Consider the following 72,089-nt stretch of genomic DNA (forward strand, 5'->3'; position numbering starts at 1 on the left):
TATCCTAGATTGTAGATTTGGCTAAGGTTTCAGTTTAATATGATTGAGCAAAGGTACTGAAGTAATTTATTAAAAGATCCTTCATCAAAAGGGAATGGACCTTTATATACAAAAATATTTATAGATATTCTTTTTTGGAGGAGCAAAGAATTGGAAAATCAGGGAATACCCATCAACTGAGAAAAAGCTGAACAAGTCTGTGGGGGGACAGTTTCAGAAAAACTTGGGAAACATCTATGAACTGATACAAAGTGAAGTAAGCAGAACCAGGAGAGCACTGTTAAACATTAACCACAATATGGTAAGGATGATCAATTGTGAAAGATTTAGTTATTCTGGTCAATACAATGATTCCTGACAATTTCAAAGGACTCATGATGAAAAAATGCTATCCTTCAGATTGAAGCATACCTTTTTCATTTTCTTTTTCTTTTTTTTCTTTCTACATCATGGTAAATATGTTTCATATTATTTTTATGTATAGTTTATATCATATTGCTTACCTTCTCAGTAGCTGAGGAAGGGAGAGAATTTGAAGCTCAAAAATTATTTTAAAATAATGTTTGAAATAAAAAATTTTTTAAAGTACAATTTCTTTCATTGTTTTATATCTAGTACAGTAGAGCTTTTCACAGCAAATCTTAATCTTTATTAACCTCCACAGGTATTCCTATTCCGAAGGTAAAATGGTATCATTGGTTATAGCAAATTGAGAAATTTCCATTGATGGATAAAATCACTTACTTTGGCAGCAATACTTTTCATGCATGTACATGCAGGACTGCCTAGCATGGCAGGGCACATCGAAGGAAGTACTATACTCTTTGAGCAAAATTGCAGAAGCCGAAAAGAAATGTGAGATGAGCAAAATTAGAGATATTTCCATTCCAATGTTCATATGAATTATTTATGCCCAACTGAGGTAGAGCCTTCCTAATTCATTGGTCTGATTAACCACAGTCAGATATTGTTCCTTGAACCCAACATAGTGATTGTCATTTTGGTCCTCTTTGAGCATCAAGTATAACAACCAACAAACCATTCTTTAGAGGCAGCTAAGTGAACAGAGCATGGGACATAGAGTCAGATTTTAGTCAGAGTTTAGTTTAATTTAGTAATTCTGTCTCAGACACTAGTTGTGAGATCCTGGATGACAGAATCTCTATGGGTTCAGCTATAAAATGGCACCTACCTCAAAAGCTGTTGTGAGGAACAAATGACTTAATTTATATTATATATGTTTTGTAAAACTTAAAACTACTAAATAAATTAGCCCTTATTATCTCAACTTAGCTGTGTTCTATTAACTGGCTTCAATAAGTCTGAATACAACAGTTTAAATAATGTTATATCACTATGTCTTTCTTGCACTGCTCCTCTGTTCAAAAGCCCCCATTAGATACAGCTCAAAAGGTGTATTGATTTCAAACTCTCATTTACAGAGCATTGGAAATACTTAACAATACAATCTGTCTGACCTATTCATGCCTTCTGTTCCTGGTCATTTTCTGTCAATTACCCAATGCAGTTTCCTAGCAAATGGAGTCATTTTTATGAGGTTTTACACTCTATTTCCCTGGATTCATATCAACTTACAGCTGGATATGGAATATAGGTGGGAAAAAGAACATTGGTTTAGGTAATATTTTTAAGATAACAAAAAAATTCTGAATGATATTGTTCAGTCATTTCTAACTCTTTTAGACTCCCTTTGGTGACTTATTGGCAAAAAACTGGAGTGGTTTGTCATTTCCTTTTCTATTTTATATTATTTTATGAATAAGGAAACTGAGGTTAACAGGGTTAAGTGACTTGCCAAGGGTTACACAGCTCGTCAGTATCTGAAGATGGATTTGAATTCAGATCTTCCTGGTTATGATATAATATCACTGCTCTGATATCATGATCTTGAAGATTAAAGGACAACTTATTTACTTTTACTTACTGCTTACTTATCCAGCACTCTATCCTCCATACCACCTCACTCCATCTCACTAGTTTGGGGAAAAGTAAGTATATCTAAGCCAAAGTAGATCTGTTATAGAATTATTTCAGTGACTGTGAGGAATTAAATGATGCTCAAGAAAACCACTTCCCTTTGCATTGTGGGAACAAGGATACAAAATAGACAAAGTATAAGAAAGTTGAGCTACAGTTCAGATGTGGGTTTTTTTTTAATTTCTTGGGAAACTATCAGTTGATTTATAAACAACAAAGCAACCTTGGCAAGGCAACCTGAAAAATATAGTAGTTTTTCCTTGCCTCTACAATTTCTGACTTCCCATTCCACACTACTGTCATAACCTGTTAAGTGCCAAAAGTAGGGTGAGGTGATCCATTTTATCCCATTTACCAAAATTTAATGGTCACTAAATTTTGAGGTAGCTCACAATTTCCTCAGTTCAAACCTAGCCTGAGATACATACTGTGGGATCCTGGTCAAGTCACTTAACCTCAAGTTCTTCAACTGTAAAATGTAAGGATCAAATTAGATGATATTTGTAAAAAGTATTTGGCACATGGTTAAGTGGTTATGCTTATTCCCACCCCTACCTATCCTATGTTCATTAAGACCTACAGAATATGTAAAATTGGAGCCAATATTTTTGTATCCTGGAAGTAGTCTCTTCCAAGTCAATACTTTAAATTTTCTTTCTAATATACACATATTCAGTGCACTCTGTGTAATTTTGATCATTCAAAGTGATTCTGACTCTAATTTGATAAATGGTTTACTCTGACAGGAAAATGGTATCACTGTAATAGTGACATTTTTAACTTGTCAAAAAATGATTAGGCCACAACTCCTTAATAAGACACAAACTACACAATAGCATCACAATCTGAGGATGATTAAAGTTACTCAGGATATTATTCAATTACTTGGTAAATTTCTGATTTTGCAGCTTCTTATTTCCTTCTTGAACCAAGTGGATTGTTTTCTTCCATCTGCCATTCCTCTAAGGTCTAGTCTAATTTGACCTCTCCCATCCCAATCATTCTCTAGAACTAATCCATACAAGATCATCTAGAATGATTATAATCTAACTCAACACAGGCGTTAGATGATTTATACTCACCATCAAAGTATCAATCATAGATGTCCTCCAGGACCCTGAGACTTAGTGGATGTGAGGTAGGGTTGTGAATACTAACAAAATTATTAGCATAATTTAGGCAGTTAATACATTTACAGATATATGTCCTTCATGGAGAAAATCTCAAATGAGTCCCAGCCTCTAAATGGCATCCAAATATATCTCAAATGAAGCCCCCATGAGTTGAACCCATGATAGGGATTACTTGCCTTACTTATACTTAGAAGATGAAGTCCCCAAAGTATAGCTGCTATCTTAGGTACTCATGTAAGTTAATTATGTCTCATATAAAGGTCACCCCATGTAAATCTATTCAGGCATTTAGGGTTGTATTCACATGTAGAATGGTTTTCCTCCCTGCAACAAATATTTTTGGATTTAATAGAGGTTACTACATTGCAAGAAGATAAGGGGAAGTAGAGACAAGTAGGTGATGCAGTGGGCAGAATGCTAGGCTTGGAGTCAGGAAAACTCATCTCCCAAGTTCAAATTTGACCTCAGATAGATACTTCCTAGCTGTATGACCCTAGACTAGTCACTTAACTCCATTTGCCTTAGTTTTCTATTTATCCTGAATATAGCTTGTTGGTACATGTTGTTTTTTTTTTCTCTCCCCAATTAGACTGTAATCTCCAAGAGGGGCAGACACTGTCTTTTGCCTATTATTGTGTCCCCTGGGCTTAGCACAAGGCCTGGAACCCAGTGGGTGCTTAATGTTTATGAAATGACTAAAAGTCCAGATGGGCTGTATTGTTCTGTGTTGTTCTCCAGCCCCTACTGGTATGCTTCTTTTTAACAATCTGTCTATCAGACTTAATTAGTTTTGAGAAAAAAGCAATCCTTAAATAGCAAAGTAAGACGAATTAATATACTTCCCCCAAAGTCTGGATCATGTTCTACCTCAAATAATATCCAGTGGAGAGTTCTAACAAATAGTACAATGAGTGAGGCACACATGAAGAGAACATCTAACAAAAGGATAACTTTTGACTCCACCATGGTTAATTCTTTTCTTCCTTTGTAGAAATCTCATAAACTTCCCTTAAATATAGCTTTCAGTTAGATTCTGAGGGTTGACTTCTTTCTAGATTGCATACTGGCACTTCCTTCTACCTGGAGAGGTCCTATTCCTGAAGCTGCTGCTGTTCTCAGGTGACTGTGTTTCCATAACTGTTGCAGGTGCCTCCACTAAGGTCAGCAAACTGTGGATCTAGGGGAAACTTCCTCATCTGCTTCTAGGAGAGGCTGATATTACAGCCTTTCAACTCAATCAGTCAGTGGGACTTTGGGATCTTTTGAGCTCATCAGGTTTACAAATATTCCATCTTGAAAGGCTCATTTGCCTTAGATCAGCAAAAAACAAGCACAAAATTAAAAACAACCCAGAAACAAATATGTGCTTATAGTAACTGAATGCGTGGAACACAGAGAGTCACAGTGGGCTGCCTTCCTACTTCAAAGCCAAGAAAGAGGGCGTGGAGAAAGGGACAGGAGGGAGAGAGATGATAGAGAGGGGAGGACGGGGGAGAGACCAGAGTCATTTTCTTTAACTACATATTAAGTTCAACTTGGAAACTCCAGACATCAGTTCTTAGTACCGGAAGATTTTTCTTCCCCTAATCAGGCACAGACAGAAGAGCCTTTTCACCTATTTCCACTTGGACTAGGACCAGGTAGGGAATACCTGTGCATGCACTAAGAATTGGATCCCTTTTGTTCAATACCCAGGCTACATTGGTATTAAAAAAAAGGATCAACGTTTGAAACATTTTAATGATTTTTCAATCTCAATTGCTCATTTTTAGTAAAAAAGGAAATGTCAACCAAAAAAATCCTAAAATTCTCATCTGTCTGTTCATTCTGTACTAAAGAGAAGTTAAAGTAACCCAAAACTTTCATTTTGGCAATACTCAGTCAAACTTATGGGTTAAAAATAATCTATGCAGAAAAAGGACAATGAATTATTATAGAATAAAAGTTCAACGTTTTAAAATTATTTTTTATTAAAGATATTATTTGAGTTTTACAAAATTCCCCCTATCTTACTTCCCCCCCCAGAAAGCAATCTGTCAGTCTTTACTTTGTTTCCATGGTGTACCTTGAACCAAATTGGGTGTGATGAGAGAAAAATCATATCCTTAGAGAAGAGACAAGAAGTCTAAGAGGTAACAAGATTAGACAACAAGATATTTGTGTTTTTCTAAATTAAAGGGAATAGTCCTTGAACTCTGTTCAAACTCCACCAGCTCCTCATGTGGATAAAGATGGCACTCTCCATTGCAGAGAGCCCAAAACTGCTCCCAATTGTTGCACTGATGGAATGAGCGAGGCCTTCAAGGTTGTTCATCACTCCCATGTTGCTGTTAGGGTGTACAGTGTTTTTCTGAGCCTGCTCATCTCACTCAGCATCAGTTCATGCAAATTCCCCCAGGCTTCCCTGAAATCCCCTCCCTCCTGGTTTCTAATAGAACAATAGTGTTCCATGACATACATATACCACAGTTTGCTAAGCCATTCCCCAACTGAAGGACATTTACTTGATTTCCAGTTCTTTGCCACCACAAACAGGGCTGCTATATTTTTGTACAATTAATGTTTTTACCCTTTTTCATCATCTCTTCAGGATATAGACCCAGTAATGGTCTTGCTAGGTCAAAGGGTACTCACATTTTTGTTGCCCTTTGGACATAGTTCCAAATAGCTCGCCAGAAGGGTTGTATGAGTTCACAGCTCTACCAACAGTATAATAGTGTCCCAGATTTCCTACAACCCTTCCAACAATGATCATTATCCTTTCTGGTCATATTGGCCAATCTGAGAGGTGTGAGGTGGTGCCTCAGAAAGGCTTTAATTTGCATTTCTCTAATAATGAATGATTTAGAGCATTTTTTCATATGGCTATGAATTGCTTTGATCTCCTCATCTGTAAATTGCCACTGTATATCCTTTGACCATTTGTCAATTGGGGAATGGCTTTTTGTTTTAAAAATATGACTCAGTTCTCAGTATATTTCAGAAATGAGTCCTTTGTCAGAATCATTAGTTGTAAAGATTGTTTCCAAATTTAGTACATTTCTTTTGATCTTGGTTACAGTGATTTTTATCTGTGCAAATGCCTTTTAATTTAATGTAATCGAAATCATCTCATTGTTTTTTGGTGATGTTCTCCAATTCTTCCTTAGTCATAAACTGCTCCCCTTTCCATAGATCTGACAGGTAAACTAGTTCTTGATCTTCTAATTTGCAGACAGTATTGTTTTTTTATGTCTAAGTCCTGTAACCATTTAGATCTTATCTTTGTAAAGGGTATTCGGTGTTGGTCTAATATAAGTTTCTTCCATACTACCTTCCAATTATCCCAGCAGTTTTTATCAAAGAGGGAGTTTTTATCCCAATGGCTGGGCTCTTTGGGTTTATCAAACATCAGATTACTATAATCATCTCCTGCTTTTACACCTAGTCTATTCAACTGGTCCACCACTCTATTTCTTAGCCAATACCAAACAGTTTTGATGACTGCTGCTTTATAATATGATTTTAGATCAGGTAGGGCTAAGCCCCCTTCTTTTACACTTTTTTTTCATTAAGCTCCTGGCAATTCTTGACTTTTTATTTCTCCATATGAATTTACTTACAATTTTCTGTAACTCATTAAAGTAATTTTTTGGAATTTTGATTGGTAGGGCACTAAACAGATAGTTTACTTTTGATAGAATTGTCATTTTTATTATATTAGCTCTACCTATCCACGAGCAGTTGATATTTGCCCAGTTATTTAAATCTGATTTAATTTGTATGAGAAGTATTTTATAATTATTTTCAAAAAGATTTTGAGTGTGACTTGGCAAATAGACTCCCAAGTATTTTATATTGTCTGAGGTTACTTTGAATGGGACTTCTCTTTCTACGTCTTCCTGCTATATCTTGCTAGACATATATAGAAAAGTTGAACATTTATGAGGGTTTATTTTATAACCTGCAACTTTGCTAAAATTGCTAATTGTTTCCAGTAGTTTTTTGGATGATTTCTTGGGATTCTCTAGGTAGACCATCATGTCATCTGCAAAGAGTGAGAGTTTTGTCTATTCCTTCCCAATTCTAATTCCTTCAATTACTTTTTCTTCTCTAATTGCTGATGTAACATTTCTAATACAATATTGAATAGTAGTGGTGATAATGAGCACCCTTATTTCACCCCTGATCTTATTGAGAATGCCCCTAGCCTCTCCCCATTGAATATAAAGCTTGTTGATGGTTTCAGATAGATACTGCTAATTATTTTAAGGAACAGCCCATTTATTCCTACACTCTCTAGTGTTTTTCATAGGAATGGATGGTGTATTTTGTCAAAAGCTTTTTCAGCATCTATTGATATGATCATATGATTTCTGATAGGTTTGTTGTTGATATGATTGAGTATAATAACAGTTTTCCTAAAATTGAACCAACCCTGCATTCCTGCAATACATCCTACTTGATCATAATGTAGTATCCTAGTGATAAATTGTAATCATTTTGCTAAGATTTTATTTAAAATTTTTTGCATCTATATTCATCAGGAAAATAGGTCTATAATTTTCTTTCTCTATTTTAACTCTTCCTTGTTTAGGTAATAGCACCATATTGGTTTCATAGAAAGAGTTAGGCAGAGTTCCATCTTTCCCTATTTTCCCACAGAGTTTATATAGAATTGGAACCAATTGTTCCTTTAATGTTTGGTAGAATTCACTTGTGAATGCCTAAGACCCTGGAGATTTTTTTTAACGGAGTTCAATGATTGCTTGTTGAATTCCTTTTTCTGAGATAGGGTTGTTTAGGTATATAATTTCTTCTTCATTTAACCTGGGAAAATTTTATTTTTGTAAATATTCATCCATTTCACTTTAGATTATTAAATTTATTGGCATAGATTTGGGCAAAATTATTTTGAAATATTACTTTAATTTCCTCCTCATTGGTGATGAGTTCACCTTTTTCATTTATGATACTTCCAATTTGGTTTTCTTCTTTTTTTAATCAAATTGACCAAAGGTTTATCAATTTTAGTGGTTTTTCATAATACCAACTTTTGGTTTTATTTATTAATTCTATAGTTTTTTTGCTTTCAATTTTATTAATTTCTCCTTTAATTTTTAGAATTTAGAATTTGGTATTTAATTGGGTGTTTTTGATTTGTTCTTTCTCTATTTTTTTAGTTACATGTTTAGTTCATTGATTTCCTCTTTCTCCAATTTATTCATGCAAGCATTTAGAGCTATAATATATCCCCTGAGAGTCGCTTTGAAAGAATCCCTTAAGTTTTGGTATGTTGTTTCATTATTATCATAATCTAGATTAAAATGGATAATTCTTTCTATAGTTGGTTTTTTGGTCCACTCGTTTTTTTAAAATGAGGTTATTCAATTTCCAATTCGTTCTGGGTCTATATCTCCTTGGCCCAATATTGCATATGACTTTGATTGCATTGTGATCTGAGAAAGATGTATTCACTATTTCTGCCTTTCTGCAGTTGATCATTAGGTTTTTATGTCCTAGTACATGGTTAATTTTTGTATAAGTTACATGTACTGCAGAGAAAAACGTATATTCCTCTCTATCCCCATTCAGTTTCCTTCATAAGTCTACCATATCTAATTTTTCTAACAATCTATTTACTTCCTTAACTTCTTTCTTGTTTATTTTATGTTTCGATTTATCTATATCTGAGAGTGGGATGTTGAGGTCTCCCACTAGTAGAGTTTTGCTGTCTGTGCCTTCCTGTACATCTTTCAGCTTCTCCTCTAAGAATTTGGGTGCTGTCCCACTGGGTGCATTTATATTCAGTATTGAAATGACTTTATTGTCTATAGTACCTTTTAGGAGGATAAAGTGTCCTTCCTTATCTCTTTTAACACTATCTATTTTTTGCTGCTGCTTTGTCTGAGAAAAGGATTGGTACCCCTGCTTTTATTTTTACTTCAGCTGAAGCAAAATATAATTTGTTCCAACCTTTTACCTTTACTCTATATGTATCTCTCTGCTTCAAATGAGTTTCTTGTAAGCAGCATATTGTAGGATTCTGGTTTTTAATCCGCTCTGCTATTTGCTTAAGTTTTAAGGGAGAGTTCATTCCATTCACATTCAAAGTTATGATTATTAATTCTTTATTGCCCTTTGTGCTATCTTCCCTCTGTTTGTGTTTTCCCTTTTTCCCCCTTATCCATATTCCCAAGTATTTTGTTTCTGAATACCTCCACCTTCAGTGTGTTTGCCCTCCTATATCACACCCTCCCCTTTTCCCCTTTTCCCTTCCCTTCCTTTTGTTATTTACCTTTTCCCCCCACTCCCCTTCTCTTTCTCCATCCCCCCTCCCCTTTTCCCCTTTTAATACTTGAAAAGTTAGGTTAGATGTTTTATAAGTTAACTGAGTATATGTAGGTTGACTTTAAGCCAAGTCTGATGAGAAGAAGATTCAGGTGTTTCTCATCTCCTTTCTTCTCCTCTATTACCAGAGGTTTTTTGTACTTCTTAGTGTGATGAGATTTACCCCATTCAATCCCTTCCCTCCTCCCATCTCTTTCCTGTCCCCCTTTTTAAGGAGGTAATGTTTTTTAGATCATTCTATCAAAGTCATAGAAAATTCTGAGAGTATGTCCCTTCTAGTTCAGTATATTCTATTGAATAGAGTCAAAATTCCTGACAGCTATTAGAATCTTTCTCCCAAGTGGGGTTCAAGCCAGTTACATCTCTTTAGATAGCAGTCTCATGGATAGTTCATGAATGTCCTTCATTTCTGGCTAGGTATATTCTCTCTGTTAGAGTTACAATTCTCAAGATTTGTGAGAATCTTTTTTTCCCCATGCTGGGATATAGCCAGTTTCAACTTATTGGATAGCATTTTTTTCCTTTTACTGCCCCCCCTTTTTAACCTTTTCATGTGTCTCTTGAACCTCCTGTTTGATGTCCAAATTTTCTGTTTAGCTCTGGTCTTTTCATCAGAAATTTGTGGAATTCTTTCATTTTGTTAAATGTCCATCTTTTTACCTGGAAGAGAAGGCTCAGCTTTGCAGGAAAGTAGATTCTTGGCTGCATTCCAAGCCCCCTTGCTCTTCAAAAAATCTTGTTCCAGGCCCTTCGATCCCTTAATGTTGATACAACCAGGTCCTGCATGATCCTTACTGGGGCTCCTTGTTATTTAAATTGTTTCTTTCTGGCTGCTTGCAGGATTTTCTGTTTTATTTGATAGTTCTGGAATTTGTTCACAACATTCCTTGGTGTTTTCATTTTAGGATCTTTTCCTGGTGGGGATCAATGTACTCTTTCAATAACTACTTTGCCCTCTGATTCCATGATATCAGGGCAGTTTTCCATCACTAGATCCTGTAATATTAAGTCCAGGCTTTTTATTCTCTTCAATGTTTTCGGGAAGTCCTATAATTTTCAGGTTGCCCCTCCTCGATCTAATCTCGAGGTCAGTGTTTTGTTGATGAGGTATTTTACATTTTCTTCTATTTTTTCTATTTTTTGCTTTTGTTTATCTGACTCTTGCTGTCTCGTGGAGTCATTAGTTTCTGTAGACTCCATTCTATTTTGGGGGCAGAAGTTTTCTTCATTGACCTCTTGCAACTCCTTTTCCAATTGGTCAATTCTACTTTTTTTTTCTGTTAATTTTCTTTTTTCTTTTTTTTATTAAAGATATTATTTGAGTTTTACAATTTTTTCCCAATCTTGCTTCTCTCCCCCCACCCCCACCCCACAGATAGCATTCCGTCAGTCTTTACTTTGTTTCCATGTTGTACCTTGCTCTCAATTCTACTTTTGAAAGAGCTTTCCATTTCACCAATTCAAGTTTTGAGAGCATTATTTTCTTTTTGCATTTGCCTAATTGAGGATCTGAGAGAATTATTCTCATTTTGTATTTGTCCAATTGATAATCTGAGAGATTTATTCTCCTTTTGTATTTCTTCAATTGTACTTTCTCAGGTTTTGTTTTCTTGTTGCAAGTTATTAATTGTCTCTCCCAAATTTTTAAGCTCCTTCCTTATTTCTTCAAGGAAGTCTTTCTGTGCTGAAGACCACATCATATTATCCTCAGAGGTTCCAGGTCTTTCTGAGTTAGGGTCTTTCCCTTCCAAGAATTTTTCTGTGGATCCACCTTTCCGCTGAACCTTCTTAATTTTGCTAAGACCTTGAGTTGGGGAGGGGCTGGTTCACAGGGGCTTGGGATTGCTAAGGGCTTTACCCACTGAGTGAAATGTCTCTGGCTGGCCAGTAGGAGGTGCTGGTTGCTTTCTCTGGAGTGTCTGTGACCTTGATTGAGTCCTTCTCCCTTTGCTTGAAGGGAGGAATTGTAGCTATTGAATCCTTTTCCCTTCAATCAATAGTGCTCTTTACCCTGGCCTGAGGTCATTGGTGTCCGCAGCTCTCCTGCACTGGAAGTCACCCCCCAGCCTTGTCCGCAAGCTCCCGGGGGACAGCTCCAACACCAGTGCCTCTACTCCCTAGTTGACTCAAGCCCCTGCCATCTAGCCCCACTGTGGATCCAGCAGGTCTGGCTCTCCTGCCCTCAGACTCCCAGCTCCAATTTACCTGTTAATCTGGTTGATCCTGGGCTGATCTTCCCTCTGAGCCCAGACTCACCCACCTGAAGTCGGCCAATGCTGCTTCCAGAGACAAATCCTGAGGTAGATGTTCTTTCTCTTGGCTTTTCTAGGTTTTATGGGTCAGATTTCTTTTAAGAGGTTTGTTTCATGTGATAGATGAGGAAGAGATCAGGAGACTTTAGAACTGTGCCTGTCTTCTCTCCTCCATCTTGGCCAGAAGTCACAAAAAGTTCAACTTTTAATACCATTGTGTATTTAGTGGACTAGGAGCTGGCCTTGGAGAAAGGAGTTTGTCACTCTGAATTTGCCTTCTAATCTGTCAGCATCCCAAGTCACTCAGACAATAAGTTACAAGCTAAAATATAAATATAAGCCTATGCTATAAATTACAGAAATGTTGATATGCATCAGTGGACTTCACTTACTGATGAAATCTCAGGATCAGACTATCTCAAATAAATTACGGATAACAAGTCAAGAATAAGTTTTAGCAAAAGTGGAGAGAATGGAGGTGAAAAGGTGAAATATGGAAAAGGGTGGGGGGAAATCCAGTGACAAACATTACAGAATGGAAAAATGGAAAATGCCAAATGTATTTTATTTATTCCCTGGTCAGCTTCCACAGGTCTTATATTCAAACCATTACAGAAAATATTCTGCAATTTTAGGATATGCTGATGACAGTGAAGAAAAAAGAATTCAAATGTCTTTTATGTCATTCATTCCCTTGGCTGATTTTACAGTCACCAGGAACTTTTAATCTGATATTAGATGTAATTAAAGAAATTTCATAAGTTTCTATTATGGGTTTGAGTTGATTAATGATTTCCTTGTCTGGAGTTTTGATGTTAAAACCCATCATCTTCATAACAGATTCTCTAAAATCTAAGAGCTACAAGAGGGAAAAGTCACACACACAAAAGAAAAGAAAAATGGCATCAGTGGCACAGGATTTTAGATATTCATTTAAGATAACTCCACAAGACAGACACATTTTTATGAACAATGGTAATATAGAACATCAAACCAGCTTTTCAACAAGTTCCTCAAAAATGTTCTTTTCTGGTATTAAGTCTCCTTAAAATGATATTGCATATATATATATATATATATATATATATATATATATATATATTTCTTAATATCTAATTCAAAATTCATTAGGCATCTTTACTCTGTGACCAATAGTAGAATTTTTGCTATAGTTAATATAGTCTCTCCCCAAAGTCTTATGGCAGTTTTAAATTTTAATAATAAAAATAATATCAAAAGACTCATCTTTTAAAATGATATTTTTTCCTAGTTACATATAAGGGCCATTTTTTACATTCATTTTTAAAAATTTGAATTCCAAACTTTACCCACTCCCTTATTCCCTTACCTCTTCCCTCCCTGAGATGATAAGCAACTTGATATATATGTTCATATATGTTCAATGAGGCAAAACATATTACCATATTAGTAATGTTGTAAATAAAAACGCAGACCCAAAGGGGAAAAAAACATGAAAAAAAGAAGGTGGAAAATAGTATGCTTTGATCTGCATTCAGATTCCATAAAGTTCAAAAAAAGAAAGAAATATTCAGGGCTGGCTAGGTGGCACAGTGAATAGACCACCAGCCTTGCAGTCAGGAGTACCTGGGTTCAAATCCAACCTCAGACACTTAATAATTATCTACCCATGTGGCCTTGGACAAGCCACTTAACCCCATTGCCTTGAAAAACCAAAAAAAAAATAAACAAAAATACAGATTCCATAAAGTTCTTTCTCTGGAGGTAAATAGCATTTTTTCATCGCAAGTCCTTTGGCACTGTCTTGCATTGCAGTGCTGAGAATAAGTTGCAAAATCTCAAAGCTATTCAGACTTTTGGAACCCCTGTATAGAACCTCCTCATGGAGTTGACAATCTAGAAATAGCTATATGAAAAGCAAACAATTGAATTCTACTCCTTCGCCAAGTTTTGTTGAGTCTAGCCTTAAAATGTGTTTTGCATCCTCTTCTCTATATTCATTCAACCACTAACCTCATCATCTCCAATACTGTAAGAGTGTCTTAATTAGTTTCCTAGCTTCCATTTGTTCCCTCTTCCAATCTATCACAAAATAAGTCTTCCTAAGGCTATCACTATCTCTATCACACTTTTTCTCAAAAATCGTCAAGGTCCTTTTTGCATCTTTCTTACAAGACCCCTTCTCTAACAAAACCCATTTGTTTACACACTCCCCCTTCAAATTAACCTTATATTTTATCATACGTCTACAATGCTATGCCCCCTGTTGTTCAGTCATTTTTTTCATGTCCAACTCTTCATGACACCATCTTGGATTTCCATTTGCTACTCCAGCTTATTTTACAGATAAGGAATTGAGACAAACTGGCTTAAGTGACTTGCTCAGCTAGCTAATAAGTATGTGGGGCCAGATTTGAGCTCAGGAGATAAATCCTGACTTCAGGCTCAGAACTCTCTCAGGCACCTAGCTGCCTTATATCCTCCTAGTAAGATGCAGTGTGACCATATAGAGTAGTTGATTAATGTTTGTTGAATTGAATAATACTAGGCATAATGAGTGCATAGGAAGAATACTGAGTATCATGAGATTTTTAAATATAAAATGGACTTAATTTCATTGCTTTTTTGTTTATTCAAGTAAAAACTATTGGTACAGACTATTGTCAGTAGATGTCTAATGAATATTGAATTAGATATTAAGGAATATATCTGAAGATACAACATTTTGTGGAGACTTTTTAAAACTAAGAAAGAATACTTTTTTAGTAAACCGTCATATGAGAGATAAAGAATCCTTGAAAAATAAAGATTTCCACAGAAACTGAATGAGACTATAATTCCATAAGCAAAAAATATGAGAAACTGATTATTAATCACAATGCTAAATTGTGACTAATTCTTTAGACATTCCTTTTATAGAAAGGTTCTTGTTAGAAAGTGTGTGTGGAGGGGAAGTAACTGTTTTCCTCATTTTACTACTTTTTCAAGTGTTCTTTTTACTGTATATAGCTCATTAGTAACAGCTTTTAGCATCTGATAGACCCTTTCTTTGTCCTCTCTGGCTTCTGGCTCAGTGTAGTTTAATGTTGTTTTCAAATTGGTCACCTTTTTAGAAGTCTTCTCTTTAATTGTTTCAACCATTTGTAAATATTTCCCGAGTTTGTCAATGGTTTTGTCCTGAAGGGTAGGAAGAGAACGATTATTATTCTGGCATTAATATTTAAAAAGCAAATAAAAAGGGGGAAGGGAACAAATATTTCTTAGTATTTACTAAGAGCAAGGCTCTGAGCTAAGTACTTTACAAAAATCATCTCATTTGGAAATGCAAATTAAAACAACTATGAGGAACCACCTCACAATCAAATTGACTAAAATGACAAAATGGGAAAATGATAAATGTTTGAAGGGAAAAATCAGTTTACCCATTTTATAAGATCATTTCAAATACTAACCATCCAAGGCCTGATTGACTGATCCATGAACTCTACTGATTATCGGCAGCTGTAATTCCAGGAACTAGCCATTCCAGGAGCTGTTTATCCTTGAAAGAAGTTGGCTACCTCCTTCAGGATAAACGATTTAATTAAGAATATGCCGTTTACGAGTACATGGCCTTCAGCAGGTCACACAATCTACAGATGGTTTTTTAAATTTATTACTGAATACTGGAACTTAGCCCAAGCCTTGGCTTTATGCCTTCTTTGTCCTCTAATGTATAAAAATCACTTTCGGGTTAAAAAACACTGAAGCCTCACCCATGGAGCTGACGAGTTGCCTGGGATTCTCCCCTTCGGGTCTCACGCTGGATTGATCTGGGGCTTCCCCAGCATTGACTTTGAGAGACGGTGTTCCCCCGAAGTGGTGATGTTTTCTTTTTCTTTTTCCTCTATCTTAATAATTATTGTAATAGTTTTAATACTCTGTGTAATTTTGTATTGTTTGTGTCAATGTCGTTCGTCTTATTGTCCTATTCCTTGTTTAGTTTAATAAATCCCTATTAAAATTTGTTGCATGAGAGTGTCATTTTGTGGGAGCAGATCCACACACTTAAAATCACAATACAATGTTGGAGAAGTTGTGGGAAGATTAGGATATTAATGCCCTGTTGGTGGAGTTGTAAACTAATCCATTCATTCCAAAGAGCAATATGGAACTATGGGCAAAGAACAATAAAATAGATCATAATGACACCTCTCTCCTATCTTGAGTGGTGTGCCATTTTGTAAAGCTCTCTCTCTCTCTCTCTCTCTCTCTCTCTCTCTCTCTCTCTCTCTCTCTGTTTTTGCAAGGCAATGGGGTTAAGTGGCTTTCCCAAGGCCACACAGTTACCTTCTCCCAAAAGATCAGATTAATTCCTGTGGTGGCACAGAAGAAATTCTAAGGTTCCAAATTATAGTAAGGAACCTGTCAGCTACTTTTTCTTCACTTGGAAAAGATAACTCATTGTCACTGGGCAATTGCTCAGTTTTCGACCAAACCAGTTCATGAGAAACATGACAGGAGTAAAAATATAGAATAAAACTATTAGCTCTCCATTAATTCAGCTTGAGTAGAATATTCTTACCTTCTTCACTAAAACCTCTGGGGAATCATCTTGCCCTTCCATATCAAGATTCATAAAAGAGGCTAATTTGTGTATGGCATCAACCAACTTTTTTTCCAAAGCAGCTGCTTTTTCTTTTGCCTTTTCTCTTTCAATAAGCTGTACTCTGTGGATGATATTAACAAGTCTTAATCTTATACATTTCTTACATGCTAAGTAGAATAAGTTTTTTCTTTAAAGTAGAACTTTCCATGAGAAAAATGTGGATTCTTTGCTATCTAAGTAGTTGTGAAATTAACCATTTGTGAGGAGAAGCTAGGAATAGCACAAGAAATGCCAAGAAAAATAATAAGGTTTCTACCTTAAGGCATGGCTGTCTTGTCTTTAAAAACCTATTGCCCAGAGTCTATTCTGCAAGAACTTCTATTGGTCATTTTCTTTCCCATTTAAACTGACAGACTTCTAAAGGAATAGTAATCTGACATATAGACACAGAGACTACTTGAGCACTTGGTGAAAAAAAAGGTGAATAATGACTCACTTTGTACATTTTTTAAGGTTTTTACAAGGCAATGGGGGTTAAACAACTTTCCCAAGGCCACACAGCTAGGAAATTATTAAGTGCCTTAGGCAAGATTTAAACTCAGGCACTCCTGACTCCAGGGATGGTGGTCTAGCCACTGCACCACCTAGCCACCCCTCTATTTTTTTTAATTTAGAATTTGTATAGAAGCCTTCTCTATGCCACATAGAGGAACTTTCCAGTTCCAGACATTGTACTAGGCAAAAGTTAAGCTGTTAGAAAATGTGGTTTACCTTCTAGAGATGATCTGCCAAATAGGGGGTCATTCTAATGATTGTTGCCTTTAATCAGTCCTTTGCTACTCTCTTTTCACAATATCTGGACGACCAGAAAGAGTCGTCATTTTCTCCCACGAACTGATCCTTAAATTTATATTGATCTCTTGATTCTAGTTTGGTACCCAAATCAATTTTAAGTTCCTAAGTATTTTCTCTTCTAAAACAGTGTGGGAAATGGGAGTCTCAGAGGAATAATCAGACTGGTGGATGGTGGGACATTACCACCATATAATTAGAAATAGAAAGCTGAAACAATTCAAGTAACTGACTTGGACAGAATCATTTCTAGACTTCCTCCTCCTTAGCCTTACTGTGATTGTAATTCCTGGGTTTTCCTCAGGTATTTCTGTTATAAGTAACCTGGTCTGAAATCTGCTCCCTAACATACATGCATACATACATACATACACACCAAGAAAAGGATAGTGGTACTTTTTTTCCTAACAGCCTAGCCCAGGGTACAGTTTCAAATCTTTCATCTCTAATACTCATCAAGAAATGGAATAATCATTTTACACAATGCTGAATCCAAAAGCATGCATAATTTGACCTAATTTAAACACTATGATTAGTGATGATGTTTTATTCTTGAAAAATACCATGACATCAGGGAGGTGATGCTCTGACAAGTATATGAATTGGATGTGAATGAGGGAGTGCTGTGCTAAGTTACTGGCCTCACTTTTTCCTCTAGAACCTTTGGGGGATTCAGTGGCTGGATATGGATGTGGACAAATGAAGATGGCCCTGGATGTGAGACAATAAGGGTTATGTGGACTTGTCCACCACTAGTAAGTATCAAGTGTCCAAGGTCTGATAGGAATTCAGTTCCTCCTGACTCCAGGGCTGATGATGAAATGTCTGTAGAATTGCAGCATTTTTTAGAGAACTCTTAGACTTTAGGAGTTCAATCTCTTCTATTACAGGTGAGGAAACTGAGTCTCAGGGAGTTAAAGTGACTTGCCTAAGGTCATCAAGCAAGTCAGTAGTGGGACCAAGAGCCAAGTCTCCTCCATCCTGTCAGTTTATTTTTCACCAAATCACCCAATGTGGATACCAATTAGAAAACACACCCTACCTTAGATGGCTTTCAAGTTCTACCACTCTTTCACTTAAGTCCCAGTTGCCTTTTTCAAGGTTCTGAATATTGATATTTTTCAAAGACTTTATTCTGGAGCCTGAAGCATTGATTTTCTCTAGATCCCTGATATGATCTTTCCAGGTCAGATTCTGGGAGGACTGTCTGATATAATTTTCTTTGTACTTTTCTAGTTCAAATTTCATCTCTTTCAATGAGGATTCTTTCATGAGAAGCCTGTTTTGAAGATTCTTTACCTATTTAGGAAGAGAAAAATATAAAGATGGTATTAACCTTCACACTAGAAATCTTTAAATAACCCTTAATTAGAACTTTTAAAAATTAATGACTAGAAAGGGGATATTGATTTTTATAAACTAAATTGATACCTCCCTTTATTAAAAAAAAAAGTTAATCATATTTTAAAAATAAAATCATGCCAACCAATGAGATACAAATTCATGAGTGAAATTATTCATGTTAACACTTCTACTATCTATTTCTACTTACTATTGACTAAAAAGCTCTCAAAATTAAAGCTTTAATTAACTGAACCATGGAATCTCAAAGTTGGGAAGTTCATATCTAGTTCAATCTATACTGGACCATGATTTCTTTTCTCCAACTTCTCCTTCAAGTCATCGTCCAGCCTCAGTTTAAAGACCTTCTTTAAGTTTATCATACTTTTCGCTAACTCTACTTATTAAGAATTTGTTCTATATTTTTATATTAATGCTTTTTATATAAATGTAATTTTATATTAACATGAAGCCCAAATCTCCCAATCTGTCACTTCTACCCATGGCTCCAATTTTTTCCTTTTAGGGGCCAAGCAGAACAAGTCTAATCCAATGGTCACTCTTCAAAGGCTTGAAGAGAATAATCATTTCCTCTATTCCCCTCCTCCAAGTCACTTCCTTGTATAGCATGATCTTACCATCCTGATTGCCATCATCTAGAGGTACCTCAACCTCATCCATTCATTCTTAAATGTGTCATCTTGGATTAAATATAATACTCCCAATTTGAACTGAACGTGACTCTGTCCTTCTGGACTCTCCTAATGGATCCTACAAAAACTCTGATCTTTTAGGCTGTGATCACATATGATAGGGCATGCAAAATATATAGTTCCAAATTTTAAGGGCATTTCCTTCTGTAATAGACAGGAAAGAAAAGGGCATATGTGCTTTTTTGCCCTAATAATAATTAAGATACTATTTATATTCTGCTTAATTTGTGACTGTGCTAAACACTTTATAGTTATTATCTCATTTGATGCTCACAAAACCCTGGGAAGCAGTTCAGTGTTGACAACTCTTTGAGACTGGGGTTTTCTTGGGAAAGACACTGGAGTAGTTTACCATTTCTTTCACCAGTGGATCAAGGCAAACAGTGCCTTGCCCTGGGTCACACAGTTAATGAGTGTCTGAGGTCAGGCTTGAACTCAGGTCTTCCTGACTCCACACCATTGCTCTATTCACTGAATCATCTAGCTGTCTCTTTCTCACTGGTAGGATGACTTAATTCCAAGGTATTAGGTGCAGCTTATTCAAAATAAATGGAAATAATAGAGCAAAGGAATCTATGTAGCAGACATTCCCTAATCCCTGGGTTGTTCTAGAATAGTATATACCATTTAAATTTGATGACACAAAGTATCTATCATCTGAGGCAAAGTACTTCCCCACCCCACTCCAAGAAGTTCTCATTTTTTTCTTTCTCCTCTCCCTTTCAATTTTTCCTCTTGTTTCCTCTCCCTATCCTGTGTCTCAGGACAGCCAGTGGTATCTTTTGAAACATTACTTCATCACATTAGAATTTATGGACTCCAATTCTAGAAGATTTAAGTGCCATTTAACACTAATTTTCTAAGTGGTGCTATTGTTGAGTCATATTTCCATCTTGTTACAACTGTGTGTGAGCCTATTTGGGGATTTCTTAGCAAAGATTGTGGTTCGTCATTTCCTTTTCCACTCTTTTTACAGATGAGAAACTGAAGTAAATAGAGGAAAGAAAAGGGAAGGGAAAAGGAAAAGAGAAGGGGAAAGAAAAAGGAAGAGGAAAAGGAAAGGAAAGGAATGGAAGAAACCAAAAAAAAGGAAATGATTTGAAAGTAAAAGGAAAGGGAAAGAAAAGGAAAGGAGAAAGGAAAGGGAAAGGAAAGAGAAGGAAGAAAGGAAGAAACTCACAAAACAGTACTTATGAGCTTCTTAAGGGTCCAAAAAGGAAAGAAGAAGTAATGACATTGTCTAGATCAAATCCCTTCTCAGGAATTTGAGGAAGGATATTTTCCATCTCAAAAAAAGTTCTTCTCTTGACTATTAGTGTCCAGTTATAGATATGGCAGAAAAATGAGGATGAAAAACAGGGAATATGTTTCAAGAGATATCTAATCCAATCTAGGAAGTGCTTCATTCAATATCACAGACAGCTAGTTCTTTAGCTATACCTTGATTTGAAAATTCTAGAAAAGATTCCATTACCACAATGAGGGAAGTTAATATATATCTAGGAGATTATCACTGAGATTCTTTTTCTTTTTGCCAGAACTCTGAGTTCATTGGTATAAGGAACTCACAGCAAGAAATCTCTTCTTTCAATGAAGATCAATACCTTCTTTTCCTGTTCAGTCTTAGAGAGGGACACCCAAGGTCACACGACTGGTTGCTTTCGAAGTAGGGACGACACAGGGATCTTTTTTTTTTTACTTTATGGCCAAGAAATCAATCAAAAAGTATTTACTAAGAACCAGGCTCTTGGTTATGGATACAAAGATTAAAGAAATCCCTAAATATAGTGAGTTTACATCCATGTACACTATATCATGATCTCTATCTATAGAGAAAAGAATATTGATAGTAGATTTACATGACTTCCATAATGGAAACTTACAGTATAAATTAAGCCAGTCATGCTATGGCCTGCTATGGTCCCAAGTTATGGATTTACTTTCATTCTGGGTAAAGATGACTATGAGCTTTGAACCCAACAATTAAGGAAATAGTCACCTTCCTAAATCTGAGATGACTGGGCTCATGTTCATCATTATTAATCAGCCCTGAAATTCCTTTACCTCTCTCCTCAGACCCACCTTTCTTTTCTTTCCTTTCCTTTCTTTTCTCTTTCCCTTTCCCTCTTTCTCTTGCTCAATAAATGTTATTTTTCCTTTCTTTCTTAAAAAATATGATTTAGTATTTTCAGAGATAAGTACCCCAACCTCTCCCAATTAATTTCTTCTTCTATGGCTACCCCCATCACACCTGTCCTTTTTAGATTTGGTTTCTAATCTCACCCTACAGTAAATAGCAAAGAATGTCCCTTCCTACTGCACTGTCCTCTCCTCCAATAGCCCCTGGTACAAGATTCACCAAGTTCAATATGAATGACATTAATAGATCTTGAGAGTTGGTCATCTTGAAAGTAATAGGTTATCAGAACTCATCCCTGGGGAAAATTTTGAAATCTCTGCTTCCTTGTGTCTGAGCAAATGAAGAAAGTCCTCTAAATGAAGGAAAATTGAGCTACCACTGCATTTAGTTGGCTCTTAACTATGAAACTTTAATCTAATTTTTCAGTTCAAATTACTTTATTAGACTGAGTGTGATCTTGAGAACTAGTAAAAGAGGAGAAAGACAAATTTGCTTTTACTTGACATTGTAAAAGAACATTTGCTATATAACCAGAAAAAGGTCAGGAACATTTTGTTACTGCAAGAAATTGCATCAATTACAAGCATTGTAATGCCCAACAGGAAAAATGAGCTAAGGACTAGGTTCTTTGAGCTACAGATTTTTTTCTTTAGATGTATTCGGGGAAAGAAAAAGGAGGATATCTTATTTCATCTTAAGAAGTCTAGTAGAGAGGGGCAGGGACAATATGGGGACAAAAGCAGATTTTGTCTTAGGTGCTCTCATAAATTTTCGAAACTAAGGACTTTAACCAAATCTTCGAGAGACAGAACCCACAGAGGGGCCCAGTGAGGCAGTTCTCCTACTCAAGGTAACCTGGCAAAGAGCTGAAAGGTTCTGCTCCCCGGGGATGGAGGGGAGGCCTGCCAGAGGGGTGGCCTGCCAGAGCAAAAGAACTTCAGTCTTCCGGAGGCAGGCCCAGTGCGCTGGGAGCCAAGGCTGGGGGGGGGGGTTTCCTGACCTATGCCCCAGGGAACACTGGGCACAAATTGGGGGAACAGCTGGGGGGGGGAACTCTCCCAGAGCAAGCATTTGAAGCCCAGCCCTCAGGGCACACAGCAAGCAGAGTGGCCACCACAGCCCAGATCCAGGAAACAGAAGCAGGCAGAGCTGGTAAGCAGGAGCCCCCAGGCCATGAGCCCATTGGACCTAGGGAGGGGAGTGAAGAGATAGAGACTGCAGAGCTCTGTCCCTGGAACAGGACTCTGGGGCTCTGAACACATTCAGATCTTGATCACAGTCTAGGCCCCACCATCGAACAGCAAGGGCCCCTTCCACCTCAGCGCTGTAGTAGAGCGGGGTGCTTATGGTCATTCACAGACCAAGGGGGAGGACAGAGCCTCACAGACTGAATGTCCCAAAAGCTCAGGAAGCACCCCCAAAACAGCCTTAGGCTGGAAAAATGAGCAAGCAGAGAAAAAAGAGGAACACCATTGAGAAATACACTATCTATAATCCCAAGAAGGATCAAAATACTCAGTCTGAAGATGAGGAAGCACAAGCTCCTGCATCTGACAACTCCAAGAGAAACAGAAGTTGGGCTCAGGCTATGACAGAGCTCAAAGAAGACTTTGAAAATCAAATGAGGGAGTTAGAAGAAAAACTGAGAAAAGAAATGAGAGAGATGCAGGAAAAATGTGAAAGTGAAGTCAGCAGCTTAGTCAAGGAAATCCAAAAAGAAATGCTGAAGAAAATAGCATGCTAAAAACCAGCTTAGGTCAAATGGATAAAACAGTTCAAAAAGTTATTGAGGAGAAGAATGCTTTTAAAAGCAAAATTGGCCAGATGGAAAAAGAGATAAGAAAACTCTCTGAGGAAAACTAATCCTTCAGACAAAGAATAGAACTCAGGGAGATTGATGAATTTAGGAGAAATCAGGACTCATTGCTTCAAAACCATAAAAATGTAAAATTAGAAGAAAATGTGAAACATCTCATTGAAAAAAACAACTGATATCGAATACAGATTGAGGAAAGATAATTTAAAAATTATTGGAATACCTGAAAATCATGATCAGGAAAAGAGCATTGACATCATTTTCAAAGAATTACTACAGGAAAATTGCCCTGATATCCTAGAAGCAGAGGGCAAAATAGAAATGGAGAGAATCCACCCATCCCCTTGAGAAAGAAATCCCAAAAAACCAAACCCTAGGAATATTATAGCCAAGTTCGAGAACTCCCAAGTCAAAGAGAAAATATTACAAGCAGCCAGAAGGCCACAATTCAAATATCTTGGAGCTGCAGTCAGAATCACACAGGACTTAGCAGCAGCTACATTGGAAGCTCGTAGTGGGGAAGGCTAGGTGGTGCAGTGGATAAAGCACCAGCTCTGGAGTCAGGAGTACCTGGGTTCAAATCCCCTCTCAAACACTTAATAATGACCTAGCCATGTGGCCTTGGGCAAGCCACTTAACCCCATTTGCCTTGCAAAAAAAAAAAACCTAAAAAAAAAGATGTGATCCACTCGCAACAGAGTTGTTGGTGTTGGAATAAAGACTGAAGCACATTATTATTATTATTATTATCATTATTATTATTTGGGGGGTGCAGGGCAAATGGTGCTAGGTGGCCTGTCTGGGGCCAAATAGCTGGGTGACCATTGGGTGTCTGAGGCCAGATTAGGACCTGGGTGCTCCTGGCTCAAGAGCCAATGCTCTATCCACCACACAGCCACGCCTACTATTATTACTATTATTACTATTTTATTTTATTTTATTTTGGGTCTTTTTTTTCTTTTTTTCTTTTTTTTTTTGGTTTTTGCAGGGCAGTGGGGTTGGGGTGGCTTGCGTGTCACACGGCTGACTGATTGTTGGGTGTATGGGGCTGGATATGGGTTCAGGTGCTCCTGGCTCCAGGGCCAGTGCTCTGTCCATTGTTGCAACCTGGCCATACCTACAATTATTACTATTATTTTTTTCATTTTAATTTTTTTCTCCCCTTTATCGCTCAAGCAAGTCTATATTTTTTGGGGGAGGGAGTATTTTGTTTACTCTTAAACAAGAACATTTTATTAATGCATAATCAGAAAAACTTGAAAAAAATATGAACTGATGCTAAGTGAAGTGAGAAGAAGCAAGAGAGCATTGTACACATTGCTGCTATTATAGTAACATTGTGTAGTGACCACTTATGATATAGTTAGCTCTTTTTAGCAATACAGTGATCACAGTCAATTTGCTTTTTTTAGGTTTTTGCAAGGCAAACGGGGTTAAGTAGCTTGCCCAAGGCCACACAGCTAGGTAATTATTAAGTGTCTGAGACCGGATTTGAATCCAGGTACTCTTGACTCCAGGGCCGGTGCTTTATCCACTGCCACCTAGCCGCCCCTGATCACACACAATTCTAAAAGACATGATATAACAAGACTAATATAGAAACAGGTTGAATACAATTGTACATGTATAACCTGTATCAGATTATTGGTTGACAAGGGGAGAAGGGAGAGAAGGAAGAGAGAAGAAAAACATGGAAGCCAAAAGCTTATGCAAAGACAAATGTTGGAAACTATCTTGGCATGTTATTGGAAAAAATAAAATAACACTAAAAAAAGATTTGTGAAGGAAAATGCCATCCATATTCAGAGAACAAAAACTATGGAGTCCAAATACTTATTAAAGATACTATTTTCAAATATTTCAATTTGTTTTTTACTTTGTATGGTTTTCCTTTTGTTCTGATTGTTCTTTCATAGCATGACTAATATGGAAATATGTGTAACATGATTGTGCATGGATTACCTATATCAGATTACTTCCCATGTTAGGGTGGGGAGGGAAAAAACTTTACAAAAATGAATGTTGAAAACTATCTTTTCTTAAATTTGGAAAAATATTTTTTTTTAAAAAAAGAGAGAGAGACCTTTGAGATAAGTCCAAATTCATCATTTTGCTTATAAGGAAACTGAGGCTCTTTTTGTATTCCCAGCACTTAACACTATGCCAAATATATAGGTGTTTAATCAATGTTGACTGCTCCATTGATTTGCCCAAGATTATACAACTCATCAGCTCCTCAAGGTTTCTTTCTTTTGTTGTCAATCATAAATGTTCCTGAAATGTCCTGCATATTAGCTGGCACTTAAGTGGCAATTAAATTTATTTCCAAAAAGATATTCAATTAGTACATTTATGTCAGGATTGCAATGTTGGGGTAGAGGAGGTTTTGTTGTGACTTTTTGACCAATATGGAATTAACTTGAGAGAAAATCAATGTGAATTATGCAGTATTTTTAAGTTACTCACAGAAGCTCAATCTCTTTGGTGGACCTGCTTTAATAAATAGATAAGTATGATTTTGTAATTAGCATATTAATTCTTATATAAATGTGCCTTAAAGTACATCAGAGCACATGAAAACTGTACTAGTAATTTTATCAATCCCATTCCCTATAATCTCCTCCACAGATACATAATTATGTTGTTTAATAATTCCTTTCTTCGAAGACAATACAAAGGTAAACATCCCAACTCATGTCCAAATTAAGACAAATCCTAAAATAAACATGACCCATACTGCTAATGTTTACTATTAATTCTCCCTCTTATCAGAGTTATAAATCAAAAGGATTAATATCATGATTTCCAGAAATTGCCATCAATGATTTAAAAAGAGATATTTTGCATGTAACAATCACTTTTGTCTTATATAACGGGTCCATTGTACTTAATGTCCTTTTTCTTTTCTTTTTTTGGTTTTTTCAAGACTTGCCCAAGGTCCCACAGATAGGTAATTATTAAGTGTCGAAGGCTGGATTTGAACTCAGGTCCTCCTGACTTCAGGGTCAGTGCTGTGTCCACTGGACCACCTAGTTGTCCAATTATTGTCCTTTTTCAAGTTATATTTAAATGGAATAGGATAAATTAATACAATGAAACAATATAATCAATTATTAACTATCCAAGCTAATAGCATAATATTTTTAAAGGTAAATAGCATAAAGATACAAAGAGAATTACTTATTATTACTGATTTTGGATTGGTGAGAAGGGAAAACTGGGATCACATGAATGTGCCTGGCAAGATGAGATCCTAGGAAAAGGTGGCAAATAATATCTCAAGAATTTGCCATCTGGTTGACAGCTGAAAGTGGCAGCAATAGTAGCTAACATTATGTATAGCATTTAAGGTTTACAAAGAGTTTTACTATGTTATCTCATTTGATCTTCCCAACAACCCTGTGAAGTAAGTAGTATTATTACCTCCATTTTATAGACTAAGAAATTGAAACAGAGAAAAGATTAAGAACCTTGCCTTAGGTCACACAGCTAGATAAGTGTCTAAGGCAAGATTTAAATTCAGATCTCCCTGGAAACAGACCAAAAAGAAAAATGGCCAAATATACTTTTAAGGTATTAAAGTATTTCCATGAATACCTGTATATTGTAGACGTTGGTTACTTTATTCATCATCATTCTTTTGAGTCTCACAAAGATGCGTTAAAACTTTTAAAATTGTAAAAGAAAAAATAAAAAGGGCAGCTAGGTGGCGCAGTGGATAGAGCACTGGCCCTGGAGACAGGAATAACTGAGTTCAAAACTGCCCTCAGACACTTAATAATTACCTAGCTGTGTGGCCTTGGGCAAGCCACTTAACCCCATTTGCCTTGCAAGAACCTAAAAACAAAACAAACAAAAAAAAATAAAAAGGGCAGCTAGGTGGCGCAGTGGATAGAGCACTGGCCCTGGAGACAGGAATAACTGAGTTCAAAACTGCCCTCAGACACTTAATAATTACCTAGCTGTGTGGCCTTGGGAAAGCCACTTAACCGCATTGCCTTGCCAAAATAAAATAAAAAAAATAATAAAAACTTTTAAGATTAATTTTTAATTTATTATCATCTTTTCCTATCCTCATTGAACATTTCCTAGTAGCAACTATAAAAAAAAGAAAAAAGAAAGCATTTCCATCAAACAAATAATCTTATCAACCAGGTCTGAAAAATTGTACCCCCATAGTCCTCCACCCCCTGCAAAGAATTTGGAAAGGAAGGACATTTTCTCAATTTTTATTTGAGGATCAACTGGGTCATGGTAATTACACAACATTCAATTTTATTGTTCTTTGTTTATGTTGTTCTAAGTCATCATGTACACTATTTTCCTAAATATGTTTCCTTTATATTGTAACAGTTCATTTAAGTCTTCCCATGTGGATATAAAATCTTCATATTTGTTGTTTCTTTGTAATCTATTGAACAATTCTCCAAATGTCAGATATCTACTTTATTTTTGGCTCCATATTACCATAAAAAGTTCCACAATGCATATTTTGACATTTATCGTTTTTGTTTGGTCTTGTTCTAACATGTAGCTATTGAATTGATGTTATCTCAGACAAAGTTTAAAAAGATCAAGGTCTCCTACTGCATCTGGTGCCACCTCCAGTCCTGACCTATGTCTTGCTCCCTGATCTGTGATGACACTGGAGTTAAGGACTTTGCATAGCTCTGCCTCACTTAAACCCAATTCACTAGCAAGTCAAGAAATCCTGATGTCATTGGTCTTCTTCAAAGGAATGAAGGATGAACAACAACAGCATCAACAAGCAATCAGTCATGTCTGACTCCTCAAGACTCCATCTGGAATTTTCCTGGGAAATATACTGGAATAGTTTGCCATTTCCTTCTCCAATTCATTTTACAGATGAAGCAAATAGGGTTGTGACACAGAGTTACACAGTTACTAAATATTTGAGGCCAGATTTGAACTAGGGGAAGATGAGTTTTCCTCTAGGTTCAGAACTCTAAGGAATAGGAGTAAGGTTTTAGACTGTGTTGATCTCAAAGGTCTCTTTTTTAATTAAATATTTTTTCCAATGATATATAAACACATTCATTTTGGATGTCTTGTTAAAATTAGCCTCAAGCACTTATTATTTGAACTCTAAGCCATGCAATCCATCCACTGCACCACATCACTGCTTTTTTCTGTCTTTGATCTCCTTGCAATATGAGCCCAGGTATCAGATTAGATTTTTGTAAATTGAACTTAATAATTAATTTCAACTCCCCCCCTCTTTCTATAACAGGAAACAAGAGGCACAATATTTCCTAGAAAAGCTTCTTTGTTGTTTTTTCTATCTGTTGATATTACTATTTCACCTAATAAAGCATTCACTTATACAAGTAGATGTTTGATATATAGTTAAAATTTAGAAGTATTCATCCTTTCCAGTTCATGGGATTATCTCAAACTCAGTAGGTTATTTTGCTCAGGTTGGTGAGGAGAGACAGCCTAATATGATTGATTAGTGCTGGGTATGGGGTCAGAAAGTTAGTTCAATTGACATCTCTAACACACACCAATTGTGACATCGTGAGTCAGTCACCTTAGTTTCCTAATGTTTCAAAGGGTATTATAGTATTTACATTATAAAGTTGTAGTAGGCCTATAGAATGTTCCATTCAGGATATTCCAAGAGTCTTAGTGCAGATTTAGACCTTAAAGACTTTGAAACACCTAAAAAAATTAAAGCTCTACATAATTGTCAGGTGTTTTTATTTGGTTCATGCCTGCCAAGAAGCTGCTTGTTCCTTTTTCAGGATATGTCATTCTACCTGAAGACCACTTCACCAACAGCATAGGACAAAAAATTGTTAGGAAATTGTAATCAGCTTGTTTTTCTTCCACATTTATTGAGGAATAATTTTCCCTGAAAATTCTGTTTGTAAATAATCCACACACCTCTGTTTGAAGAGTCTTGTTTTTCACCAGCAGGCCTGCAAAGTCAGTATGAACTGAATTAGCTCCCCTTTTGAAGTACAGCATACGGTTTGGAGAAGGGCCTGCTTCAAGGGGTGGGTCTAAAGGAGACTGAAAAGAGAAATAGCAAGTATGTGAGCCTTTAATACCAGCCTTATGGATAGAACTAAAATTTTACTATCCCACAATAGTTATTCAAATATTCCCTGTTAACGAAGCACACATTATTAAGGATCTCTCACAAAAAACAATCCTTACATCACTACCTGAGAAACAAGATTGAATTGTACAAGTAATTGTTTGCTTGTTGCCTCCCACATTAGGATGTGAGCTCCTTGAGGGTAAGGACCTGTCTTTTGCCTTTCTTTAAGTTCCACATGTAAAGCATAGTGACTGACACAACATTAGCACAATGAATTCTGGTCAATTTGACTTACACATAAATGTGTCTACCCAGATAGATGTATGGAGCAGAGGGACCATGAAATTTTATGTAAAAGCCCTGAGAACAATTTGCCTAACTTCCAATATAAGTTTTACAATGACTATAAGCCACAGTGGGTCACCTAAAGAATATTTCTTATTATGTTGGAACTAGAGAGAAAATATTTAATTCCAGAGGATTATAGGATTTGAAACTAGGGAGGACTCTGGGGGTGGAGTAGAATGAGAGAATGGTTGAAAAGACTGAGGCCCAGAGATATTTAATTGGAAATTTATCCAAATCATAGTTCATGATTATTATTACTAACATTGTTATGACCTAGGTTTGCATTTGTGTGCCAACTTGCTAAGATATATTTTTTCCTTTATTACAAGGTTGCACACTATTGTCAAATAAAGGGAAGAGCAATTTCTAAACTGTGAATTATAGTACCTTTTTCTTAAGGCAAAGTTAATGAAACTAATATACAAGGAAAAACTATTCTACTATCATTCAAATAATCATTGGATAAAGATAAATTTATCACATGGTACTTGGTGCGAGAAAAATATCAATCCTCAAGTATATTTCCCTAAAGTTATCAGTTTTCAAGTTTTAAAATTGTAATGGCCAATATTGTAGTAGAGAACAGATAATCAATTATTCCTGTCAGAGAGGTTGAGCATCACAAAATCGGGGTATATATATTAGGTTGCAGTTATTATTTATTTTTCTTAAATATTTATAATAAATCAATCTGAAATACTTTCTAGAGACTCTTTGCTGCATTCTGATATGGGTTATTCCAGGTTCTTAGAAAATCCAGTGCTATTTTATATTGCTGCTGCTGCTGCTGTTGTTGGGACTGAGTCATGTCCAACACTATTTGACCTCATGGATTTTGTCTTTGGAGTTTTCTTGGTAAAAACACCAGAGTGGTTTGCCACTTCCTTCTCCAGTATGTTCCTGGCATCAATGGGACAGCATTTGTGACATTCATTTAAGACAACCCCACAAGACAGACATGAGACACTTTTTTATGAACAATGGTAACATAGAACATCAAACCAGCTTTTAAAGAAGTTCCTCAAAAAGTGTTCTTTTCGGGTATTAGGTCTCCCTAAAATGATATTGCATATATATATATATATATATATATATATATATATATATATATATATATATATATATTTCTTAATATCTAATTCAAAATTCATTAGGCAACTTTATTCTATACAAAATAGTAGAATTTTTACTATAGTAAATATAGTCTCTCCCAAAAGTCTTATGGCAGTTTTAAGTTTCAATAATAAAAATAATATAAAAAGACTCGTCTTTTAAAATGACATTTTTTCCCAGTTACATATAAGGGAGACATTTTACATTCATTTTTAAAAATTTGACTTCCAAATTTTACCCACTCCCATCTTCCCTCACTTCTTCCCTTCCTGATATGATAAGCAACTTGATATATATGTTCATATATGTTCAATGAGGCAAAACATATTACCATATTAGTAATGTTGTAAATAAAAACGCAGACCCAAAGGGGAAAAAAACATGAAAAAAAGAACGTGGAAAATAGTATGCTTTGATCTGCATTCAGATTCCATAAAGTTCTTTCTCTGGAGGTAAATAGTATTTTTTCATCGCAAGTCCTTTGGCATTGTCTTGCATTGCAATGCTGAGAATAAGTTGCAAAATCTCAAAGCTATTCATACTTTTGGAACCCCTGTATAGAACCTCCTCATGGAGTTGACAATCTAGAAATAGCTATATGAAAAGCAAACAATTGAATTCTACTCCTTCGCCAAGTTTTGTTGAGTCTAGCCTCAAAATTTGTTTTGCATCCTCTTGTCTATATTCATTCAACCACTAACCTCATCATCTCCAATACTGTAAGAGTGTCTTAATTAGTTTCCTAGCTTCCATTTGTTCCCTCTTCCAATCTATCTTTGACATAGTTCACAAAATAAGTCTTCCTAAGGCTATCACTATCTCTATCACTCTTTTTCTCAAAAATCTTCAAGTTCCTTTTTTGCATCTCTCTTACAAAACCCTTTCCTCCAACAAATCCCATTTGTTAATGCAACACTCCCCCATCAAATTACCTTATATTTGCTCATCTATCTACAATGCTATGCCCCACTTTTGTTCAGTCATTTTAGTCATGTTCAACTCTTCATGACACCATCTTGGATTTCCATTTGCTACTCCAGTTTATTTTACAGATAAGGAATTGAGACAAAGAGGCTTAAGTGACTTGCTCAGCTAGCTAATAAGTATCTGGGGCCAGATTTGAGCTCAGGAGATAAGTCCTGACTTCAGGCTCAGAACTCTCTCTGCCACCTAGCTGCCTTATATCCTCCTAGTAAAATGCAGTGTGACCATAGAGAGTAGTTGATTAATGTTTGTTGAATTAAATAATGCTAGGCATAATGAGTGCATAGGAAGAGTACTGAGTATCATGAAATATTTTAATGGACTTAATTTCATTGCTTTTGTATTTATTCAAGTAAAAACTATTGGTACAGACTATTGTCAGTAGATGTCTAATAAATATTGAATTAGATATTAAGTAATATATCTGAAGATACAACATTTTGTGGAGACTTTTCAAAACTGAGAAAGAACCGTCATATGAGAGATAAAGAATCCTTGAAAAATAAAGATTTCCACAGTAATTGAATGAGACTATAATTCCCTAAGCAACTAATCCTTTAGACATTCCTTTTATAGAAAGGTTCTTGTTAGAAAGTAGGGGAGAAAGGTATCTGTTTTCCTTGTTTTACTACTTCAAGTGTTCTTTTTACTGTATATAGCTTATTAGTAACAGATTTCAGCATCTGATAGACCCTTTCTTTGTCCTCTCCAGCTTCTGCCTCAGTGTAGTTTAATGTTGTTTTCAAATTGGTCACCTTTGTAGAAGTCTTCTCTTTAATTGTTTCAATCTTTTGTAAATATTTCCCGAGTTTGTCAATGGTTTTGTCCTGAAGGGTAGGAAGAGAACGATTATTATTCTGGCATTAATATTTAAAAAGAAAATAAAAAGGGGGAGGGAAAAATATTTCTTAGTATTTACTAAGAGCAAGGCTCTGAGCTAAGTACTTTACAAAAATCATCTCATTTGGAAATGCAAATTAAAACAGCTATGAGGAACCACCTCACAATCAAATTGACTAAAATGACAAAAAGGGAAAATGATCAATGTGGGAGAAGTTGTGGGAAGATTAGGACATTAATGCCCTGTAGGTGGAGATGTAAACTAATCCATTCATTCTGAAGAGCAACATGGAACTATGCCCAAAGAACAATAAAACTGATCATAATGGTCGCTCTCTCCTATTGAGAGGTGTGCCATTTTGTAAAGCTCTCTCTCTCTCTCTCTCTCTCTCTCTCTCTCTCTCTCTCTCTCTCTCTCGCAAGGCAATGGGGTTAAGTGGTTTGCCCAAGGCCACACAGCAAGGTAATTATTAAGTATTTGAGGCTCAATTTGAACTCCTGAACTCCTGTCTCCAGGACTGGTGATCTATCTACTGTGCCATCTAGTTGCCCCAAGTTATCTTAATGAAAAAGACCATTTTAATCACTGCAGACTAAGTATTCATGATCCATTTATAACAATTTGGGGGCTCACCCTCAATATTAATGTAAATCTCTTTATCTGATATTTTCCAGGAAGAACATATGAAAAGAATGCAGGCAAATGGCTTGATTTCAACTCCACTTTCTTAGTGTTCTCTGCTGGGGAAATATCTCAAGGTATTCCTGGGAAGATTGGCCTGGAGTTGAGAGTGATTAAAATGTCTTGGGGTAGAAATGACATAAAGGAGTGATTGCAAGGGTGGCATCAGTGGCCAGAACCACCCTGGAATGGCTGAGAAGTCCTCCGGGTGGGAGATTTATACTGAAGGAGAGGCCAGAGAATAAAAGGGTGCCCTGAAGGAGGGCCATTTGGGTTCCCTCTCCAGGAATTTCCCTGAAATCTTAAACGGGGAAGGCTGCCTCCACACTTGAGGAGCAAGGGAGCCACTGGCTGGTAGCTGGAAGCCAAGGAAGGAAGCAGATTGGATCCAAATGCTGTGTGAGTGATTTCCAATGTTCCAGAGGGAGTATATGTATTTGTTCTTTGTCCTGTCTTATGTATTTGTCTGTGTTAGGTATTTCTGGGTCTGGGGAATCCATCTAAGTTTTAAACTGGGAGAGCTGTTTCAGAAGTTAGGGCAGGATGAAGTAAGTCTGCATTGTCCCCCTCTGAAGCTCAGCCCATCCCTCACTGACGTCGTAGCTATGCTGGTACATTGAGTTAAAGAGAAAAAAACTGTGGTTTTTGGACAGTTTAGAAGAGACAATTAACTTTTTTTTTTTAGGTTTTGGAAAGGCAAATGGGGTTAAGTGGCTTGCCCAAGGCCACACAGCTAGGTAATTATTAAGTGTTTGATACGGGATTTGGAGACAATTAACTTTTAAGGGAAAGATTGAGAAGTTATATTAGGGAAGATTTATTATTCTTATGACTGTCAGGGACAAATTCCATATTTTCTCCCTGTGTAGGGGGAAGGGGGTGGTAGACTAAAGGCAAGGCAGTCTTGATCCCATCTGCAATCTTGCTAAGACCTGAACTCTAAACTAAATCTGGCTGAGGTGTGACTCACTCAGCCATGGGGGTGGGCAAGAGAAATCATGTACTGAAGCCTTAAAAGGAAAGAGACACCACCACAGGCAAGATATGTGATTGGGAAAGGAAGAAAATATAAAATCCATGGGATAGGAGTCACATTTATAGAAGGGACATCATATTTAATGAATGTCTCTGCTCTGGTTATATGGCCTAAGAGTGATGACTGTCACCATCTTTCTGAACTGGAGTTTTGGTCATCACGGTGAGGGTTTAAAAGAAGGTTATTATTTTTGTTACATTCTGACAAAATTTGTACAGAATGGGAGGAATTAAATAATAAACTACATTGATGAAGTGCTTTCGGATTTTAAACTGTATTGAAACATCTTTGTGTTAAATGAAAGGGGTATTAGGTTAACTAAGAAGAAAATATTTGTAAGTATGTGTGTATGAATGTATATATATATATACATACATAACACTAAGAAGAAAACCTATGTTATCAGGCATATTTACTGATTTCTTTGGGGGCAAAACTCTAGTTCCTTTTAATGCTAAGCGTAATGCTAACAATTAACATTTTTATTTTGGATGGAGTTTTTGGAATGTGAATGCTGGATTCTCTCTATAAAGTACTTGAAAGCTTTTATCAAACTAAAGTGTTAGAAGCTTAGTTTTAATTGCATTGAGGTTTTAAATGCATCATACCTATGAGATTGGATCCTTAGAGGATCTGGGAAAAGTGGTCTAGAAGAGAAAAGTATAAAGATAGAATGGTAAACATTTTGCTCTTCTTCTAAGGGAAATGAGATGCTTAAATAAGAATTTTATGTTTGATGTAAATTAACAATGTATGTTCAATTTTAAAGAAATTAAGAATGTGAACTTTTCTCTTGGTAACTACATACAGCTGATGTTGGGGCTCTGAACAAACAGCAATTGTGTAGTCCCACTGTCAGATAATGTATTGATTAGTAAGGTGTATTTCTCAGTTATGTCATGTTCTTTTGTAATTGCAAAGGGATTATATATGCAATATTTTGTTAGCCCTTGTGAATATATGATATTTAAATACTGCATTGTTTTGACTTGGGATTAACATGGGATTGTCCTTCAAGGGCAATAAGGAAAATATAAAAAATTACTACCCCTTCTGGGATAGATCTGTGGGTTCATGAATAATGTACTAATGGAAGGATTGCTTGTACAAGGCAGTAATTTGTGTGGTATTCTTACTTTTGTTTTACTATATTGGAAATAATAATACATATTGCAAATTTAAAGTCACCTAAAATGTTCTAATGCTTTTAAAGAATTCTAAAAAGTAATTTTGTTTGTTAGGGCCCAGGTTGGTGGTATAGTGAATAGAGCATTGGTCCTAGAGACAGGGGGGCCTGAGTTCAAATTAGACCTCAGACACTTAATGATTACCTGGCTGTGTGACCTTGGGCAAATCATTTAACCCCACTTATCTTGCCAAAACAAAAATAGTAATTTGCATGTTAAGGATGGCTAGTAGCTAAACAAGTTTATGTATAGAAGTTTCTAGCTATACATTCCAAAACTGGTAGTTTGCTTTGAAGTAAAAGCACCTATGTAATATGAGAAAGATAAATACAAGAAAGATAATTTGAGCTTTTGTGACAATATTCAGCTTAGGCAATCTCCTGGTCAACAAAGGCATTTATTTGCTGTAAAATACAACAGGCTAGAAGGAGGGTTCTCTAACCTAGAGGAATTTGATAGTGCATCTTTTTGTAGAGGTAGAGTAAATATGATTTCAGACAAAGGGCTGCCTCTAATAAGCGGCGGTAGAAAATGAGGCCTGTAGGACCATTCATAGTTAGAATACCAGGTTTTAGGAAAGACCCACGAAGAACACTCAGAGCTTTAGGGAGAGGTTTCATTGACGGGGACCCCATTAAGGCTATAATTGGAATTTGTGAATTGTATTCACTGGAAGTTATAATTGGGTAAAACAATTATTTTAGATCACAGGACTTTTAAATAATTTTCTCTTTTTATGTCAGATACCAGGATGGTCAGTAAAAGGAAATGCTACTGGGTCAATGTCATGTTCTTGGAGTCAAGGAAGCCAATGGGCTAAAGATGCCAGAGATAGGTAGTCAAAGGGACATCTTCTCAGTATAGCCTGAGATTGGACCCTATTGACTTGATTTTCCCAAAATGACATTTGGATAATATCTTACCTGGAAGAATAAGTCAGACCTAAGGCATTCAAATACCCACATGACCTCTGCCTGGAAACTGACATTCAATACTTACATCTATAAAGGAAGTTTCCTTTAAAGTCCTGAATCTTTATAAAGTTACTAAGCAAATAAGAAAAAAGAAGTTTTAGGTGAATAGGCTCTAACAGCCAGAGATAGGTTAGCTGTGTGCTCTGACCCCTGGGATCAGCTACATGTTAAATTGGAATTAATTTCCTTAATTTTTATTTAGAGGAGATATTTAGCAAAGAAGAAGAATGTGAAATTCTTAGGATAATTTTCAAGGTCTTGTTTAAGGAAAGGAATGTGAGTCAGATAAGTACACCAGGAAAAGGAAAATATGGGAATATTTTTTGGGAAAAAATCATTTTGGTTAAGGATGTTTGAGTCATTATTGTAATGAGAGAAAAGGTTTGAACTAAGATGATTGTTTAATGTATATGGTACAAGCTTAAGGCAATGTGATAGTTCTCATTGGGAGTTTGCTCATGTAGTAAAATACTTAGGGAAGTTTACTGTGTTAAAGTGTAGTGTGTACAATCAATATGGCAGTAAAGCAAATTGTAAAGTGTAATAAGCTCCAGAATCTCCTTGTCTTGTGATGAAAACATGTGTTTTGATCTGAGTAAGAAGTTAAGCAGTTTCTTTAACAAAAGATAAGATCTCAACAAGTCACCTGAGATGCAGAGGACCTTTTTGGAACAAGGTCAGAAGATGCAGAAGGACTTTGGAGAAGAGAAGAGAAGAGAAGAGAAGAGAAGAGAAGAGAAGAGAAGAGAAGAGAAGAGAAGAGAGAAGAGAAGAGAAGGAAAGATGATGGGCCAATTCATCTCCACCATCTCTCACCTACGTGTACATTGTATAGTCAGTATACAGTCGATACTTGTAATTTCCCCTTGATTCTAGAAGTGTGACACCTCTTCCTTATGGAAAGGAGGAAGAGAGGCAAGGTGAAGATGTTCTCCATTGAGAGAAAAGAGGGAGATTATTGGGTGGCATTATTATATCCTATATTATATCCTATAGCCTATCTAGGGAGAGTCTTATCTCTGATTTAGAGAATGGGGTATAAGAAATGGTGGGAGGAGAATCTAGCCAACAGAAGTCAATGCCCACTCTTTTGGTGTGGCTTACTGTTGGACTCACAGTAGCACACAGCAGTTTGAGAATTGGCCTTGGGTGCCAGTTCCCCTTGGGTCCATCCTAGATTCTCATTTCCTGGTTAGAGGTGCACTGTGGCTCAAGATTCTCATCCAGAGGAGAGAACCACCAGTGGCATATGAATGAGTCAGTTCAGTGTGACTATTGTTTATACCAGTCTGGCCAGTATATTTTCCTGGGGTTTAGCAAATATCTATGGACATGTCTAGAAGCAGGATACAAATGTTCTGGATGGTACAATTGAAAAGACAGGTGGACTGAGACTCATGTGAAATGTAATGATGTTACCTAGATACCTTGTAAAGATGAGCAAACTAGGGGACTTGTTAAGGGAAACTTTGACCATGAGTTAGTATGGACTTTCAAGGAAATGCAGAAATATCCATTTGGAAGAAAAAAATAATTTAAGAAACATCACTAGATATATTAGATGTTCTTGGGGTTGGTCTAATGGCACAAAATCAAAGATTTATTTTGATCAACTTTTGGAGCCAAGAAGATCTATCTAAAGACATTGGTATAAAAACTCTCCAGTGGAAGGAAGGGACAGCAACTTTGGAAATGTATATATTATCATGAGGAATATATTGCATATTTAGGAGGACCCCTTGGAAGTAAGGATGGACAGGAATATCCATTTTTTGGAAACAGGAAAGCTATATTCCTGGAAGGTCTACCAGCACTAAAGGGACAGTATTGAATTTGTGGGACTATTGCTTACACCCATTTGTCCAAAGGGGTTAGGAAGTTGTTATCTAGACTTAAAAGTCTGCTACCTAGGTACAGGATGGGAGTTGGTGCTAAACTATAGTGCAAAAATTACTAATTAGACAGGAAAATATGAGTGTTTGGGTTCCACAAAAAGGTAAAGGGAGGATTGTCAGTTTATATTACAAAGACTAGGGTCTGCCTATATTGTTGCCCAAGGGCAGGTAATGAGTTAAGATAAAACATTTAGCCTACATTTGCTCAAAAACAGCCCCACCTAGTCTTAGTCTTGACCTTCTTCTTTATGCATGCTCAAGGAGATCTAGTAGTTCTTTCTCATTAGTATGATGATGGGGAGGGGGATGTATAGGAACCAATGTATCAACTAGTTTTGTGACCCCAGCCTATGGTTGGTATGAGGGCGAAGGAAAAAAACCTTTCATACTGCATAAAACACCTTCTATTTCTGGAATTTCTTGCCCCTCTCCCCCATCTTGAGAGGTATGCCATTTTGTTAAGATATCTTAATTTAAAAAACCCATTAAAAAAAAAAAAACAATGATCTTACCTTTAATTCAGCAATACCAATACTAGGCCTATATCCAGAAGAAACCATAAAAAATGGGAAAAGTACCACATATTCCAAAATATTCATAGCTCTTTTTGTAGAAGCAACAAATGGAACATTGAGGGGATACCGATCAATGGGGTAATGGCTGAGCAAGTTATGGTAAATGAATGTTATGGACTAGTATTGTTCTATAAGAAACCATCAATGGCCAAACTCTAGAAAAGCATGGAAATAATTATAGGAACAGACGCTGAATGAAAAGAGCAGAACCAAGAGAACATTTTACAAATTAACAACATTGTGAATTGCTCAAGTTTGATGGACGGAGCTCCACTCATCAGTTCAGAGCTAAGACAACCATGGGAGACTTGTTATGGACAATACCATCCACATTCAGGCAACAAAAGCAAAACAGAACAAAAAGCAACTACAGAATCTGAATGAACACTACATTCACCTTTTAAAAATTTCTCGTATATTTTTCCTTCCTATTCCATGGCTTTCTTTCTTTTCCCTCAGTCCTAATTCCTCATACAGAAAATGACAAATGTTTTAAACTTGTTAAATACAAATTACGTGTACAATGTTCACTTAACAGTTTGCTGCTGAGGGGAGGGGGTGGGAAGGGAGGATAAAAGAAAATTGTGTAACTTATAAATATTTATGTGGATGAATGTTGAAAAAATTTCACATCATGTAATTGGAAAAATAAAATAAGAATTAAAATAAAAATGTTCTCATTTGATTTTCACAGCCACCTTGGAAAGTATATTTGAATAATATTTCCCTTTTACCATTGAGGTGGAACAGAGGTTAGTTAGTGCCAGGGATCACACAGCTAGAAATTGTCTAAGGGTGAATTAGAACTTAGGTTTCCCTTACTCCAGGGTCAGTCAGAGTTTTGTCCATTCGTCTATCCTAGTTCGGAGTGCAACTGACATCATTCATTGGACAAATAACAAAAAATAGTCATTGAGTAAACTCTAAGTGAAAAAGAATATAGAGCATTGTTGTCTGGGGACAAAAGTTCAATATAAAGTATAAAATGAGGTCGCAGTTTGAAGGAGCTTATAATCTGTGCTAGCCATAGAGAAATGAGGGGGAAAATTTGACCAGGATGTTGCCAGGAAACTGATCCATAAGTGTTTAATAGCAGCCACTATTCATATAGAACTTTATATTTGTTAGCCACTTTAAATCTCACAACAAAACTTATTAGGTAAGTAGAGTACGGGTCTGGATGCCACATTTTACAGATGAGGGAATTGAGACAGGAGACTTTCCCATGGTAATTCAAACACAATTCTGCTAACTCCAGGTCTAGCCCTCTATGGATGGTGCTACCTCTGAATTAAATGGCAATAATTGGCTTAATATAGAAGTTTATTTGGGGGACCCTACAACTATGATATTCTAGTGAGAAATTCAGCAGACAAAAACAATAATTTGAAAATTTTCCCTTGAATTAAGAGATGAAAGGGAACCTGTTTGCTTAAATGAAATAGACTTTGAAATCATGAGACAAAGACACTGATTGAGTTTTTGAAATAACTTCACTTACTTTGAGGTAGTTTACTCTCGTTAGTTGAGTTTTCATGTTTTGATTTGAAAGCTTCATGTCACTGAGATCTTTCTGAAGTTTCTGCACCTTTTCTTCCAGTCTTAGAGTTGCCGTGTTCGGCAAGCGGTTTTCAACTGCCAACAGAAGCTGTTGTCTTTTTTCTTTCTCTAGCTTCCGGAACTTCTTGTTCAACTCTTCCGCCTGCAAAGTTTTCACTTTGTTTATTTCCCTTTGTGTTTCTCTCTACATCAACAAAGAACTAGTCTTAAAAATACTTCATGATTCTGGGGTTGCCCATACTGGAGCCACAGCTGATTAGTAAGTCAATTTTTTAAATCAAAGTTAAATTCATTAACAAATACATGAAACTACGTAAGGTACAAGAGAAGGAATAAAAAGACCTGGATTTTGAGTCCCAGATTTCTACCTTAGACTCAGTTTCCTCAACACTGAAATGTAAATCAGAACTCTTGTACTCTCTAGCCCACAGGGTTATTGAGCAGATCAGATCAAACATGTATATTAAGTGCTAGGGAATATCAAAAATCATTTTCTCATAGATTCAGGTTGCTTTCTCTTGGACTCAGGTTGCTTCTCCTCCTCAAACTGGTTACAAAAAAATCTCAGCATGATATGTGAATATAACAAACATCTAGTTCTCCACAGATATGAATAAAAGCACTCAAGATAAGAAATGTATACTTTAGACATAGGATAATCTTTGTACAGCCTCTCAGAAAACACAGAAAGGACTCACAGTAGTCCAGAAACAAGCTCTACAATTTTTCTCCTCCTCTCATGAGTTCCACCTTTTCTCTAGGCTTATTATTATCCAGATTTATGCAAGTCCAACAGTTAGCCACACCAAAAGATTGGGCATTGACTTCTGTTGGCTAGATTCTCCTCCCACCATTACTAATACCCCATTCTCTAAATCAGAGATAGGACTCTCCCTAGATAGGATATAGGATATAATGTAGGATATAATCATGCCACCAATATGGGAAAGCTTTCCGAAGGAATGCATACCTTATTTGGCATCAGAGAGTTCACACTGAAGGGAAACTGTATGGTTGTCAGGAATGTGGAAGAGCTTTCCGAGGGAGCTCAGCACTGATGGAGCATGAAAGAATTCACAGAGGAGAGAAACCCCTTAAGTGTCCTGAATGTGGGAAAGCCTTCAGGGCAAGCTCAGTCCTGATGGACCATCAGAGAATTCACAGTGGGGAGAAACCTTATGAGTGCCATGAATATGGGAAGGCTTTTAGGTGGAGTTCAGATCTTATTCGGCATCAGAGGATTCATAGTGGGGAGAAACCTTATAAATGTAACGAATGTGAGAAAGCCTTCAAGAGAAGCTCTCACCTTATTAAGCACCAGAGAATTCACAGTGGAGAAAAACCTTTTGAATGTAATGCCTGTGGAAAAGCTTTTAGTGGTAGTTCAAACCTTATTAGACATCAAAGAATTCATGTTACAGAATAATCCCATAAAGTTAACAGATAGAGTAAAGGACTGAACTTTTGATTTTAGTGATATAGGGAACTCCCAGGTGAGTAAAATCCCTCTACTGAAACAGAATAGCACCTTCTCTGCAACTTACTAAATCTTAGAGTGTGGCATAAAACGCTAAGAGGTCACAGCCAGGATTTTTGAGAACTTAAGCCCAGGACTTCCAGGTCTCTACACAAAATATACATTATGAATTTTTCAGTTGGATATGTGACTTTTTCACACTTGAGACAGGAAAAGCTATTGAAATCCTAACTCGTTAGCTCTGTGGCCCTGGGCAGGACATTATCTGCAAAATGAGAGTATTCGATTTGCTGGCCTCTAAACTTATGATCCTATTGTATTAGAGTCCATTCAACCCATATTGGATAAGCATCTAACATGTACAGAAGAGTTCTAGGAACAAGAGATTCTAAATTAGGGTGTGGCACTTAACATGGTAGTAGGAAGATATGGCATATAACACAGAGAACTGCAGTACATAGTGACCTCAGTTTGGAGAAGGTTGGCCATCAAGGAATGTGTGTGTGTGTGTGTGTGTGTGTGACTGTAGCATCTCATTAACCCTACTAAGGTTTGGGAAGGTCATGTATCAGAAGAGAGTCAGGAAAAATGATATGAGGAACATTTGTGCTGTTGAAGCTCCAGTGGGTGGGAGAGGCATGAAGCAAGCATGGCCTCCCATTTTCAAGATGACTCAGCATCTGAGCTGCAGAGGATCTCGAGAAGCTCTGTGGATGCTGGACCAATGTCTTTGCAACTTTTCTGTATGTTTCTTAAATGAGTAAGAAAAGAGCACTTAATAAAAAGTTTTGAGCTATCACCAAAAAAAAATACTTAATGATTTGGGGTTACCCATACTACAGCCACAGCTGATTAGTAAGTCAATTTTTTAAATCAAAGTTAAATTCATTAACAAATACATGAAACTACGTAAGGTACAAGAGAAGGAATAAAAAGACCTGGATTTTGAGTCCCAGATTTCTACCTTAGACTCAGTTTCCTCAACACTGAAATAGAAATCACAATCCTTGTACTCCCTAACCCACAGGGTTATTATACAGATCAGATCAGACATGTATATTAAGTGTTTTTAATAGGAAAGTCATAGTTCTATCTAAGCCATAATTTCTTGTTGTTGATATTTTGGGGTACATTTATCAAAAAGTATCCAAATATTGGTATCATTGATATGAAAACATCCTTTAGTTTGATTGGGATGAAGTGTTAATTCCAATTACTGCATCTGACAAAAGAAACAATGCTTTTCTTACTTCTGTTGTCAGTGAAGTGGTCACTCTGACAGAGACAAAATCAAGGAGTCAAACTAGTCCCAGACTCATGAATCTGAGGCCCAGCCTTTGTCTTGGCCCAAATAGACTAGATTCAATCTAGGGAATATGAAAAATTATTTTCAAATAGATTCAGTTGGCTTTCTCTTAGACTCAGGTAGCTTCTTCTCACCGTGGTTCCAAGGATATCTCAGCATGATATGTGAATATAACAAACATCTAGTTCTCCACAGATATGAATAAAAGCACTCAAGATAAGAAATGTATACTTTAGACACAGGATAATCTTTGTACAACCTCTCAGAAAACACAAAAAGGACCCACAGTAGTGCAGAAACAAGCTCTACAATTTTTCTACTTCTCTAATGAGTTCCACCTTTTCTCCAGGCTTATTATTATTATCCCAATTTATGCAAGTCCAACAGTTAGCCAAACCAAAAGAGTGGGCATTGACTTCTGTTGGCTAGATTCTCCTCCCACCATTACTATTACCCCATTCTCTAAATAAGACATAGGACTCTCCCTAGATAGGATATAGGATATAATCATCCCACCCAATAACCTCCCTCCTTTTCTTTCAATGGAGAACATCTTCACCTTGACTCTCTTCCTCCTTTCCATAAGGAAGAGGTGTCACACTTCTAGAATCAAGTGGAAATTACAGGTATAGACTGTATACTGTCTACACAATGCAGTTTAGACTCCCTGAGGGAGGAAATTAACTTGGATCTATGAAGAGGGAAATATTCTAATATTCTTCTTTCAGCCCTAGAGACCCAGAATAAACTCCATAGTGAAGGTAATACTTCAGGTTTCAATCTTGGAAGTGGATTCTAGACAATAGTCCTGTAATGACCAGGTACACAAAATACTATAAGGGGTCAGAGTTCAAATATTTATTCCCCTACATTCAGGGGGAGATTCCACTGCTTCCATGCATATGACACTCTTCTCATATTAAGACTATGCCAAAGCCTGGAAATCACCTTTTCTTGCTAAAAGTCTGGATTGTGGGAATCATGATACCCACATATTTCCCTCTCCTCTATTTTACCTTGGGGTCTGGAACATTCTTCGAAAGCAGTGTTTGACAGCCTAAGGAACTCATGTGCTTTTGCCTCAAGAGAGACATAAATATATTTCTGGAGGAATCATATCCTCCCTCCCTCCCCATCATTACCTGGTCACCAGTAGGATTCAGATTCTCTCTATTAGACCAGGCTATACTCTGAAAAGGAGGAAATAAAGGCACAGGTTGAATATGAGTTTGAATATTCTCTTCAAAGTCCAATGTAATGGTATTCTACCAACCCTTGGAACTCTGACTCCTGATTGGTGAGAGTATTCAATGCCCACAACTAGACCCTAGGAGAATCCAGACCACCAGATGGTGCTCGAGTGTTGCCAGTGGGCATACTCACACTCCATAAAGAAAATCATCCCCAAAGCTGTGATAACACTCCATGCACTCCTCAAGTTGAGTAAGACATCTGACATTTATATAGTGTTTTAAGGTCTCATAAATGTCAGGTATCTTAATAAACTTGAGTATTGAGAGGTTTTTATTCAAGGTCACCCAAAAGCCAAAGGATGGAACCAGAATCCAAATTCAGGTCTCCTCCTAAGTCCTGCATCATGCTGTCTCTCACCAATGGCATGAAAAGTTATGCTGTAAAGTGGATGACATGTAACCATGTGTGACTTCATTGAAAATGACTCTCTTGTAGTTATTTGCATGCCGTGTCCCCTTTAGCCTGTGAGCTCAGGGAGAACTGACCAATGAGAGCCTTAGGGAGCCTGTGTAATGAGTTTTACCTGATGCAATCTCTCAGAGGTAAGCTGGGAGAACCTCCTTTTAATAGAGGCCCCTACTCTCTTCTTCAGAGCTTGTCCAGGCACAGCAAACAACCATGAAGGAAACTGCATCCGTCAGAGTATAATGTGCATCCTTCCAGTAATGGGCTGTGATTGGCCAATCCATCATTTCTCCAGTAATGCTCTCTACTCAGTAATGCCCTTTACTATATACTCCAATATAGTTATTATTATGAACTGAAATTCCACCATTAGATAATCTGTCTTTTAGATCTTCTTTTAAAATTACATAAAAATCAAATTACAAATTACAAAAATCTGAATTACATCTAAAAATCAAATATGTTTATAATGAGAAAGTTGGAACATGGGCTTTCTGCTAACATCTGTACGAAATCAGGAATATGGGAATTAATCAATTTGTTGTCATTCTCCCCCTCCCAGTCCCTTAGAATGCTAATAAGAACGTTATTTTTATGAACATTGGTTAAAATTGAAGCCATTGATATAATTTTATAAAAATTATTTTTTCCTTGCCATATACATCTAGAACCCTTACTTTCTTTTTGTCTAAATTCCAATTTCCTTGAAATAAATAATCAGTGGCAGATTTCCCTTCTGAGATCTTTAGGGATTTCTTTTGCTCCAGAAACTTTTCTTCACTTTGGGATGAGTGACATACAACCTCTTGACAAAGTTGATGAAGTTGCTCAACCTGCCGAGTTAGCAATTGAATCTCTTGTTGAAGGACATCAGTTTTCTGCAGGTAAATTACAAAACTGAGAAACAAAAGTGTATCCCATGTTTGCCTTTAAAAGTCAAACTTGCAAATCCAATGATTATAATTGAAATATGGATTTCACTATGCTTTCAAGACTTTCCTGCTAGGAAATTGGAGGTATATAGAGATCACTGGTTGAAATGAAGAGGAGAAAAGGGAGGCTGATATATGAAAACATAATACTTCAATTTCAACCTAATACTGAAACCATTTAATAAATTTTCAGGTCACCAGAGAACACTCCCTAATGAAAGGAACTAGAATACTGGCAAAAACAAGATTTTTAAAGGCAGAACTCTGCAACACACATTCAATTTCAAAATAAACAATATTTCTATAAACTGGAGGTGAAGAAAGAGAAGAAATATTTTTTGCTATAACAATTTCAACTATTCTGATGAAACTGAACAATTGGTCTCACTTTTTGAAAAATTTTATTGTTATGATTTTGGTTTTATATACAGTATTATCACATATTCACTAGAAATGCTTCCAAGTGACTTGTGGAGATGTCCTCAGAAGTGATATAAACAGAATTACTGGGTTTTAACAATTAGAACTATCCTGATATGAGAAATGTTAAACTGACTTTATAGATGCTTGCTCCTTTGTTTGCCTTACTGTTTTGAAAACTCAGAAACAGAAATAGACATAATTTAAAATGAGGCACAAGTATTGTCTCAATTAGGAATCAATTTAGACTTTATGATTAGAATATTTTAAAATGACAACTTTTCTTGCAACATACTCACATATCTCCAAGACTGTTCATTCATACTGATTTCTTGTATCCTTTCTCTCACAGCTTCCTCTGTTGCTGGTACAGTAATAAAGGTGTTTCTTAGAAGAGTAGCAAGTTTACTAATGAAACTCTGGTGCTGTGTCTGGGTAGTTTGAGTTTCCCAGTTGAGGGTGAATGGGCTTTGTTCTATTGTAGACATTTGCTTTTCCTTGTAAAGCAAATCATATTGACATCTATCCCAAACCTTCAGTTTCCCTGAGAGAAAAATGCTTTATCTTTCCAAGTTCTTGGCCAGGATAGTTTCCTCATTGTCCTAAAGATGACAATAACATTAAATCTATGTCTTTCAAATTGAGTGATTTCAGTCATTCTATTGTTCTATGATCAAAGAAGAATATAAATATAGTCACAGACTCTCATTTGAGAGAACAAGTACAGCAGAGTCTTCTTTTTCAGAGCTGGAAATGACCTTAGATATCATTTAATCTAATCCCTAGATTTTAGAGAGGATGAATCAGAGGCCCAGAGCAAGTAAGTAGCAAAAATCAGTGGGTTGGGGAGCTAAGGGTCTTTGGTTCAGGTCCTATCTTACCTGCAATGATTTTTTTTTTTTTTGTTATCACACTGTTCCTTATCTGTAAAATAAGAATAAGAATACTTGTACTACCTTTCTCACAGCATTGTTCTAATGATAAAATGACATAATAAATGTAAAACCATTTTGAAAAGTTCAGTGTTTTCAAAGTACTATATAAATGGAAACTATTTTATTGTTCTTGTCACTATTATTATTAATGAGGAGACCTAAAACCAGCAGAGTAGAGTAAAATATGTCCCAAATTAATTCTGTTTAATTTTTTTGGAAGGGTTACACAAAGATCTGTAGAAAAGCAAGCCAAAGTTCTCCAATTGCTTTTCTGTTGCTTAACATTTTTTTAATCAAATGACTTATATAAAGCTGGAAGAAAATACTACCATACTAGATAAGAGTCTGGAGCCATAAAGATTTTTGTAAGCTAAAACATTAGATTAAATCTCAGCAGATGGAATATAATAGGGAAGAATGTAAAGTCCTGCCATGTGACCCTGAGTCATAGAGATAAGCATTGGTTGGTATGAGTGATCTGCAGCACATTGCAAACAAGGAATTCTGAAGCAGGTGATAGGCTCCAGTCTATCAAGTCAGGCTTGGAACATTGTGCTCAATTCTTGAGGGACACATGATATGATGAATAATCTGTAGAATATAAAGTAGAAGTCAATCAGGACAATGAAAGAAGGTAAGATCATGATGCATGAGGATTAGGAGTATAAACTAATAATAATAATAATAATAATAATAATATAACTAAGATTTATATATTCTCATTATGTGCCAGACACTGTCCTAAGTATTTTACAATCATTATCTCATTTGTTCCTGAGACAGAAGTTAGGTGATTTGTCCAGAGTCATACAGTAAGTATCTGAGGTGAAATTTGAACACAGATTTTCCTGACTCAGGCCTAGTACTCTATTCATTTCTCTATCTAACTGCCCCTAATTAAAGAGAATAGTCTAGAAAAGAGTGAGAGGGATATGACAGGGGCCCTCATGGATGAAAATTTCAAAGGAGTTGATTTAGTCTTCATGTAAGGAAAAACTAATTCTTGTTACTTAATTTTTCAATTATGTCTGACTCTTTGTAACCCTGTTTGGATTTGGGGGGTATTTTTTGGCAATGATACTCCTGTAGTTTCTTGTTTCCTTCTCTACCTCATTTTACACATGAGGAAACAGAGACAAATAAGGTTAAATTACTTGCTCAAGGTCACACAACCATTTTTGGTCTAAAGCTGGACATGAACTCAGGGAAATGAATCTTCCTGACTCTAGATCTAGCACTCTATTCACTATGTCACTCGGCTTCTCTATTTTTACTGTTAAATTGGTTCTCTAAGCTACTTCATAATAGTGATCACAATAATAATGATAATAATAATAGTGAAGAGAATAATAAAATATTTGAAGTATAAAAGTTATTTTTCACCTAATATTTATCTTTATAGCAAATCTTATAACAATGAAGAAAGTGTATTTTAAATTCTAATTTTCTAGATAAAAGTATAATGCAAATTGATTTTACTAAGGTAGTTAATATTACTAGTTAAACACAGACTATAATTCAAATGTTCTGAATCTCAGAGCTTCTTCCACTAGCCCACTCCCTTCTTGAATTATGCCCTATACCACTAGTTTACTATTTCCAAAGGTGCCTGAGAGATGGGAGAATACACAGGGAAGTTTTTCAACTACCTTTCACCCAAAGATCAGATTAATTCCTGTGGTGCCACAGAAGAAATTCTAGGGTTCCAAATTATGTTAAGGAACATGTCAGCTACTTGCTCTTCACTTGGAAAAGATAACTCATTGTCACTGGGCAATTGTTCAGTTTTCAACCAAAACATTTCATGAGAAATATGACAGGAGTAAAAATATAGAATAAAATTATTACCTCTCCATAAATTCATCTTGAGTAGAGTATTCTTACCTTCTTCACTAAAACCTCTGGGGAATCATCTTGCCCTTTCATATCAAGATTCATAAAAGAGGCTAATTTGTGTGTGGCATCCACCAACTTTTTTTCCAAACCAGCTGCTTTTTGTTCTGCCTTTTCTCTTTCTATAAGCTGTACTCTGTGGATGATAATAACAAGTCTTAATCTTATACATTTTTTACATGCTAAGTACAATAAGATTTTTCTTTAAAGTAGAATGTTTCATGTTCCATGAGAGAAATATGGATTCTTTGCTATCTAAGCGGTTGTCAAATTAACCATTTGTGAGGAGAAGCTAGGAGTAGCAAAAGAAATGCCAAGAAAAATAATAACGTTTCAACCTTAGGGCATGGCTGTCTTGTCTTTAAAAATCTATCGCCCAGAGTCTATTCTACAAGAACTTCCACTGGTCATTTTCTTTCGCATTTAAACTGACAGACTTCTAAAAAAATAGTAATTTGACATATAGACACAGAGAATACTTGAACACTTAGTGAAAGAAAAGGTGAATAGTGAATCACTTTATACTTTTTTTAAGGTTTTTGCAAGGCAATGGTGGTTAAGTGATTTGTCCAAGGCCACACAGCTAGGTAATTATTAAGTGTCTGAGGCCAGATTTGAACTCAGGTACTCCTGAATCCAGGGTCACTGCTCTAGCCACTGCACCACCTAGCCGCCCCTCTATTTTTTTTTTTCATTTAGAATTTGTATGAAAACTATTTGGTATTGGCTAAGAAATAGAGTGGTGGACCAGTGGAATAGACTAGGTGTAAAAGCAGGAGATGATTATAGTAAGCTGCTGTTTGATAAACCCAAAGAGTCTGGCCATTGGGATAAAAACTCCCTCTTTGATAAAAATTGCTGGGAAAATTGGAAGTTAGTATGGAAGAAACTTAGATTAGACCAACACCTCACACCCTTTACCAAGATAAGATCCAAATGGTTACAGGACATAGACATAAAAAAAAATACTATAAGCAAATTAGAAGATCAAGGACTAGTCTACCCGTCAGATCTATGGAAAGGGAAACAGTTTATGACTAAAGAAGAGTTGGAGAACATCACCAAAATCCAATTAGATGATTTCGATTACATTAAATTAAAAAGTTTTGCACAGATAAAACCAATGTAACCAAGATCAAAAGAAATGTACTAAATTGGGAAACGATCTTTACAACTAATGATTCTGACAAAGGACTCATTTCTAAAATATACAGAGAACAGAGTCATATTTTTAAAACAAAAAGCCACTCCCCAGTTGACAAATGGTCAAAGGATATGCAAAGGCAATTTACAGATGAGGAGATCAAAGTAATCTATAGCCATATGAAAAAATGCTCTAAATCATTAATTATTAGAGAAATGCAAATTAAAGCTTCTCTGAGGTACCACCTCACACCTCTCAGATTGACCAGTATGACCAGGAAGGATAATGATCATTGTTGGAAGGGATGTGGGAAATCTGGGACACTATTACACTGTTGGTGGAGCTGTGAACTCATCCAACCCTTCTGGAGAGCTATTTGGAACTATGCCCAAAGGGCAACAAAAATGTGCCATACCCTTTGACTCAGCAATACCACTACTGGGTCTATACCCTGAAGAGATGAGGAAAAAGTATAAAAACATTACTTGTACAAAAATATTTATAGCAGCCCTGTTTGTGGTGGCAAAGAATTGGAAATCCAGTAAATGTCCTTCAATTGGGGAATGGCTTAGCAAACTGTGGTATATGTATGTCATGGAACACTATTGTTCTATTAGAAACCAGGAGGGAGGGGATTTCAGAGAAGCCTGGAGGAATTTGCATGAACTGATGCTGAGTGAGATGAGCAGAACCAGAAAAACACTGTATACTCTAACAGCAACATGGGAGTGATGTTCAACCTTGAAGGACTTGCTCATTCCATCAGGGCAACAACTGAGAACAATTTTGGGCTGTCTGCAAAGGAGAGTATCATCTGTATCCAGATAAGGAGCTGTGGAGTTTGAACAAAGTGCAAGGACTATTCCCTTTAATTTAGAAAAAAACCAGATAGCTTATTGTCTGATCTTGTTACCTCTGAGACTTCTCTTCTCTTTAAGGATATGATTTCTCTCTCATCACACCCAATTTGGATCAAGGTACAACATGGAAACAAAGTAAAGACTGACAGAGTGCTCTTGGTGGGGGGGGGGAGGGGGGAGGAAGCAAGATGGGGGAAAATGTAAAACTCAAATAATATCTTTAATAAAAATTAATTTAAATTTAAAAAAAAAGAATTTGTATGGAAGCCTTCTCCATGTCACATAGAGGGACTGTCCATTTCCAAACATTGTACTCAGGCAAAAGTTAAGCTGTTAGTAATTCTAGACATCATCTGCCGCATAGGGGGTCATTCTAATGATTGTTGCCTTTAATCAGTCCTTTGATACTCTTTGATACTCTCCTTTCACAGTATCTGGACAACCAGAAAGAGTCATCCTTTTCTCCCACCTACTGATCCTTAAATTTATATTGATCTCTTGATTCTAGTTTGGTTCCCAAATCAATTTTAGGTTCCTAAGTATTTTCTCTCCTAAAGCAGTGTGGGAAATCCAAGTCTCAGAGGAATTATCAGACTGGTAGATAGTGGGACATTAGCACCAAAGAATTAGAAATAGAAAACTGACACAATTCAAGTAACTGACTTGGACAGAATCATTTCTAGGCCTCCTCCTCCTTTGCCTTACTATGATTGTAATTCCTGGGATTTCCTCAGGTTTTTCTGTTATAAGTAACCTGGTCTGAAATCTACTCCCTTACCTCACCATACCTTCTACATATATACATACATACATACACACCAAGAAAAGGATAGTGGTACTTTTTTTTTTCCTAACAGCCTAGCCCAGGGTACAGTTTCAAATCTTTCATCTCTAATATTCATCAAGAAATGGAATAATCATTTTACATAATGCTGAATCCCCAAAAATGCACAATTTGAACTAATTTAAATGTTTTGATTGGTGATGATGTTTTGTTCTTGGAAAATACCATGATATCAGGGAGGTGATACTCTGACAAGTACATGAATTGGATGTGAATGAGGGAGTGCTATGCTAAGTCACTGGCCTCACTTTTTCCTCTAGAACCTTTGGGGGGGATCCAGTGGCTGGATATGGATGTGGAAAAATGAAGATGGCCCTGGATGCAAGACAATAAGTGTTAAGTGGACTTGTCCACCACTAGTAAGCATCAAGTGTTCAAGGACTGATTGGAATTCAGTTCCTCCTGACTCCAGGGCTGATGATGAAATGTCTATAGAATTGAAGCATTTTTAGAGAACTCTTAGACTTTACAAGTTCAATCTCTTCTATTACAGGTGAGGAAACTGAGTCTCAGAGAGTTAAAGTGACTTGCCTAAGGTCATCAAGCAAGTCAGTAGCAGGACCAAGAGCCAAGTCTCCTCCATCCTGTCAGTGAATTTTTCACCATATCACCCAATGTGGATACCAATTAGAAAACACACCCTATCTTAGATGGCTTTCAAGTTCTGCTACTCTTTCACTTAAGTCCCAGTTGCCTCTTTCAAGGTTCTAAATACTGATATTTTTCAAAAACTTTATTCTGGAGGCTGAAGCATTGATATCCTTTAGATCTACAATATGATCTTTCAAGGTCATATTCTGGGAGGACTGTCTGATATAATTTTCTTTGTACTTTTCTAGTTCAAATTTCAACTCTTTCAATGAGGATTCTTTTGTGAGAAGCCTGTTTTGAAGATTCCTTACCTATTTAGGAAGAGAAAAATATAAAGATGGTATTAACCTTCATACTAGAAATCTTTAAATAACCTTTAATTAGAACTTTTAAAAATGATTGACTAGAAAGTGGATATTGATTTTTATAAACTAAATTGAATCCTCTCTGTGTTAAAAAAAGTTAATCATATTTTAAAAATAAGTGGATAAAACAACGGCCCTGGAATCAGGAGTACCTGGGTTCAAATCTGATCTCAGACACTTAATAATTACCTAGCTGTGTGGCCTTGGGCAAGCCATTTAACCCCATTTTCCTTGCAAAAAAAACAACAAAAAAAGAAAACATAAAAGCATTGATAACGATTTATAGATAAACAAATATAGTATGATGTAGGAGACACAGCTAGAAGGAAATTATGTTGGAAAAATAGTTGGAGATTTAAATGTATTACAAACTCAAGGTAAGTAAATATTATGACTTAACAGACTTAAGCTTATTCTGTCCTTTTCAATGACTCTCCTTTATACAGGAACCCAGGACTCTTAATTCAGTTGTGAAATCTGATAAACTAATTTCTATCAAAGTGTTAAAAATATTTACATGTCTTAAGCATTTGTACTTAAAACAATTTCAACCCTTTACTCAAATCAGAGGGCAATATTTACTCTAAAAGACTTTGACCTTCTGGTACTGTAGATTATGGAAGATAGGAAATATTTCTGATATTCCTTTAATTGTTCTACTCATACAATTGCTTAACCAATCTATTCATAAGGATCCTGGTTTTTCAGTTACAGTTACTTTAGGGCGAATACTAAAACTATACATAAAAATTTCATTTTAATTCACTTTAACTTTTAAAAAAATCACCTTCAGTGGAATTAGGGTAAATGGAAAGGAGGTGAATGGGTATTTGGAAATCAATCAGTATGTGTGTGCTTGTTTGTGTTTGTGTAACAATGGGAGATTACTTGAGGTGGAATTAAATGAGGTCTGAGCAATGAATAATTTGAAAAGCAGAAATATGGAATATGCATGAGGTTTCTGAGGGAAAGAAAGGAGGAAATAGTGAAGTGTTAGATTAGATAGACACCAATTAACTTTTGGGACTTTCAATCTTCTGTTGGTGAGTCAGGACCAGGTTGCTGAGAGGCCTCTGGTAGTGAGAAGAAGAGATAGCACACAATTTATCTTTCACAAAGATTGTTCAGAAATTTGAAATTTACATATTGGTGAGTACATTTACTGTACTTCATTTCTGAAATGACCTATATACTTTTAATCTATGCCACAAAGACAAATACAAATCTGTATCCCTTTTCTTGTTGATGAGAGAGTGGGTATCTTTTTTTAGTTTTATTTCTCTACAGAAAGTGAAAATGGGATTAAAGAATTTTATATCTCATATAGGAATAATATTTGTTAGCCAATTCTTATCATATTACAATATGCTATGTCCAAATTAGTGCAAGACCCAGTCCCAATTCCCTTCAGCTCCGTATAGACATATTAGGAGTAAAAGAGAATCTCATTCTCTTGGTTACAGAATTAAGATAAGTTTATCCTGAACAATAAACATTGCTCCATAGAGGCAGTTGATATTGTACAGACAGGGCTGAATTGTTCAGTGCCATGGCCAGCAACCCTACAATTGCTGATGGGTGTTGTCTGTAATCTAAGGGTTCCAAGGAATCTTCAAATATTTAATAAAAAATGTCTTAAGCAATCCAGTTATAACATGTATGGTCCTCTATGCTGAATACTAAATTATCCTTAGTTATATAACATATTGTTGTACAATTGCTTTAGTCATGTTGGACTCCTCATAATTCTGTTTAGGGCTTTCTGGGCAAAGAGAATGGAATAGTTTGCCTTTTCTTTTTCCAGATCATTTTACAGATGAGGAACTGAGGCAAAACAGGATTAAGTGACTTGTCCAGGGTCATAAAGCTATTAAGATGTGAGGCCACATTTGAACTCAGGAAGATGACTGTCCCTGTCTCAGGTCTGGTTGCCCTTATACCCAGAGAATTCATTTCCTCTAGAGGGGATTTCTTTCCTTCATGAAACTGGAAATAAACTATAATTTCTTAACTGTCTTGATGCTCAGGTTATGAATTTATATACTGAAAATTAACATTTGCCTCTGAAATTACTTGATTTGGCGAATTGTCTATTTAGTCAAATTGAATCTTTAGTGAGAGAAAGGAGAAGGAAGGAAGGAAGGAAGGAGGGAAGGAAGAAGGAAAGAAAAAAAGAGAAAAGAGGAAAATGTTTAATTTATATCCCTAAAGAAATATTACTGAATAGTAGATCTTTTGGGTAGCTTAAGAGATCACTATTTTGTGGACAAAAACATTGTCCCACAGTAGCAGAACTGGGATTCTAAACTAGGCCTCCTAAGACTGGTTGGCACTCTTTTCACTCTATTATGCTGCCTCTAAATGAAAAAGCACCCAAAAGTATTGAATTAGTTAGGACCTTAATAGTTAGTAAGTCCAATTCCTATCTTAAGCATGAATTCCTTCAACAATATGTCAAGGGACCATCTATACTTTGTTTAAAGATTTCCAATGATAGGGAGCTCATTACCTCTAAAGTAACCCATTCTGCTTTTGAAAATTTTAACTGTCAGAAAGTTTCTATTTATATTCAGTCAAAATATGCCATCTTGTAGATTCTTAATTCTTCCCTTTGGCACTAAGTAGAACACTACTTCCTGATGTCAATCTTTTAAATATTTGAATCAGCCAAAAACCCCTCAAAACTCTCCTGAATCCTCTCTTCAACAAGCAAACATTCAAAAGCACACAGAAAGTTAGTAAAAGTACCAGAACTTAAACCTATCTTTTAAATCCTAATCCAATCCTTTTTCAAGGGGTATGGAATAAAATCTATACATTATCTCTTCCTGGTGACTTAGCATAACTGATTAGATTAATACTGGATATTATTTATTCTAGTATAATCCTAGGTTAAATAATAGAATCATAATATTTTAGGTTTTTTTTTTAATGTACAATGCATAGAGGATCTTTGATTAACTGGTAACCTTAAAGTTGGACAGCCTTTGGCCTTTTGTTAATAAGATGAGAAATAGGGGCAGCTAGGTGGCATAGTGGATAGAGCACCAGCCCTGGAGTCAGGAGTACCTGAGTTCAAATGTGACCTCAGATACTTAATAATTACCTAGCTGTATGGCCTTGAGCAAGCCACTTAACCTCATTGCCTTGCAAAAAAACCTAAAAAAATAAGATGAGAAATAGAGTGAATATTTTCAGACATTTTTACCACTTATTTCCTTGCCTCTTGTCTAAGAGGACATTTTATTGTTGAGTTCTAGTCATTCCATTTAGAATATTAGCTAAAAAATATATTGATGAAGTGAATGAGTCTATATTAACTGGCTATCTCTATAGTTAGAGGCTGTCACATAACACATCATAAGTATTAAATTCAAATTAAAAAATTAAAATTCTGTTTTAATTTTCATTGGAAGAAAATGTTTCATTATTAATTGCTTCAGAGTTGTTAGTAACAAAATAAAAGATCATCTCTGTGCTAGGATTCAAAGAATTTTAATTGTAATGACTTTTACAAGATGGTTTGAAGAAAAGGAGTTGTGGAAGACACAGTCACTTCAGTTATGGGGAGATGGACATCCAACATGGAGATCCAACAAAACATTTTTTTTTCTGTTTCAATGAGAGCATAGACTAAAACCCCAACCAAGTTTGCGGAAAACTACTGCACAGTATTAGGAAGGAAAGGCTAGGAAACTAGATGGAAAAAAATAACAGAGTACCTGACCCATCACTGCACTATTTTTCCAAGATGGGTGAAATGATGGATGCCTGACTTTTGGTATCATGGTCTCATGTTGTCCTTTGCTTCGGTTAGCAACAGACTTTCCAGAATCTGATTGGCTTACAAATTGATGACGATGTGCCATGCCAGCATAAATGGAAGCATTTGGTCTGCAAGGAGCCAATGTGTGTGTCACTGATGAGGCGATCACAAGGTCCACCTAGAGTCAATAGTAATGCTGTCAGATATGTTCCACTGCAGCCTCTTTCTCTCTATTTGGCAAGTTCTCATAGGAGTTGCCCGCTTAAATTAATGTGCTACCTGAAGGTGGGCCTTGTTTGTAAAGAGATAATCAAAACACAATAATTAGATTGTGACTTATAGTAACTTGTGCTTATATATACGCTTATATATGTCTATATGTATATTTATATATGTACATATATATGTATATTGTGCCATCTAGCCACCTACATATAAAATATAATACGAATAATTTGTGAATCTTATATGTTAACTTATTATATTAACCCACACAATTGAATTATAGGCCTTGATTGTTGTTCATTCTTTGTTCTTAAGAGGACCAGTGATGTCAGGAGAGTGTTGACTTCCAAGTAAATTAGATTTAAGTCATCAACCTCACTCTCTCTTCCAGAGTCATCAGAGTTTACTGATAAAACATAGATCAGCATGATGAAATGGCTGCAGATGCACTGGGAGACCTTGGCCTTTTAAACCAAGGTCTTTTCCAGGTCTCAATTTGTCTGAGACAACACCCATTCAGTAATAAAGGTTAGGTAAGAAGTAAAAGGTAAAAGGTAAAAGAATCAATCTGAGAAGAGAAAAAAGACCCTCAGAATTTCTATCCAATACAGAAGGTTCTTCTTAAATTAGGGTAGACTTCTGTAACTAAAACAAGTGATACCTGAAAGGAATTGCATTAGTCATTTATATCTTTGCTCTAGTTAATAAGTTCTTGATAACAAAATCTTGCCAGTCATGTAAAAGTTGCTGGATGAGAAAGGAGATATATATAAACCTATCTGGCAATTATATACTCTAAATTGGGATTTTGTCTTGGGTGTGAAACTTAATGGCAATCCCTGAGCTAATAGAGAGCAACTAAGTATCACTTTCTTTTTTTTTTTATTTTGTATGTTTATTTTTAAAGGTCAACACATATTTAGACAACTTAAAAATATATAGTTCCAACAGAAATAGTCCGGCAAAAGCAGCAATGGTCTCTTAATGTGTTCTCACATTCAGACACTAGCTGGGATCATACGAGTTCTTTAATATTTAATAAAAAATTACTGGTACACATCTTTCTTATCTGCAATGTAATCTACAATCTCTTGTGGACACATTAACTTTTCAGCATCTGTGTCAGCAATTTCAAACACAAATTCATCTTCCATGGTCATTATAATTTCTACTTGGTCTAAACTATCCAAGCCCAGGTTTTTCATGAAATGGGAAGATACTGAAAGCTTTTCTGGGTCAATCCTATCATATAGTTTCAAGACACAGGGGACACGGTCCTAAATGCTCTCCAGTGTCAGAAGGGGCATGTCACTATATCGGCGGCTCAACTGTAGAGATATTCCTGAAACCACCGCTGCCCAGTAAACCCCGCCGACATCGCCACCCCCCCACCATCGCCACCCCTTAAACCCCCACTGCTGCCGCTGTCGACAAGGCCAACCCCAGCAGCCAAAGCAAGGTGAGCGGGGGCTCTGGGGGTGGGAGGACGCAGGCAGAGAGTACACGGGCCGCCATGGCTACGCCAACCCTGAGTCTGAGTATCACTTTCAAAAGGAGGAAGGTTACAAAGAAATGTATCAGAAAAATCCCAATATAATTCAGAGCCTTTGAAGTATAATGTCAACAGTACAATAGTATGACTCTACATTTATAAGAACTAGAAAAACAGGAAGCTGCTTGAAGATCAAATCCTGTGATTTAGATGGCTGTATGTCTCTTATTTTTAACTATTTGTAAGGTAATCTTTAAAATGCTATAAAGGCTTGAATGTAGAAGGATATAAAGTATTATGCTATATCTAGAAGATAATTGAAGTCAGAAGATCTTACCCTATCAGGCAAAGTAGAAAAATGAAAATCTAAGACCGATCCAGAGAAGGGTTCCATATCTTATTAAGTAGCTGCAACTGCTGTGCCTGTAGAATGTTTACATTTCCAAGAGATGGTTACTGAGAAATTACCTCTCAGGGCTGAAATGACAGGACCACTTGCATTCAATTCAATTCAACAAGTATTTATTAATCACTTAGTGGCTGGGGATTCAGAATTGAATCTGGATTCAAATTATAATTCACTAATAAGTGTGGGGACATGAACAATTTATTTCATCTCTCTTTCACCTGAGGTTTCTTCATCTGTAAAATAAGAAGCACAGAGTGGAATATGTTTGAAACCCTCCTAGCTTTAAGGTTGTATAAGTATCTTTGCCCTCAAGGAGCTTTCAATCCAGTTAGGGAGAAAAAGATAATCAAATGGCTATGATACATAGCATAATTGGTGCCAAAGAGAGTTCAAAACAAAATGCCATGGTTGTTCAGAAAAGAGAGATTATATGAATTTGGGAGGATCAAGAAAATCTTCATGGAGGAGGGAGAACTTGAATTTTGGAAGACGGGAAGACTATCAGTCAGATATAATGGCTTTTCATGTGGTCGTATTAAAACCCCAAGTAATTTCAATAAATTGTTTCTCAAAAAAAAAGCATCCAACTGACTCATTAAAATTCAAAACACAAGAAAAGGTAAAAATTATGTTTTGGCTTTTTCTGCCTGTGAAAAAATTATTTTTTCCATTAGAAAAAAACAAACAAAACAAAATAAAAATCCTAGATGCTTAATGTAACACGAAACTAGTTGTATATGCATATTCACCCTTCCATTATCCTCTTTTGGTACATTGATGATAAGGGTCTCCAGGTCTTCATAAAATGTTTCTTTAACTTCATCAGTGTTCATCGTGGCGAAAGTATAGGAACCAAAGATGGCAGCATGACATTTTCCTGGAAGTGGTAATCTCATTGTCATAAGGCTGTCATTCAGATTATTATGTCCCTTTTGGTAGGCATTCAAGAATGTTCACTAGATTAATTTTGATTACAAAACATACCTCAGCTTCATGGTGTTCCCTTTCACTGTGATCCTTCCAGAAAAATGTGCATCCAGCTCTGACTTCAATAAGCTGGCCTTCATTTCCAAGCCTAGTTTCATTCAGGGCTTCTATTTGGATACCATACCTACTGAGTTCTCTTGTGACAAGACCTGTTTGTCTTTCAGATCTATTGGATCTTGTGTTATCTAGGAATGTGCCCATGTATTGTTCATCCAAAAACTGACTGAAATTTTCCAGGTTATATGGCATGAAGAGGTTATCCCCCCCCAAGAATTCAAGGTTGCATCCATCATCCATCTCTATAAAGGCAAAGGGAATAGATTCTCCTGTGACAATCACAGGGGTATTTCTCTTTTATTCATTGCTGGTAAGATTCTTGCCAGAGTCCTTCTCAATAGGCTGGTTCTTCGCCTGGAAGTTGGTCATCTTCTTGAGAGCCAATTTGGCTTCAGAAAGGGTAGAGGAACAATCAATGTGTTTGCTGCCTGATAATTCCAGGAAAAATGCCAGGAACAGCACAGAGGTCTGTATACATTTGTAGATCTAACCAAGGACTTTGATACCATCAGTCAAGAGGGTTTATGGAAAAATCATGCCCAGAGAAGTTAATCAGTATGATACGTCAGTTCCATGACAACATGCTAGCCCGGGGTTCTGGATAGTGTACAATGCTCTAGAGATTTTCCATTCGCCAATGGAGTAAAACAAGGATATGTCCTTGTTCCCATGCTTTTCAGCATGGTGTTTGCAGCCATTTTATCAAACACCTTTACTGAGCATGAACATGGCCTCCAGGTCAACGTGATGGCAAGTTCTTTAACTTGAAAAGGCTACAAGCCTAGACCAAAGTGGAGGTAATGTTGGTGCATGATCTTCTCTTTGAAGATGATTGTGCCCTCAGTGCAGACTCTGAAGCTGAGATGCAACAAAATATGGATAGATTCTCTGCTGCTTGTGTTCATTTTGGTCCTACAATGAACATCAAGAAAACCCAAGTGCTCCATCAGTCAGCACCACACCATCCATATGGGGAACCATCAATTACAGAAAATGGAGAAGCTTTGAGCACTATGGACAAGTTAACTTACCTTGGCAGTGTGCTTGCCAGGGAGGTTCACATTGACAATAAAGTCAACAATATAGCATTACCAAGCTAGCTCAGTATTTGGGAGGTTCTGAAAGAAAGTGTGGGAGAGAAGAGATATTAGACTGACTACCAAACTGAAGGTCTACAGAGCTCTTGTGCTGACCTCATTACAGTAGATCTGTGAAACTTGGACAGTCTACCAGCACCAGATCTGGAAACTGAATAGCTTCAATTTAAATTGTCTTAGGAAGATTGTGATCACCTGGCAGGAGAAAATACCATAAGATCCTTTCATGTTCAACTGCCTTGCATTCCAACATTACTACAGCAAGTGCAACTATGATGGACTGGTCATGTTGTTAGAATTCCAGATGTATGTTTTCCAAAATAATTATTTTATGGAGAACTCACACAGGGCAAGTACTCACAAGAGGGTCAGAAGGACACCCTGAAGGCCTCATAGAAGAACTTTGGAATTTATTGCATAGCATGGGAAACTCTGGCACAGGACCACCTAGCAGGGCATGCCCTCATTAGTGAGGGGGCTACATTCTGTGAGGAAGGAATAATTGAAACAGGAAACATGACACATGTGTTTAGAGTACCCACCCAAGGTTTCACATGGACTATTTATGACTGACCTGTGGTAGAGCATTCTGAGCTTGTACTGGTATGATCAGCCATAGTTGGAGATACTGTAATTTATCTCAAACACAGTGATGTCATTTTGGTCTTCTTTGATAATGAATGCCAAGAACCAATCAGCAACCCTTCCATTATTTATCAAATGACAAAAGAAATGAAGAACACATCAAATTAACAAAGAAGCAACAACACTATTCATTGTATTTAAGAGTTTTGAAGCTGTTTGGTATTATCTTTTATTTAGTAGAAAGCCATCCTCAGATCCTAATTATCTTTCACCCACATTTCCATATCCAATCCCTTGCCAATTCTACCTTTGAAATATCTCTTTTAGACTGTCGGCCAAGATGGCGGAGAGAAGACAGGCACGGTTCTAACGTCTCCTGATCTCTTCCCCATCTATCACATGAAACAAACCTCTTAAAAGAAATCCGAGCCACAAAACCCAGAAAGAAAAGCCAGGAGAAAGAACATCTACCTCAGGATTTGTCTCTGGCAGCAGCTTTGGCCGAATTTGGGCAGGTGAGTCTGGGCTCAGAGGGAGGATCAGTCCCAGAACAACCAGATTAACAGCTGAATTGGAACCCGGAGTCTGAGGGCCTGAGAACTGGACCTGCTGATTCAGTAGTGGGGCTAGATGGCAGGGTCTTGAGTCTACTAGGGAGCAGAGATGCTACTGTTAGTGCTGTCCCCTGGGAACTTGCAGACAGGGCTGGGGGAGAGGTCTGGAGCAGGAAAGCTGTGGCCACACCATCCCTGAGCTCCTCTGGTCTGAGGAACTCAAGAGTCCCATTACAACTCAGACTTCTTCCCTAAAAAGAAATGCAAACTAATTCTGCCTCCGGCACAGGTGTGTGAGCAGAAGAACCAGCCCAGCTGAGGAATGACCTCAGGCCAAGGCAAAGCTTACCTTTGATTGAAGGCAAAAGAATTCAATAGCTCCAACTCCTCCCTTCAAGCAAAGGGAGAAGGCCTCAATCAAGGTCCCAGACACTCCAGAGAAAGCAACCAGCACCTCCTACTGGCCAGCTAGCGAAACTGCACTTCAGTGAGTAAAGCCTTTAGTGATCCCAAGCCCCTGTGAACTAGCACCTCACCAACTCGGGTCTTAGCAAAATGAAGGGTCAGCGGAAAGGTGGATCCATAGAAAAATTCTTGGAAGGGAAAGACCCTAACACAGAGAGACCTGGAACCTCTGAGGAGAATACAATCTGGTCTCCAGCACAGAAAGACTTCCTTGAAGAAATAAGGAAGGAGCTTAAAAATTTGGGAGAGACAAGAAACAAAAACCACAGAAAGTACAATTGGGCAAATACAAAAGGAGAATAAATCACTCAGATCATCCATTGTACAATTACAAAATGAGAATAATTCTCTCAGATCCTCAATTAGGCAAATGCAAAAAGAAAATAATTCGCTCAAAATTTCAATTGGTCAAATGGAAAGCTCTTTCAAAAATAAAATTGACCAAATGAAAAAGGAGTTGCAAAAGGTTAATGAAGAAAACTCCTCCCCCTCAAAAAGAATGGAGTCTACAGAAACTAATGACTCCATGAGACAGCAAGAGTCAGTTAAACAAAATCAAAAAATAGAAAAAATTGAAGCAAATGTAAAATACCTCATCAACAAAACCACTGACCTCAAGAATAGATCGAGGAGGGGCAACCTGAAAATTATAGGACTTCCTGAAAACATTGAAGAGATAAAAAGCCTGGTCATGATATTACAGGATCTAGTGATGGAAAACTGCCCTGATATCATGGAATCAGAAGGTAAAGTAGCTATTCAAAGAGTACATTGATCCCCACCAGAAAAAGATCCTAAAATGAAAACACAAAGGAATGTTGTGGCCAAACTCCAGAACTATCAGATAAAACAGAAAATCCTGCAAGCAGCCAGAAAGAAAGAATTTAAATATCAAGGAGCCCCAGTAAGGATCACACAGGACCTGGTTGTATCAACATTAAGGGATCAAAGGGCCTGGAATGAGACATTTCGAAGAGCAAGGGGGCTTGGAATGCAGCCAAGAATCTACTTTCCTGCGAAGCCGAGCCTTCTCTTCCAGGGAAAAAGATGGACATTGAACGAAATGGAAGAATTCCAAAAATTTCTGATGAAAAGACCAGAGATAAATAGAAAATTTGGACATCAAACAGGAGATTCAAGAGACACATGAAAAGGCTAAAAAAAGGGGGGGGGGCAAAAGGAAAAAAATGCAAGCCACTAAGTTGAAACTGGCCATATCCCAGCATGGGGGGAAAAAGATCCTCATAAATCTTGAGAATTGTTAGTCTAACAGAGAAAATATACCTAGCTAGAAATGATGGACACTCATGACCTATCCATGAGACTGCTATCTGAAGAGATATAACTACCTTTAACCCCACTTGGGAAAAAGACTCTAATAACTCTCAGGAATTTTGACTCTATTTGATAGAATATACTGAACTAGAAGGGACAGACACTCAGAAGTTTCTGTGACTTAGATAGAATGATCTAAAAAACACTACCTCCATAAAAAGGGGGACAGGAAAGAGACTGGAGGAGGGAGGGGATTGAATGGGGGTAAAACTCATTACACTAAGAGGTACCAAAAAACCAATGGTAATAGAGGGGAAGAAGGGAGCAGATGAGAAACTACCTGAATCTTCTTCTCATCAGATTTGGCTTAAAGTCAACCTACACATACTCAGTTAACTTATAAAGCATCTAACTTTTCAAGTATTAAAAAGGGAAAAGGGGAGGGGGGATGGAGAAAGGGAAGGGGAGCGGGGGAAAAGGGGAAATAACAAAAGGAAGGGAAGGGAAAAGTGAAAAAGTGAAAGGGGAAAGAAAGGGGAGGGTGTGATATAGGAGGGCAAACACACTGAAGGGGTGGTATTCAGAAACAAAATACTCAGGAATATGGATAAAGGGGGGAAAGGGGGGAAATACAAACAGAGGGAAGATAGCATGGAGGGCAATAAACAATTAGTAATCATAACTTTGAATGTGAATGGAATGAACTCTCCCTTAAAATGTAGGCAAATAGCAGAGTGGATTAAAAACCAGAATCCTACAACATGCTGCTTACAAGAAACTCATTTGAAGCAGAGAGATACATATAGAGTAAAGGTAAAAGGTTGGAGCAAAATATATTTTGCTTCAGCTTAAGTAAAAAAAGCAGGGGTAGCAATCCTTATTTCTGACAAAGCAGCAGCAAAAATAGATAGTGTTAAAAGAGATAAGGAAGGAAACTTTATCCTTCTAAAAGGTACCATAGACAATAAAGTCATTTCAATATTGAATATATATGCACCCAGTGGGACAGCACCCAAATTCTTAGAGGAGAAGCTGGAAGAACTACAGGAAGATATAGACAGGAAAACTCTCCTAGTGGGAGACCTCAACCTCCCACTATCAGATCTAGATAAATCAAATCATAAAACAAACAAGAAAGAAATTATGGAAGTAAATAGATTGTTAGAAAAATTAGATATGGTAGACTTATTGAGGAAACTGAATGGGGATAGAGAGGAATATACCTTTTTTCTCTGAACTTATACAAAAATTGACCATGCTAGGACATAAAAACCTAATGATCAACTGCAGGAAGGCAGAAATAGTGAATACATCTTTCTCAGATCACAATGAAATGAAAGTCATATGCAATACTGGGCCAAGGAGATATAGACCCAGAACAAATTGGAAACTGAATAACCTCATTTTAAAAAATGAGTGGACCAAAAAACAAATTACAGAAAGAATTAACCATTTTATCTTAGATAATGATGATAATAAGGAAACAACATACCAAAACCTATGGGATTCATTCAAAAAGAATCTTGGGGGATATATTATAGCTCTAAATGCTTACATGAATAAATTGGAGAAAGAGGAAATCAATGAACTAAATATGCAACTAAAAATTAGAGAAAGAACAAATCAGAAATCCCCAATTAAATACTAAATTAGAAATTCTAAAAATTAAAGGAAAAATTAATAAAAGCAAAAGCAAAAAACTATTGAATTAATAAATAAAAACAAAATTTTGTATTATGAACAATCCAATAAAATTGATAAACCTCTGGTCAATTTGATTAAAAAAGAATGAAGAAAACCAAATTGCTAGTATCATAAATGAGGAGGACATTAAAGCAATAATTCGTAATTATTTTGCCCAACCCTATGACAATAAATTTGATAATCTAAGTGAAATGGGTGAATATTTACAAAAATATAAATTGCCCAGGTTAAATGAAGAAGAGATTAAATACCTAAACAACCGTATCTCAGAAAAATGAATTCAACAAGCCATTATTGAACTCCCTAAAAAAAAAATCTCCAGGGTTTGATGGATTCACAAGTGAATTCTACCAAACATTTAAGGAACAATTGGTTCCAATTCTATATAAACTCATTGGAAAAATAGGGAAAGTTGGAATTCTGCCTAACTTTCTATGAAACCAATATGGTGCTGTTACCTAAACCAGGAAGACTTCAAACAGAGAAAAAAAATTATAGACCTATTTCCCTGATGAATATAGATGCAAAAATCTTAAATAAATTCTTAGCAAAATGATTACAACAAGTTATCACTAGGATAATACATTATCATCAAGTAAGATTCATTCCAGGAATGCAAGGTCAGTTCAATATTAGGAAAACTGTTAGAATACTCAATTATATCAACAACAAACCTATCAGAAATCATATGATCTTATCAATACATGCTGAAAAAGATTTTGACAAAATACAGCATCCATTCCTCTGAAAAACATTAGAGAATGTAGGAATAAATGGACTTTTCCTTAAAATAATTGTCAGTATCTATCTGAAACCATCAACAAGCATTATATTCAATGGGGAGATGCTAGAGGCATTCCTAATAAGATCAGGGGTGAAACAAGGGTGCCCATTATCACCACTACTATTCAATATTGTATTAGAAATGTTAGCATCAGCAATTAGAGAACAAAAAGAAATTGAAAGAATTAGAATTGGGAAGGAAGAGACAAAACTCTCGCTCTTTGCAGATGACATGATGGTCTACCTAGAGAATCCCAAGTAATCATCCAAAAAACTACTGGAAACAGTTAGCAATTTTAGTAAAGTTGCAGGTTATAAAATAAACCCTCATAAATCCTCAAATTTTCTATATATGTCTAGCAAGATATAGCAGGAAGAGCTAGAAAGAGAAGTCCCATTCAAAGTAACCTCAGACAATATAAAATACTTGGGAGTCTATTTGCCAAGACAGACTCAGAATCTTTTTGAAAATAATGATAAAACACTTCTCACACAAATTAAATCAGATTTAAATAACTGGGCAAATATCAACTGCTCATGGATAGGTAGAGCTAATATAATAAAAATGACAATTCTACCAAAACTAAACTATCTGTTTAGTGCCCTACCAATCAAAATTCCAAAAAATTACTTTAGTGAGTTAGAGAAAATTGTAAGTAAATTCATATGGAGAAATAAAAAGTCAAGAATTGCCAGGAGCTTAATGAAAAAAGAAGTGCAAAAGAAGGGGGCTTAGCCCTACCTGATCTAAAATTGTAAAGCAGCAGTCATCAAAACTGTTTGTTATTGGCCTCAGAAATAGAGTGGTGGACCAGATGAATAGACTAGGTGTAAAAGCAGGAGATGATTATAGTGATCTGCTGTTAGATAAACCCAAAGAGCCCAGACATTGGGATAAAAACTCCCTCTTTGATAAAAACTGCTGGGATAATTGGAAGTTAGTATGGAAGAAAATTAGATTAGACCAACACCGAACACCCTTTACCATGATAAGATCCAAATGGTTACAGGACTTAGACATAAAAAACAATACTATAAGCAAATTAGAAGGTCAAGGACTAGTTTACCTGTCAGACCTATGGAAAGGGGAACAGTTTATGACTAAGGAAGAGTTGGAGAACATCACCAAAAGCCAATTAGATTATTTTGATTACATTAAATTAAAAAGCGCTTGCACAGATAAAACCAATGTAACTTGATTGGTATTTTTCAATTAAAAATACTTTTTACTTTCTATATGCTTAGAAGACACTATCTCAAGGTATTTTTTTCCTCTCAGAAAGCCTTTTTCAGTAAGAAATGGTTATGAAAGAGATGCCTCCTTGTTCATTTCATTATTTTTATTTTCCCAGAATGACTTGTATTGAAGACTGGACCTTCAATATCCCTGAAATATTTCTGTCGTATTTATAAAAGTGTCCACACATATGTGAAAAATCTTTATTGATAATAGAACTAATAGCATATGTATATACTTTAGTACTTTTTTTAATCTAATAAACACTTAAGTTCCAATGCAAAGCATTTACAGTCTCTTATGGTAGGAATCTCATTGATTTTTGAGCTAGTGAAATGTGACTTGAGCTATCACTTTGCTCTCATTAGGAGCTAGTTAATCTGGAGGCACTGAAGCCTGAAACTGGGTCTTCTGAACCTGTACATAAGCACATCTTTTGAAAAAGCAACATTGTCACAGTGTTTTAGGCACATTCATGGAATAACTCTTACCCCTGTTTTAGTCATTCTAAGAAGAAAGAATTCTGGCTAGAAACAAAGTTAGAACTGCAAGAATACCATTTTTGTAAGTTTTCTTGTGTTAGTGCAAAGATGAGAGTGACTGGTAATTTACCCTGTTGCCAAAAAGTGAAGTTTACTAACAGTTTTGAAAGCAGTATATGAGACTAACTCCTAAACTTGAGCATCCTTCTGCTTCCCAAAGAATTCTCTTTAGCTAGTTCTTATAAGACAAAAGACCTGGTCTTCCTCAAATAATTTTAAGTGTTGAATTTGCTCTGGATGCAAAATATAGAATCCTTATCTTCTGCCTCCCACCTGAAAGGAAAACTTCCTTTAGAAATATTCAGTCATTCTTACTCACACTTCCATTCTTTTCATTGAGCCTTCCATAGAATAATCCATAGAATTTCTGAGGACTTGAAAGGGTCAGAACTCCTGGATTTGTGTTCTGCCTCAGCTGCACACAAGAATTTCAGAATTGGAAAACACTTCTGGGGCCAAGTAAGCCAACTCCTTACTAATGAACCTTCGGACCTTTGCTTGAAGACTTCCACTGAAAGGGAAATGACAGCCTTAGTTACTTAAATCTGCCTCTTTCTCTTTCAACTAACAAGTCTACACATATTCCCTTCCATCTACTGTGGTAACTTCATGATTAGCATGAACAGAGAAAAAAATAGACCTTGACTTTCTTGGAACTCACTGTCTAATGGAGGAAAAGTGCAAAATCTCTAAGAACAAAGATTATATGAAGTGGAGTTAATCATCAGAAGCCGCATGCTAGGAGGACTTGGTATAAACTTTTTGAAAAAGGATTTTATCTTGAACAAAAGTTTTAAAGAAAGCCAGAAGATTGAATTGAGAAAGAAGAGTATTCTAGGCATGGCGGACATCAATTCACCTTCCAAAATTTGTTCTAAGACTGCAAAATATGATTTATAATACTTGGACTACCTACCCCTGAGGGATCTTTGCTTTGTAAACTTTATGGGGCAGTATGAATCTTGAGTAGAAGTCTCCTGTGGGGACTAAAGAACTTTCTTTGAAATCAGGAAACCTGGGTTAAGTCCCCCCGCCCAAATCAAATACATACTTAATTGTGACTATTGAGACCTTACACTGACATCTGGCATCACCTTTTTCATAGTAGACAGGAATTATATCCCTCTTCCACTGGGTACCCACTCCTACCTGAAAACTATTGCCCTCTAAAAGTTATTCTCTTCCTATTTTCCTCCTGCCTTTTCATTAAATCAGTTATTCCAATCAATCAAGAAACTGCTTTATAGAAGCAGCTAGGTGGCACAGTGGATAGAGCCTGGAGTCAGGAGGACCTGAGTTCAAATCTAACCTGACACTTAATACTTGGCTATGTAACCTAGCACAAGTCATTTAATCCAAGTTCCTTGCAAAAAGAATAAAAAGAAGAAAGGTTTCAAGAAACTGCTTTATATATCAGCCTTTCTGCTTGGAATTCAAAGTCAAAAATTTAACAACTCCCTGCTTGTCCCTCTGTTATCTACTGAATATCTCAGTTATCTTTTTATCATTTAGTTCCTTAAAATGTTTCCCCTGCCTCCATTCTCAATTTTTAATTTGCTCTAAACACCATACTCTCTAATCTTTCTCATTAGGGTAATGCCAACAATTGGAATGAAAAAAATGAATGAGAAAAGGCATTGAATTCTTGTTAGTAGCGATCAGAGACTGTTTCACTCCAGCTATCTTTCCAGTTTCATATCTTGTTAACATCTCTTCAGGATTTGTTTCCCTCATCTCAGCATGTCATTCATTTCCCCTTTCCTTTGGTTTTCATAACTGTTCCCCCTCCCCCATATACTCCTTTTTTTATGCCCTAAAGGGATCTTTGTTTTCCCTAAGGCTTAGCTTTAGCTACCTTTTCTTTAAAGCTTTCCTTTATTCTTTGCTTTCTCCTTCCTGAAATTATCATATATTTATTTACATACAGATGACTACATGTATAATTTTTGTCTGTGTCTTGCACAGGGCTATGAACATTGAAGGCACTTAGTAATTCTAGACTGAATAGGTGGATACTTAGTTGCTTTTAAAGCTCTAAAAAACAAGTTTGCCTTACTCATTACCACTACATCAGATGTCTGAAGGAAGCTTTGGAACTATCTCTGTGAGCTCAGGGTCTGAACCAAGGGTTTTTAACAACAGAAGATGTTTGTGAATGATTTCCTATAGAAATGCCCAAGGACTTAGTCTTTTTATTCTTGTATGAAATTATTTTTGAGGAGGTAAATCCTGGAATTTTCATAAATTCAGACTGTCTCAATAAGTCTTTCAGTTATAGCTTTTTAAAGCATTTACACGGGTCATAAAAGCAATATTTTTTTGTTTACCTTTTATCTGCTCTTGTTTTTTGTTTGTTTGTTTACTCATTCCATCAGTGGACAGCCTGATCTATAGTGACAATGCATTTTTAAGGAGAGCATAATATTCCTGGATGAAAAAGTTAGTCTTTGTATGGCCGCCATAATTTGTATCATTTATCTGAAATTCCATGTTAACAAAGGTAACATCTCTGTTCCATCAGTATGACTTACCTAGGAACCAACTTGGAGATGTTATATACTTATGTGCAGTTTGTTATTACTATGGTGAAAGATGATTGTTGAGATTGAAGTAGAAATACCTTTCCTTTCTGGGGAATTTTTACTGCATTAGAAATGCTTTAAGAGGTATGAGATGAGTTATTAATTGTAATGCATTTTCCTTTAGAAGCAGTATTAAAAATAATGCTTTGCTTCGCAAGCTGCTTCTGAAATTTGCTATCCAAAAAGGTAACACATTATAGACCCACCAGGGAATGTAACCAACATTGATTGTGTTATTTCTTTGATAAAATGTTGTGTGTGGTGTGTGTACGTGTGTGTGTGTGTGTGTGTGTACAGAATTGCTATTTCTTCTCCAGAATAAGCATAGTTGTTAATGACAGCTACAGGCATGTAAACCTGAAAAGGATAGTTTAGTCTAATGTCTTAATTTTATTGTCAAGACAATAAAAAACCATGGAAGTGAGCTGAATTACTCAAGGTCACACAACTAATAAGTAATCAAATGGGAACTGGAATCCAAGTCTCATGTCTTCCAGTTTAGAACTTATTGTAACACAATGATTTTTGGAAACTCTTTTCATGGATTTATTTCAAAACACTGGTATATTTTATTATCTTGGGCCATCACCTCATACTGTAACAAAGCATTGAGAACATGTGTAATACAGGGCTGATTATTTCCTTTTCAGCAGATAGACACTCAAGTGTTTCATTTTAAAGGGTTAGAAGGTTAGAATATTTTTACTCATTTCAAGGCTTTCAAAACCAACACATTTCTGGTAAATAAATGAAAAATATTGGGGTGATAATGTACAATATCTCTAAAATGATCCTATGATAATTTTTTAATGTAAGGTTAAACACACAAAATAGTTGGGAAAAGGATCTTTGCAAGAGAAAATTAGTAGAATTTGTTCCATTTAATTATCAACTATAGATTGATAATGAATAGTGAGGAAGAAATTAGGAAAGTATTAGAAGATCTGAACGTACAGCAAGAATAATATATTTTGAATGCTAAAAGATTAGAACTCAATTTGTCAATCAAACCAATGCTCTGATGGGAACTCACTTCTTTACAAATGTACCATATGAAGATATACTGAATAAAACCAGTCCCAAGATTTAGGATGGTTGCTAGCTAATGATGACAATATGCCATGGAACAAAAGACTAAGGTCCAAATACTGAAAGAGAAACCTTTTGCACCTACAAATAAAATCTTTCTGGACATTCCTACAGGGACTCAGAATCTGCCATTAATCAACTTATCCCTCTCCCCATTTTGGAATTATTTTCTCTTTAAACTTTGAGAATGCATATAAGGACCTTTTCCTTTTTTTCTAATTTCTCAGACAGAGTCCCAGAAGTAGTATTCTGAGTGAAGGGATATGCAGAATTTGGGGTAATATTGCTTTCTAGTACAGTAGGACAAATTCACAGCTGCACAGATAAATATGCCTGTTTTCCTGCTGCCCCTTCAACAATGGTCATTTTCTTTCTTTTTCTTATTATCAGCAACATACAAACAGAATAAAG

General features: G+C 36.3%; 1 protein-coding gene across 1 annotated transcript; it reads right to left on the bottom strand.

The window, feature by feature from the left end:
• Positions 1-12,395: 12,395 nt before the first annotated feature.
• Positions 12,396-57,221, bottom strand: LOC141522917 (uncharacterized). The gene is made up of 12 exons (XM_074236280.1): positions 56,552-57,221; positions 52,589-52,775; positions 46,497-46,741; positions 45,523-45,723; positions 44,203-44,376; positions 40,345-40,587; positions 32,410-32,481; positions 29,050-29,178; positions 18,175-18,431; positions 16,257-16,401; positions 14,693-14,869; positions 12,396-12,572 (listed from the first exon to the last, which is right to left on the bottom strand). The coding sequence occupies exons 1-12, from the start codon at positions 56,696-56,698 to the stop codon at positions 12,396-12,398; spliced, it is 2,154 nt and encodes a 717-aa protein (XP_074092381.1). The 5' UTR covers positions 56,699-57,221.
• Between the last annotated feature and the right edge of the window lie 14,868 nt (positions 57,222-72,089).

The sequence above is a fragment of the Macrotis lagotis genome, chromosome 4, assembly GCF_037893015.1.
Source record: "Macrotis lagotis isolate mMagLag1 chromosome 4, bilby.v1.9.chrom.fasta, whole genome shotgun sequence".
Taxonomy (NCBI): Eukaryota; Metazoa; Chordata; class Mammalia; order Peramelemorphia; family Peramelidae; genus Macrotis; species Macrotis lagotis.

Coding starts and splice junctions, on each gene's coding strand:
- LOC141522917 (XM_074236280.1), bottom strand. CDS start 56,698: ATGGCACATCGTCATCAATTTGTAAGCCAATCAGATTCTGGAAAGTCT. Junction 40,588..44,202: donor AGAATGTTCCAGACCCCAAG/GTAAAATAGAGG, acceptor TTGTTGATGTAG/AGAGAAACACAAAGGGAAAT. Junction 14,870..16,256: donor CAGAGGTTTTAGTGAAGAAG/GTAAGAATATTC, acceptor CCTACCCTTCAG/GACAAAACCATTGACAAACT.